General features: G+C 40.7%; 1 protein-coding gene across 1 annotated transcript; it reads right to left on the bottom strand.

The window, feature by feature from the left end:
- Window positions 1-35,891: 35,891 nt before the first annotated feature.
- On the bottom strand, window positions 35,892-70,459 carry LOC130284812 (uncharacterized). The gene is made up of 12 exons (XM_056535601.1): window positions 70,398-70,459; window positions 55,685-55,946; window positions 54,094-54,285; window positions 49,992-50,014; window positions 48,125-48,154; window positions 47,313-47,342; window positions 42,324-42,404; window positions 41,424-41,501; window positions 41,263-41,346; window positions 38,200-38,268; window positions 36,697-36,780; window positions 35,892-36,189 (listed from the first exon to the last, which is right to left on the bottom strand). Exons 2-12 carry the CDS (start codon window positions 55,935-55,937, stop codon window positions 36,082-36,084), a joined length of 1,032 nt encoding a protein of 343 aa, XP_056391576.1. The 5' UTR covers window positions 55,938-55,946; window positions 70,398-70,459; the 3' UTR covers window positions 35,892-36,081.
- Between the last annotated feature and the right edge of the window lie 217 nt (window positions 70,460-70,676).

The raw sequence follows: 70,676 nt of genomic DNA, 5'->3' as shown, positions 1-70,676 counted from the left end.
AGCCGACAGTATCACACATGATAAGAGTAGATACACCAGCAGACAGTATCACACATGATAAGAGTAGATACACCAGCAGATAGTATCACACATGATAGGCTTAGATACACCAGCAGACAGTATCACACATGATAAGAGTAGATACACCAGCAGACAGTATCACACATGATAGGCTTAGATACACCAGCAGACAGTATCACACAAGATAAGAGTAGATACACCAGCAGACAGTATCACACAAGATAAGAGTAGATACACCAGCCGACAGTATCACACATGATAAGAGTAGATACACCAGCAGACAGTATCACACATGATAAGAATAGATACACCAGAAGACAGTATCACACATGATAAGAGTAGATACACCAGCAGACAGTATCACACATGATAAGAGTAGATACACCAGCAGACAGTATCACACAAGATAAGAGTAGATACATCAGCAGACAGTATCACACATGATAAGAGTAGATACACCAGCAGACAGTATCACACATGATAAGAGTAGATACACCAGCAGACAGTATCACACATGATAAGAGTAGATACATCAGCAGACAGTATCACACATGATAAGAGTAGATACACCAGCAGACAGTATCACACATGATAAGAGTAGATACACCAGCAGACAGTATCACACATGATAAGAGTAGATACATCAGCAGACAGTATCACACATGATAAGAGTAGATACATCAGCAGACAGTATCACACATGATAAGAGTAGATACACCAGCAGACAGTATCACACATGATAAGAGTAGATACACCAGCAGACAGTATCACACATGATAAGAGTAGATACACCAGCAGACAGTATCACACATGATAAGAGTAGATACACCAGATGACAGTATCACACATGATAAGAGTAGATACACCAGCAGACAGTATCACACAAGATAAGAGTAGATACATCAGCAGACAGTATCACACATGATAAGAGTAGATACACCAGCAGACAGTATCACACGTAAAAGACTTAGATACACCAGCAGACAGTATCACACATGATAAGAGTAGATACACCAGCAGACAGTATCACACAAGATAAGAGTAGATACACCAGCAGACAGTATCACACGTAAAAGACTTAGATACACCAGCAGACAGTATCACACAAGATAAGAGTAGATACACCAGCAGACAGTATCACACAAGATAAGAGTAGATACACCAGCAGACAGTATCACACATGATAAGAGTAGATACACCAGCAGACAGTATCACACATGATAAGAGTAGATACACCAGCAGACAGTATCACACAAGATAAGAGTAGATACACCAGCAGACAGTATCACACAAGATAAGAGTAGATACACCAGCTGACAGTATCACACATGATAAGAGTAGATACACCAGCAGACAGTATCACACAAGATAAGAGTAGATACAGCAGCTCAGCCTACAGTATCACACATGAAAGACTTAGATACACCAGCAGACAGTATCACACATGATAAGAGTAGATACAGCAGCTCAGCCTACAGTATCACACATGAAAGACTTAGATACACCAGCAGACAGTATCACACAAGATAAGAGTAGATACAGCAGCTCAGCCGACAGTATCACACGTAAAAGACTTAGATACACCAGCAGACAGTATCACACAAGATAAGAGTAGATACACCAGCAGACAGTATCACACAAGATAAGAGTAGATACACCAGCAGACAGTATCACACGTAAAAGACTTAGATACACCAGCAGACAGTATCACACAAGATAAGAGTAGATACACCAGCAGACAGTATCACACGTAAAAGAATTAGATACACCAGCAGACAGTATCACACAAGATAAGAGTAGATACACCAGCAGACAGTATCACACGTAAAAGACTTAGATACACCAGCAGACAGTATCACACAAGATAAGAGTAGATACACCAGCAGACAGTATCACACGTAAAAGACTTAGATACACCAGCAGACAGTATCACACATGATAAGAGTAGATACACCAGCAGACAGTATCACACAAGATAAGAGTAGATATACCAGCAGACAGTATCATACGTAAAAGACTTAGATACACCAGCAGACAGTATCACACAAGATAAGAGTAGATAAACCAGCAGACAGTATCACACGTAAAAGACTTAGATACACCAGCAGACAGTATCACACAAGATAAGAGTAGATACACCAGCAGACAGTATCACACATGATAGGCTTAGATACACCAGCAGACAGTATCACACAAGATAAGAGTAGATACACCAGCTGACAGTATCACACATGATAAGAGTAGATACACCAGAAGACAGTATCACACATGATAAGAGTAGATACACCAGCAGACAGTATCACACAAGATAAGAGTAGATACAGCAGCTCAGCCGACAGTATCACACGTAAAAGACTTAGATACACCAGCAGACAGTATGACACATGATAGGCTTAGATACACCAGCAGACAGTATCACACATGATAAGAGTAGATACACCAGCAGACAGTATCACACAAGATAAGAGTAGATACAGCAGCTCAGCCGACAGTATCACACGTAAAAGACTTGGATACACCAGCAGACAGTATCACACATGATAGGCTTAGATACACCAGCAGACAGTATCACACATGATAAGAGTAGATACACCAGCAGACAGTATCACACAAGATAAGAGTAGATACACCAGCAGACAGTATCACACATGATAAGAGTAGATACACCAGCAGACAGTATCACACATGATAAGAGTAGATACACCAGCAGACAGTATCACACAAGATAAGAGTAGATACAGCAGCTCAGCCGACAGTATCACACGTGAAAGACTTAGATACACCAGCAGACAGTATCACACATGATAAGAGTAGATACACCAGCAGACAGTATCACACATGATAAGAGTAGATACACCAGCAGACAGTATCACACAAGATAAGAGTAGATACACCAGCAGACAGTATCACACAAGATAAGAGTAGATACACCAGCAGACAGTATCACACAAGATAAGAGTAGATACACCAGCAGACAGTATCACACAAGATAAGAGTAGATACACCAGCAGACAGTATCACACATGATAAGAGTAGATACACCAGCAGACAGTATCACACATGATAAGAGTAGATACACCAGCAGACAGTATCACACAAGATAAGAGTAGATACACCAGCAGACAGTATCACACAAGATAAGAGTAGATACACCAGCAGACAGTATCACACAAGATAAGAGTAGATACACCAGCAGACAGTATCACACATGATAAGAGTAGATACACCAGAAGACAGTATCACACAAGATAAGAGTAGATACACCAGCAGACAGTATCACACAAGATAAGAGTAGATACACCAGCAGACAGTATCACACATGATAAGAGTAGATACACCAGAAGACAGTATCACACATGATAAGAGTAGATACACCAGCAGACAGTATCAAACAAGATAAGAGTAGATACACCAGCAGACAGTATCACACGTAAAAGACTTAGATACACCAGCAGACAGTATCACACAAGATAAGAGTAGATACACCAGCAGACAGTATCACACAAGATAAGAGTAGATACACCAGCAGACAGTATCACACAAGATAAGAGTAGATACACCAGCAGACAGTATCACACATGATAAGAGTAGATACACCAGCAGACAGTATCACACATGATAAGAGTAGATACACCAGCAGATAGTATCACACAAGATAAGAGTAGATACACCAGCAGACAGTATCACACGTAAAAGACTTAGATACACCAGCAGACAGTATCACACAAGATAAGAGTAGATACACCAGCAGACAGTATCACACATGATAAGAGTAGATACACCAGCCGACAGTATCACACATGATAAGAGTAGATACACCAGCAGACAGTATCACACAAGATAAGAGTAGATACACCAGCAGACAGTATCACACAAGATAAGAGTAGATACACCAGCAGACAGTATCACACAAGATAAGAGTAGATACACCAGCAGACAGTATCACACATGATAAGAGTAGATACACCAGCAGACAGTATCACACAAGATAAGAGTAGATACACCAGCCGACAGTATCACACATGATAAGAGTAGATACACCAGCAGACAGTATCACACAAGATAAGAGTAGATACACCAGCAGACAGTATCACACAAGATAAGAGTAGATACACCAGCAGACAGTATCACACAAGATAAGAGTAGATACACCAGAAGACAGTATCACACATGATAAGAGTAGATACACCAGCAGACAGTATCACACAAGATAAGAGTAGATACACCAGCAGACAGTATCACACATGATAAGAGTAGATACACCAGCAGACAGTATCACACATGATAAGAGTAGATACACCAGCAGACAGTATCACACATGATAGGCTTAGATACACCAGCAGACAGTATCACACAAGATAAGAGTAGATACACCAGCAGACAGTATCACACAAGATAAGAGTAGATACACCAGCAGACAGTATCACACAAGATAAGAGTAGATACACCAGCAGACAGTATCACACATGATAAGAGTAGATACACCAGCAGACAGTATCACACATGATAAGAGTAGATACACCAGCAGATAGTATCACACATGATAAGAGTAGATACATCAGCAGACAGTATCACACATGATAGGCTTAGATACACCAGCAGACAGTATCACACATGATAGGCTTAGATACACCAGCAGACAGTATCACACATGATAAGAGTAGATACATCAGCAGACAGTATCACACATGATAAGAGTAGATACATCAGCAGACAGTATCACACAAGATAAGAGTAGATACACCAGCAGACAGTATCACACATGATAAGAGTAGATACACCAGCAGACAGTATCACACATGATAAGAGTAGATACACCAGCAGACAGTATCACACATGATAAGAGTAGATACACCAGCAGACAGTATCACACATGATAAGAGTAGATACACCAGCAGACAGTATCACACAAGATAAGAGTAGATACACCAGCAGACAGTATCACACATGATAGGCTTAGATACACCAGCAGACAGTATCACACATGATAAGAGTAGATACACCAGCAGACAGTATCACACAAGATAAGAGTAGATACACCAGCAGACAGTATCACACAAGATAAGAGTAGATACACCAGCAGACAGTATCACACAAGATAAGAGTAGATACACCAGCAGACAGTATCACACATGATAAGAGTAGATACATCAGCAGACAGTATCACACATGATAAGAGTAGATACACCAGCAGACAGTATCACACATGATAAGAGTAGATACACCAGCAGACAGTATCACACATGATAAGAGTAGATACACCAGCAGACAGTATCACACATGATAGGCTTAGATACACCAGCAGACAGTATCACACAAGATAAGAGTAGATACACCAGCAGACAGTATCACACATGATAAGAGTAGATACACCAGCAGACAGTATCACACAAGATAAGAGTAGATACACCAGCAGACAGTATCACACAAGATAAGAGTAGATACACCAGCAGACAGTATCACACAAGATAAGAGTAGATACACCAGCAGACAGTATCACACAAGATAACAGTAGATACACCAGCAGACAGTATCACACATGATAAGAGTAGATACACCAGCAGACAGTATCACACATGATAAGAGTAGATACACCAGCAGACAGTATCACACAAGATAAGAGTAGATACAGCAGCTCAGCCGACAGTATCACACGTAAAAGACTTAGATACACCAGCAGACAGTATGACACATGATAGGCTTAGATACACCAGCAGACAGTATCACACATGATAAGAGTAGATACACCAGCAGACAGTATCACACAAGATAAGAGTAGATACAGCAGCTCAGCCGACAGTATCACACGTAAAAGACTTGGATACACCAGCAGACAGTATCACACATGATAGGCTTAGATACACCAGCAGACAGTATCACACATGATAAGAGTAGATACACCAGCAGACAGTATCACACAAGATAAGAGTAGATACACCAGCAGACAGTATCACACATGATAAGAGTAGATACACCAGCAGACAGTATCACACATGATAAGAGTAGATACACCAGCAGACAGTATCACACATGATAAGAGTAGATACACCAGCAGACAGTATCACACAAGATAAGAGTAGATACACCAGCAGACAGTATCACACAAGATAAGAGTAGATACACCAGCAGACAGTATCACACAAGATAAGAGTAGATACAGCAGCTCAGCCGACAGTATCACACGTGAAAGACTTAGATACACCAGCAGACAGTATCACACATGATAAGAGTAGATACACCAGCAGACAGTATCACACATGATAAGAGTAGATACACCAGCAGACAGTATCACACAAGATAAGAGTAGATACACCAGCAGACAGTATCACACAAGATAAGAGTAGATACACCAGCAGACAGTATCACACATGATAAGAGTAGATACACCAGCAGACAGTATCACACATGATAGGCTTAGATACACCAGCAGACAGTATCACACATGATAGGCTTAGATACACCAGCAGACAGTATCACACATGATAAGAGTAGATACACCAGCAGACAGTATCACACAAGATAAGAGTAGATACACCAGCAGACAGTATCACACATGATAGGCTTAGATACACCAGCAGACAGTATCACACATGATAGGAGTGGATACACCAGCAGACAGTATCACACATGATAAGAGTAGATACACCAGCAGACAGTATCACACAAGATAAGAGTAGATACACCAGCCGACAGTATCACACATGATAAGAGTAGATACACCAGCAGACAGTATCACACATGATAAGAGTAGATACACCAGCAGATAGTATCACACATGATAGGCTTAGATACACCAGCAGACAGTATCACACATGATAAGAGTAGATACACCAGCAGACAGTATCACACATGATAGGCTTAGATACACCAGCAGACAGTATCACACAAGATAAGAGTAGATACACCAGCAGACAGTATCACACAAGATAAGAGTAGATACACCAGCCGACAGTATCACACATGATAAGAGTAGATACACCAGCAGACAGTATCACACATGATAAGAATAGATACACCAGAAGACAGTATCACACATGATAAGAGTAGATACACCAGCAGACAGTATCACACATGATAAGAGTAGATACATCAGCAGACAGTATCACACATGATAAGAGTAGATACACCAGCAGACAGTATCACACAAGATAAGAGTAGATACACCAGCAGACAGTATCACACATGATAAGAGTAGATACACCAGCAGACAGTATCACACATGATAAGAGTAGATACAGCAGCTCAGCCGACAGTATCACACGTAAAAGACTTAGATACACCAGCAGACAGTATCACACATGATAAGAGTAGATACACCAGAAGACAGTATCACACATGATAAGAGTAGATACACCAGCAGACAGTATCACACATGATAAGAGTAGATACACCAGATGACAGTATCACACATGATAAGAGTAGATACACCAGCAGACAGTATCACACAAGATAAGAGTAGATACACCAGCAGACAGTATCACACAAGATAAGAGTAGATACACCAGCAGACAGTATCACACAAGATAAGAGTAGATACACCAGAAGACAGTATCACACATGATAAGAGTAGATACACCAGCAGACAGTATCACACAAGATAAGAGTAGATACACCAGCAGACAGTATCACACATGATAAGAGTAGATACACCAGCAGACAGTATCACACAAGATAAGAGTAGATACACCAGCAGACAGTATCACACATGATAAGAGTAGATACACCAGCAGACAGTATCACACATGATAAGAGTAGATACACCAGCAGACAGTATCACACATGATAAGAGTAGATACATCAGCAGACAGTATCACACAAGATAAGAGTAGATACACCAGCAGACAGTATCACACATGATAAGAGTAGATACACCAGCAGACAGTATCACACATGATAAGAGTAGATACACCAGCAGACAGTATCACACAAGATAAGAGTAGATACACCAGCAGACAGTATCACACATGATAAGAGTAGATACACCAGCAGACAGTATCACACAAGATAAGAGTAGATACACCAGCAGACAGTATCACACATGATAAGAGTAGATACACCAGCAGACAGTATCACACAAGATAACAGTAGATACACCAGCAGACAGTATCACACATGATAAAAGTAGATACACCAGCAGACAGTATCACACATGATAAGAGTAGATACACCAGCTGACAGTATCACACAAGATAAGAGTAGATACAGCAGCTGACAGTATCACACAAGATAAGAGTAGATACACCAGCAGACAGTATCACACATGATAAGAGTAGATACACCAGCAGACAGTATCACACAAGATAAGAGTAGATACACCAGCAGACAGTATCACACATGATAAGAGTAGATACACCAGCAGACAGTATCACACAAGATAAGAGTAGATACACCAGCAGACAGTATCACACATGATAAGAGTAGATACACCAGCAGACAGTATCTTACATGATAAGAGTAGATACACCAGCAGACAGTATCACACATGATAAGAGTAGATACACCAGCAGACAGTATCACACAAGATAACAGTAGATACACCAGCAGACAGTATCACACATGATAAGAGTAGATACACCAGCAGACAGTATCACACATGATAAGAGTAGATACACCAGCAGACAGTATCACACATGATAGGCTTAGATACACCAGCAGACAGTATCACACATGATAAGAGTAGATACACCAGCAGACAGTATCACACAAGATAACAGTAGATACACCAGCAGACAGTATCACACATGATAAAAGTAGATACACCAGCAGACAGTATCACACAAGATAAGAGTAGATACACCAGCAGACAGTATCACACATGATAAGAGTAGATACACCAGCAGACAGTATCACACATGATAGGCTTAGATACACCAGCAGACAGTATCACACATGATAAGAGTAGATACATCAGCAGACAGTATCACACATGATAAGAGTAGATACACCAGCAGACAGTATCACACAAGATAAGAGTAGATACACCAGCAGACAGTATCACACGTAAAAGACTTAGATACACCAGCAGACAGTATCACACATGATAAGAGTAGATACACCAGCAGACAGTATCACACATGATAAGAGTAGATACACCAGAAGACAGTATCACGCATGATAAGAGTAGATACACCAGATGACAGTATCACACATGATAAGAGTAGATACACCAGATGACAGTATCACACATGATAAGAGTAGATACATCAGCAGACAGTATCACACATGATAAGAGTAGATACACCAGCAGACAGTATCACACATGATAAGAGTAGATACATCAGCAGACAGTATCACACAAGATAAGAGTAGATACACCAGCAGACAGTATCACACATGATAGGCTTAGATACACCAGCCGACAGTATCACACATGATAAGAGTAGATACACCAGCAGACAGTATCACACAAGATAAGAGTAGATACACCAGCAGACAGTATCACACAAGATAAGAGTAGATACACCAGCAGACAGTATCACACATGATAAGAGTAGATACACCAGAAGACAGTATCACACATGATAAGAGTAGATACACCAGCAGACAGTATCACACATGATAAGAGTAGATACACCAGAAGACAGTATCACACAAGATAAGAGTAGATACACCAGCAGACAGTATCACACAAGATAAGAGTAGATACACCAGCAGACAGTATCACACATGATAAGAGTAGATACACCAGCAGACAGTATCACACAAGATAAGAGTAGATACACCAGCAGACAATATCACACATGATAAGAGTAGATACACCAGCAGACAGTATCACACATGATAAGAGTAGATACACCAGCAGACAGTATCACACAAGATAAGAGTAGATACACCAGCAGACAGTATCACACATGATAAGAGTAGATACACCAGCAGACAGTATCACACAAGATAAGAGTAGATACACCAGCAGACAGTATCACACATGATAGGCTTAGATACACCAGCAGACAGTATCACACAAGATAAGAGTAGATACACCAGCAGACAGTATCACACATGATAAGAGTAGATACACCAGCAGACAGTATCACACAAGATAAGAGTAGATACACCAGCAGACAGTATCACACAAGATAAGAGTAGATACAGCAGCTCAGCCGACAGTATCACACGTGAAAGACTTAGATACACCAGCAGACAGTATCACACATGATAAGAGTAGATACACCAGCAGACAGTATCACACATGATAGGCTTAGATACACCAGCAGATAGTATCACACGTAAAAGACTTAGATACACCAGCAGACAGTATCAGTGGCGTTGCTAGGGTTGGTGTCACCCGGTGCGGTAGAAAATGGTGTCACCCCATACCTACCCCCCCCCCCCCTCAGTAAGTTTTTAGCCTGCTTTGACAGACACTACTGTTATAGCGCATTGTGAGAAATTCCAGTATAATAATCAGATATACCAGTTACCACAGAATAGGAAAGTGTTAAGGAAGTTTTCACCATTTAAATATACAGCTCCCAGAATTACTTAAAGGGGTACTCCACTGGAAAACATTTTCTTTTATATCAACTGGTGCCAGAAAGTTAAACTGATTGTTAAATTACTTCTATTTAAAATCGTAATACTTACAGTACTTATAAGCTGGTGTATGCTCCACAGGAAGTTGTGTAGTTCTTTCCAGTCTGACCACAGTGCTATTTGCTGACACCTCTGTCCATGTCAGGAACTGTCCAGAACAGGATAGGTTTTCTATGGGGATTTGCTCCTACTATGGACAGTTCTTGACATGGACAGAGGTGTCAGCACAGAGCACTGTGATCAGACAGAAAAGAAATTAAAAAAGAAAATAACTTCCTGTGAATCGCTTATACAGCAGCTAATAAGTACTGGAAGGATTAAGATTTTTAAATAGAAGTAATTTACAAATCTGTTTAACTTTGTAGCTTCAGTTGATTAAAAAAAATGTTTTCCAGTAGAGTACCCCTTTGAGCAGTGGTGAGGTTATGCTGGGAGTTGTAGTTTCACTGACCTAACTGTAGAACTGACAAGCGACTACAGCTCTGATAGGACATAGTGAGGAGAATACACAATGATATCAGTGACTACAGGTGACATATTCTCTATAGTGAGGAGAATACATAATGATATCAGTGACTACAGGTGACATATTCTATATAGTGAGGAGAATACACAATTATATCAGTGACTACAGGTGACATATTCTCTATAGTGAGGAGAATACACAATGATATCAGTGACTACAGGTGACATATTCTCTATAGTGAGGAGAATACATAATGATATCAGTGATTACAGGTGATGTCTTCTCTATAGTGAGGAGAATACACAATGATATCAGTGACTACAGGTGACGTCTTCTCTATAGTGAGGAGAATACACAATGATATCAGTGACTACAGGTGACGTCTTCTCTATAGTGAGGGGAATACACAATGATATCAGTGACTACAGGTGACGTCTTCTCTATAGTGAGGGGAATACACAATGATATCAGTGACTACAGGTGACGTCTTCTCTATAGTGAGGAGAATATACAATGATATCAGTGACTACAGGTGACGTCTTCTCTATAGTGAGGAGAATACACAATGATATCAGTGACTACAGGTGATGTCTTCTCTATAGTGAGGGGAATACACAATGATATCAGTGATTACAGGTGACGTCTTCTCTATAGTGAGGAGAATACACAATGATATCAGTGATTACAGGTGACATCTTCTCTATAGTGAGGAGAATACACAATGATATCAGTGATTACAGGTGACGTCTTCTCTATAGTGAGGAGAATACACAATGATATATGTGACTACAGGTGACGTCTTCTCTATAGTGAGGAGAATACACAATGATATCAGTGACTACAGGTGACATCTTCTCTATAGTGAGGAGAATACACAATGATATCAGTGACTACAGGTGACGTCTTCTCTATAGTGAGGAGAATACACAATGATATCAGTGATTACAGGTGACATCTTCTCTATAGTGAGGAGAGTACACGATGATATCAGTGACTACAGGTGACTTCATCTCTATAGTGAGGAGAATACACAATGATATCAGTGATTACAGGTGAAGTCTTCTCTATAGTGAGGAGAATACACAATGATATCAGTGACTACAGGTGACGTCTTCTCTATAGTGAGGAGAATACACAATGATATCAGTGACTACAGGTGACGTCTTCTCTATAGTGAGGAGAATACACAATGATATCAGTGACTACAGGTGACGTCTTCTCTATAGTGAGGAGAATATACAATGATATCAGTGACTACAGGTGACGTCTTCTCTATAGTGAGGAGAATATACAATGATATCAGTGACTACAGGTTACGTCTTCTCTATAGTGAGGAGAATATACAATGATATCAGTGACTACAGGTGACGTCTTCTCTATAGTGAGGAGATTATACAATGATATCAGTGACTACAGGTGACGTCTTCTCTATAGTGAGGAGAATATACAATGATATCAGTGACTACAGGTGACGTCTTCTCTATAGTCTTCCATTTTCTAATTCAGATGGTACATACCGCCTGGTCCAGCTAAAACTTCTGTCTGTAGAATGTGACGCCCAGACGTCTCCTCACTATGTAAGCGCATTCTCATCCTCTATATGAAAACAAGTATTATTATAAACCTGCCAGACACTGTATCCTCTCACTACAGTCTTTGATTATAAACCTTCCATACACCGTACCCACTGAATATAATACTACCACACACTGTACATTCTGAATATAATGCCAACACATACTGTACACTCTGAATATAAATCTGCCACATACTGTACCCCTGAATATAATACCGCCACACACTGTACCCTCTGAATATAATACTACCACATACTGTACCCTCTGAATATAATACTACCACACACTGTGTCCTCTGAACATAAATCTGACACATAATGTACCCTCTGAATATAAATCTGCCACATACTGTACCCCTGAATATAAATCTGCCACATACTGTACCCCTGAATATAATACAGCCCCACACTGTACCCACTGCATATAATACTACCACATACTGTACCCTCTGAATATAATACCAACACATACTGTACACTCTGAATATAATAATACCACCCACTTCGCCCTCTGAATATAATACTACCACAAACTGCGCCCTCTGAATATAAATCTGCCACATACTGTACCTCTGAATATAAATCTGCCACATACTGTACCCCTGAATATAAATCTGCCACATACTGTACCCCTGAATATAATACCGCCACATACTGTACCCTCTGAATATAATACTACCACCCACTGCGCCCTCTGAATATAATACTTAGAGATGAGCGAACTACAGTAAATTCAACTCGTCACAAACTTCTCGGCTCGGCAGTTGATGCAACTTTCAGGTGCTCCGGTGGGCTGGAAAAGGTGGATACAGTCCTAGGAGACTCTTAGACTGTATGCACCTTTTCCAGCCCACCGGAGCACCTGAAGGCTGAACTAATTTACGCAGGAAAAGTCATCAACTGCCGAGCCGAGAAGTTCGTGACGAATCAAATTTACTGTAAGTTCGCTCATCTCTAATAATACTACCACAAACTGCGCCCTCTGAATATAATACTACCACAAACTGCGCCCTCTGAATATAATACTACCACCCACTGTGCCCTCTGAATATAATACTACCACAAACTGCGCCCTCTGAATATAATACTACCACCCACTGTGCCCTCTGAATATAATACTACCACAAACTGCGCCCTCTGAATATAATACTACCACAAACTGTGCACCCTCTGAATATAATACTACCACACACAGCGCTCTCTGAATATAATACTACCACAAACTGTGCCCTCTGAATATAACGTTGCCATACAGTGCACCCTCTGAATATAATACCACAACCGCAGTAACACCCCTCAGCATCCGCTAGCTGATGCTATTACCACGGGAGGGGGGTATTGGTGGTGTTGCTAGTGGATGATGGGGGTGCTACTACTGGGGGGAGGGTGTTGCTGGAGGATGATGAGGGTGCTACTGGCCATCTCCCATGGCAGTATTACCCCCATCATCCATCGGCAGGATCATCCTCCTGACAGGATCTGCTGATGGAGGTGCTGCTGGGGGGGGGGGGGGGTTGCTGGTGGGGGGTGTTGCTGGTGGATGATGAGGGTGCTACTGCCGGGGGGGGAGCATTAGGCAGCAGTTCCCCCACATTAGATAGGTAGCAGTTTCCCCACATTAGGTAGCATCTTTTCCCCACATTAGGCAGCATAGATTCCCCACATTTGGTACCAGTTCCCCCACATTAGGTAGGTACCATTTACCCCACATTAGGTAGCAATTTCCCCACATTAGGTAGCACAGATTCCCCACATTAGGTAGCAGTTTCCCCACATTAGGTAGCATAGATTCCCCACATTCGGTAGCACAGATTCCCCACATAAGGTAGCATAGACTCCCCACATAAGGTAGCATAGACTCCCCACATTTGGTAGCACAGATTCCCCACATTAGGTAGAATAGACTCCCCACATTAGGTAGAATAGACTCCCCCGATAGGTAGTAGTTTCCCCACATTAGGCTGCAGGTTCCCCACAATGGGTCAAAGTCTCCCCACATTAGATCGCTGGTTCAACCCCCCCCCCCCCCCCCCCCCCCCACACACACACACGCACACACACAAAAAAAAAACACATACAACACAGAGAGACACACACACAAACACACACACAGACAGACACACACACACAGAGTCACACACACACACACACAGTCACTCAAACACAGTCACACACACACAGAGTCACACAGTCACACACACACTCAGAGAGTCACACAAACACACACAGTCACACACACAGTCACACAAACACACAGAGTCGTACAAACACACACACAGTCACACACACACTCAGTCACACAAACACACACAGACACACACACACAGAGTCACACACACAAACATATATAGAGACAGACAGAGAGACAGACACACACACTCGCCCATCCAGCGCAGCGCTCCTTCTCACTGGGCGCCCTATGGGTGACATAACTGACGTCCCCCTGCGCGGCCATGCGGTGTGACATCAGGCCGGCACAGACGTGGGAGCGAAGGCCGGGCACAGTGCTGGTGAAGGTGAGGGGGGTGGTGTGGTGACGGACGGGCGCACTGAAAGGGGGGGGGGGTTGCTGACGGACGGGCGCACCGCACACACAGCGCAGGTGAAGGCGGGGGGAGGGGGTGCTGACGGATGGGAGGCCGGTCGGGCACAGTAGGGGGTGTCAGTGTAGCTGGGGAGGGGGGTGCTGCGGAGTGTCTTGTTGGCACCCCATTAGGTTGGTGTCACCCGGTGTGGGCCGCACCCCCCGCACCCGGGTCGCAACGCCGCTGAGGGGGGTGTCAGTGTAGCTGGGGAGGGGGGTGCTGCCGAGCGTCTTGGTGTCACCCCATTAGGTTGGTGTCACCCGGTGCGGGCCGCACCCCCCGCACCCGGGTCGCAACGCCACTGGACAGTATCACACGTGAAAGACTTAGATACACCAGCAGACAGTATCACACATGACAGGCTTAGATACACCAGCAGACAGTATCACACATAAGAGTAGATACACCAGCAGACAGTATCACACATATTAGGATTAGATACACTAGCAGACAGTATCACACATATTAGGATTAGATACACAGCGCAGCAGACATTATCACACAGGAAAGGACTAGGTACATGGCTTAGACAGTATCCCATGTTGAAGGCTTAGATACATCAGCTTGTCACATAATGAAATAAACTCATTATTACTGATGTTTCTTTTTATTTCAGTATAGAGAGAAGAGATTCCAAACTAAACTGCAGTGTAATGTGAATTAGACTCCAAATAGACTCCACCCCCAGTGTAAATAGACTCCACCCCCAGTGTAAATAGACCCCACCCACAGTGTAAATAGACTCCACCCACAGTGTAAATAGACTCCACCCACAGTGTAAATAGACCCCACCCACAGTGTAAATAGACTCAACCCACAGTCCAAATTGACTCCACCCACAGTCCAAACAGTCTCCACCTTTATTACAAATAGACTCTACCAAAGGTCCAAATAGACTTCACCCACAATCCAAACAGATCCCACCTTTTTTTACAAATCGACTTTATCAACAGTCCAAATAGACCCCACCCACATTCCAAATAGACTCCACCCACTGTCCCTATATTTTCCATCCACAGTTCAAATAGACTCATCCTGCAGTCCAAATAGACTCCACCCACAGACCAGATAGACTCCACCAACAGTTTAAATAGACTTCACCAACAATACAAATAGACTCCACCCACTGTCCAAATAGACTTCACCAAAAATCCAAATAAACTCCACCCACAGTCCAAATAGACTCCACCCACGGTCCAAATAGGCTCCACCAACAGCCGAAGTAGGCTCCACCCACAGTCCAATTAGACTCTACCCACAGTCCAAATAGACTTCACCAACAATCAAAATAGACTCCACCCACTGTCCAAATAGACTTCACCAAAAATCCAAATAAACTTCACCCACGGTCCAAATAGACTCCACCCACAGTCCAAATAGACTCCACCCACAGGCCAAATAGGCTCCACTCACAGTCCAAATAGGCTCCACTCACAGTCCAAATAGGCTCCACTAACAGTCCAAATAGGCTCCACCCACAGTCCAAATAGACTCCACCCACAGTCCAAATAGATTCCACCCACAGTCCAAATAGACTCCACCCACAGTCCAAATAGGCTCCACCCACAGTCCAAATAGACTCCACCCACAGTCCAAATAGACTTCACCCACAATCCAAATAGACTCCACCCACAGTCCAAATAGACTCCACCCATAGTCCAAATAGGCCCCATCCACAGTCCAAATAGACTCCACCCACAGTCCAAATAGACTCCACTCACAGTCCAAATAGACTCCACCCATAGTCCAAATAGGCCCCATCCACAGTCCAAATAGACTCCACCCACAGTCCAAATAGACTCCACCCACAGTCCAAATAGGCTCCACCCACAGTCCGAATAGACTCCACCCACAGTCTAAACAGATTCTATCCCCAGCCTACTGATATTTTTGATATTAGAGATCTACTCTTCCCTTACTGCTGGTCCCTCGCCTGGCGCTATGTAGGGCTCACGTGATACATGCGGATGCCGGCACAGCGAGGAGAGTGCAGACGATGACGGGCAGCTGCCCACGCTGGCTGAGCTGAGTACCGAGCATGCCGTCCGCCATCTTGTGCACCCAGACACAGCTGTAGACTGTTACCCTATCAATCCATCTTCTGCTGGCTGAAGACAGGGCCACACTTCCAAAACCAAACAAGCAGTAAGGCACCCAAAAATTAAGAAAGAAAAAGCTGGTGACGATTGTGATTAACAAAATGTAGCTGCTAGTATAGGGGAGGAAACTATACAACTGTTCAACAGTCTTTATTACCTATCAATAGACTCTAATAGTACAGTTAAACAGTCTCTGTTACTTTTCAACACTATTTCTTTCCAACAGTCTCTTTTACTGTTCAACAGTCTATTAGTACAGTTCAACAATCTCTATTACTAATCAACAGTCTTTATTACTGTTTAACAGTCTCTATTAGTACAGTTCAGCGATCTTTATTATCAACAGTCTCTATTGCTGTTCAACAGTCTCTTAGTATATTAACCAATAAATCCCTTTCTGTTACGCCGAGTGCTCCGGCTCCCTGCTCCTCCCCGGAGCGTTCGCTGCGTTCTCCTCTATGCAGCGCCCCGGTCGGACCCGCTGACTGGGAGCGCTGCACTGACATTCATGATGGGGATGCGATTCACATAGCGGGACGTGCCCGCTCGCGAATCGCATCCCAAGCCACTTACCCGTCCCGGTCCTCGGCTATCATGTTCTGGCACGCGCGGTTCAGTTCTCTAGGGCGTGCGCGCCAGCTCTCTAAGATTTAAAGGGCCAGTGCACCAGTGATTGGTGCCTGGCCCAATCAGTCTGATTAGCTTCCACCTGCTCCCTGTCCATATAACCTCACTTCCCCTGCACTTCCTTGCCAGATCTTGTTGCCTTTGTGCCTAGAGAAAGCTACTACTGTGTTCACCATTACTGTGTTCCTGACCTCCTGCTATTACTATTGACTACGAACCTTGCCGCCTGCCCCGACCTTCTGCTACGTGTGAACTTGCTTCTGCCTAGTCCTTCTGTCCCACGCCTTCTCAGCAGTCAGAGAGGTTGAGCCGTTGCCGATGGATACGACCTGGTTGCTACCGCCGCAGCAAGACCATCCCGCTTTGCGGCGGGCTCTGGTGAATACCAGTAGCAACCCTAGAACCGATCCACCGGCACGGTCCACGCCAATCCCTCGCTGACACAGAGGATCCACATCCAGCTAGCCAAATCATAACACTTTCCAATTGTAGGCTCACTATTAGTTGCAAGGGGTTAAAAAAACAAAACAGTATATAAACCTATTCGTGCACTAGGCGCACCGACACATAACCCCCACAGAAATAATGATACCTAAATTAGGTTAAAAATATGTATTTTTTGTTGAAGCGTTTTTTCCTGGATAAAGCTTCTCCTGGCAGAATGTGTTGGGGATTTGGTGTGGGGGGAGTTCTGGGTCCTGTGTGTTTCTGTTGCTGCTACAAATCTACTGTCTGTTGTTTTTATTATTTTATTTTTATTTTTTTATTATCTACATTTTAATATGATTTTGCTTCCACTTGTTTGGCACTTTATAAACAACAGGACTTCCATGCCAGTATCCACATATGGTTTCATATATATATATATATATATATATATATATATATATATATATATATACTTGATAATGGGAGGAATCCCGAAAGCTTCTCTACAAAATGCTGTTAGTCCAATAAAAAGGGAGGTCCTAACCTCCGCTTGTCCCTGCCGGACAAATTTGATGGGGACTCTAGACTCTGCCGAGGTTTCCTGTCTCAATGTTCCCTACATATGGAGATGTTGTCGGACCAATTTCCTACAGAACGGTCGAAGGTGGCTTTCGTGGTTAGTCTCCTGTCTGGGAAGGCTTTGTCATGGGCCACACCGCTCTGGGACCGCAACGATCCTGTCACTGCCACTGTTCAGTCCTTCTTCGCTGAGGTTCGTAGTGTCTTCGAGGAATCAGCCCGAGCTTCTTCTGCCGAGACTGCCCTGCTGAACCTGGTCCAGGGTAATTCTTCAGTAGACGAGTACGCCATCCAATTTCGTACCCTTGCCTCTGAATTATCCTGGAACAACGAGGCTCTCTGCGCGTCCTTTAAAAAAGGCCTATCCAGTAACATCAAAGATGTGCTGGCCGCACGAGAAATTCCTGCCAACCTGCATGAACGTATCCATTTGGCCACCCGCATTGACATGCGTTTTTCTGAAGGACACCAGGAGCTCCGCCAGGAAAAAGACCTTAATCCCTGGGCACCTCTCTCACGGTATCCTTTGCAATCTACCCAATCTATTTTTTTATTTTTATTTTTTTATTATCTACATTTTAATATGATTTTGCTTCCACTTGTTTGGCTCCTTATAAACAACAGGACTTCCATGCCAGTATCCACATGTGGTTTCATATATATATATATACTTGATAAAGGGAGGAATCCCGAAAGCTTCTCTACAAAATGCTGTTAGTTCAATAAAAAGGTTATTACAAGATACTGCAACATTTTATGATTTGCATCTATATATATCTACATGCATTACTGTTTTATTCTGTGTTTATGCTAATACCACTTTTATTATTATTATTTTTTTGTCGACTTCAATAAAAAATACATATTTGTAACCTAATTTATGTATCATTATTTCTGTGGAGGTTATGTGTTGGTGCGCCTAGTGTGTGCCTAGGTGTATATTGTCTATTAGTACAGTTTAAAAGTCTCTATTACTTATCCACATTCTCTATTTCTGTTCAACAGTCTCAATGACAGTGTGTATTAGCACAGTTCAATGGTCTCTATTACTCAACAGTCTTTATTACTATTCAACAGTCTCTATTACTTATCAACATAGAATACTGTGTACAGTACTGGTCAGACCGCACATAGAATACTGTGTACAGTACTGGTCAGACCACACATGGAATACTGTGTACAGTACTGGTTAGACCACACATAGAATACTGTGTACAGTACTGGTTAGACCACACATAGAATACTGTGTACAGTACTGGTCAGACCGCACATAGAATACTGTGTACAGTACTGGTCAGACCACACATGGAATACTGTGTACAGTACTGGTTAGACCACACATAGAATACTGTGTACAGTACTGGTTAGACCACACATAGAATACTGTGTACAGTACTGGTCAGACCACACATAGAATACTGTGTACAGTACTCGTCAGACCACACATAGAATACTGTGTACAGTACTGGTCAGACCACACATAGAATACTGTGTACAGTACTGGTCAGACCCCACATAGAATACTGTGTACAGTACTGGTCAGACCACACATGGAATACTGTGCACAGTACTGGTCAGACCACACATAGAATACTGTGTACTGTACTGGTCAGACCACACATAGAATATTGTGTACAGTACTGGTCAGACCCCACATAGAATACTGTGTACAGTACTGGTCAGACCACACATGGAATACTGTGTACAGTACTGGTCAGACCACACATAGAATACTGTGTACAGTACTGGTCAGACCACACATAGAACACTGTGTACAGTACTGGTCAGACCACACATAGAATACTGTGTACAGTACTGGTCAGACCACACATGGAATACTGCGTACAGTACTGGTCAGACCACACATAGAATACTGTGTACAGTACTGGTCAGACCACACATGGAATACTGTGTACAGTACTGGTCAGACCACACATAGAATACTGTGTACAGTACTGGTCAGACCACACATAGAACACTGTGTACAGTACTGGTCAGACCACACATAGAATACTGTGTACAGTACTGGTCAGACCACACATAGAATATTGTGTACAGTACTGGTCAGACCACACATGGAATACTGCGTACAGTACTGGTCAGACCACACATAGAATACTGTGTACAGTACTGGTCAGACCACACATGGAATACTGTGTACAGTACTGGTCAGACCACACATAGAATACTGTGTACAGTACTGGTCAGACCACACATAGAACACTGTGTACAGTACTGGTCAGACCACACATAGAATACTGTGTACAGTACTGGTCAGACCACACATAGAACACTGTGTACAGTACTGGTCAGACCACACATAGAATACTGTGTACAGTACTGGTCAGACCACACATGGAATACTGTGTACAGTACTGGTCAGACCACACATAGAATACTGTGTACAGTACTGGTCAGACCACACATAGAACACTGTGTACAGTACTGGTCAGACCACACATAGAATACTGTGTACAGTACTGGTCAGACCACACATAGAATATTGTGTACAGTACTGGGGATAAAGATATAGTGGAGCTGGAGAGGGTTCAAAGAAGGGCAATCAGAGTAATACGGGGAATGGGAGGACTACAGTACCCAGAAAGATTATCAGAATTAGGGTTATTTAGTTTAGAAAAAGAAGGCTTAGGGGCGACCTAATAACTATGTATAAATATATATATATATATATATATATATATATATATATATATATATATATATATCAGGGGCAGTACAGAGATCTCTCCATGATCTATTTATACCCAGGACTGTATATATAACAAGGAGGTGACCTAATAATATCTATATAATATATCAGGACAGTACAGAGATCTCTCCATGATCTATTTATACCCAGGACTGTATATATAACAAGGAGGTGACCTAATAATATATATATAATATATCAGAACAGTACAGAGATCTCTCCATGATCTATTAATACCCAGGACTGTATATATAACAAGGAGGTGACCTAATAATATATATATAATATATCAGGACAGTACAGAGATCTCTCCATGATCTATTTATACCCAGGACTGTATATATACAAGGAGGTGACCTAATAATATATATAATATATCAGGACAGTACAGGGATCTCTCCATGATCTATTTATACCCAGGACTGTATATATAACAAGGAGGTGACCTAATAATATATATAATATATCAGGACAGTACAGAGATCTCTCCATGATCAATTTATACCCAGGACTGTATATATAACAAGGAGGTGACCTAATAATATATATATCAGGACAGTACAGAGATCTCTCCATGATCTATTTATACCCAGGACTGTATATATATAACAAGGAGGTGACCTAATAATATATATAATATATCAGGACAGTACAGAGATCTCTCCATGATCTATTTATACCATGGACTGTATATATAACAAGGAGGTGACCTAATAATATATATAATATATCAGGACAGTACAGAGATCTCTCCATGATCTATTTATACCCAGGACTGTATATATAACAAGGAGGTGACCTAATAATTTATATAATATATCAGGACAGTACATAGATCTCTCCATGATCTATTTATACCCAGGACTGTATATATAACAAGGAGGTGACCTAATAATATATATAATATATCAGGACAGTACAGAGATCTCTCCATGATCTATTTATATCCAGGACTGTATAAATAACAAGGAGGTGACCTAATAATATATATAATATATCAGGACAGTACAGAGATCTCTCCATGATCTATTTATACCCAGGACTGTATATATAACAAGGAGGTGACCTAATAATATATGTAATATATCAGGACAGTACAGAGATCTCTCCATGATCTTTTTATACCCAGGACTGTATATATAACAAGGAGGTGACCTAATAATATATATAATATATCAGGACAGTACAGAGATCTCTCCATGATCTATTTATACCCAGGACTGTATATATAACAAGAAGGTGACCTAATAATATATATATCAGGACAGTACAGAGATCTCTCCATGATCTATTTATACCATGGACTGTATATATAACAAGGAGGTGACCTAATAATATATATAATATATCAGAACAGTACAAAGATCTCTCCATGATCTATTTATACCCAGGACTGTATATATAACAAGGAGGTGACCTAATAATATATATAATATATCAGGACAGTACAGAGATCTCTCCATGATCTATTTATACCCAGGACTGTATATATAACAAGGAGGTGACCTAATAATATATATAATATATCAGGACAGTACAGAGATCTCTCCATGATCTATTTATACCCAGGACTGTATATATAACAAGGAGGTGACCTAATATATATAATATATCAGGACAGTACAGAGATCTCTCCATGATCTATTTATACCCAGGACTGTATATATAACAAGGAGGTGATCTAATAATATATATAATACATCAGGACAGTACAGAGATCTCTCCATTACCTATTTATACCCAGGACTGTATATATAACAAGGAGGTGACCTAATAATATATATATCAGGACAGTACAGAGATCTCTCCATGATCTATTTATACCATGGACTGTATATATAACAAGGAGGTGACCTAATAATATATATAATATATCAGAACAGTACAAAGATCTCTCCATGATCTATTTATACCCAGGACTGTATATATAACAAGGAGGTGACCTAATAATATATATAATATATCAGGACCGTACAGAGATCTCTCCATGATCTATTTATACCCAGGACTGTATATATAACAAGGAGGTGACCTAATAATATATATAATATATCAGGACAGTACAGAGATCTCTCCATGATCTATTTATACCCAGGACTGTATATATAACAAGGAGGTGACCTAATAATATATATAATATATCAGGACAGTACAGAGATCTCTCCATGATCTATTTATACCCAGGACTGTATATATAACAAGGAGGTGACCTAATAATATATATAATATATCAGGACAGTACAGAGATCTCTCCATGATCTATTTATACCCAGGACTGTATATATAACAAGGAGGTGACCTAATATATATAATATATCAGGACAGTACAGAGATCTCTCCATGAGATTGCTCTTTTTGAGTGTTGCTGTGTAAGAGGGGGCGTGAAAGAGGAGTTTCAAAAACTGTGATTATCTGTTGTGCGGAGTGAATCTGTGGAGTGGGTGCGACTGCCTATAGCCCACATTCTTATTTTGGGTAAGTTTTTCTCTTTTGCACATAGTGGGATAACTGTTAGAGTTTAAACACCCTTTTTCATTTTTTTTTTTTTTTTTTTTCTCTGTTCCACCTCTAGGGGGAGGAGGAGTAGATTGGGCACAGGTGTATAAATCTTAGCTTGGGACTCTTATTGAGAGCTTGCTCTTTTTGAGTGTTGCTGTGTAAGAGGGGGCGTGAAAGAGGAGTTTCAAAAACTGGAGTTTGAAAGCAGGAGGTTGAGATCGCTGTGAGTTTTCATTTTTGAACCCACAAGGTCTACAAAAAATTTTAAGTGTCATTTTGACTGTCTGTTTTTTTTTTGTGAAATCCCCATAATTAGATGGCCTCCATGTTGGAAAATGCAGTCCAATGTACATCCTGTTCAATGTATGCAATCCTTGAACAACAGTTTGAGGGTGCATATTGTTGTGCGAGATGTGTGCTAGTTGTCCGTTTGGAAGCCCAGATCCTGCATCTAGAGGGGCGACTGGCAACAATGAGAAGCATTAACAACATGGAGAGGAGTCTCCTGCTCACTGAGCAGGCACTCTCGGGAATAGAGGTGGGGGAGGACAGTGGGACGGAGTTGCAGGACAGTCAGGCAGTTAGCTGGGTTACAGTTAGAAAGAGGGGTAGGGGAAAAAGTGTCAGGGAGGCTAGGCCTGAACTGGCACACCCCAACAAGTTTGCCCGCTTGGCAGATGAGGGGGATGCCATTACAGAGCTAGCAGAACTGCAGCAGGATACCGCCTCTGACCGCCAGGGGGGTGTCTGCTCCAGTAAGGAGGGAGGGAGGAGTACAGGGCAGGCCAGACAGGTACTAGTGGTGGGGGACTCAATTATTAGGGGGACAGACAGGGCAATCTGTCACAAAGACCGGGATCGCCGAACAGTGTGCTGTCTGCCTGGCGCACGAGTTCGGCACATCGCGGATCGGGTTGACAGGTTGTTGGGCGGGGCTGGAGAGGACCCAGCAGTCATGGTACATATTGGCACCAATGATAAAGTAAGAGGTAGGTGGAGTGTCCTTAAAAATGATTTCAGGGACTTAGGCCGCAAGCTTAAGGCAAGGACCTCCAAGGTAGTCTTTTCTGAAATACTACCAGTACCACGAGCCGCACCAGAGAGGCAGCGGGAGATCAGGGAGGTAAACAAGTGGCTCAGAAGCTGGTGTAGGAAGGAAGGGTTTGGGTTCATGGAGAACTGGGCTGACTTCGCTGTCGGTTACCGGCTCTACCGTAGGGACGGGCTGCACCTCAATGGGGAGGGTGCAGCTTTGCTTGGGGAGAAGATGGCTAGAAGGGTGGAGGAGTGTTTAAACTAGGGACTTGGGGGGAGGGAACCTACAGCAAAGAGGGGGAAGATAGTGTAGATAGAGAGGTGGGAATTATAAATGTACCTGGGGGTGGAGCGGAGGGAGGGGTTAGAATAGTTAATAGGAATAGGCTTCATAGGAAAATAAAACTTACACCCTTGAATCCCATTAACCCCAATAACATAAAGGATGGAAATGTAAAGTGTGTGTTCACAAATGCCAGAAGCCTAGCAAATAAAATGGGGGAGCTTGAGGCCTTGATACTGGAGGAACATATTGATATAGTTGGGGTCACTGAGACATGGCTGGACTCCTCGCATGACTGGGCTGTCAATCTGCAGGGGTTTACATTGTTTCGCAAGGACAGAACGAACAGAAAAGGTGGTGGAGTCTGTCTGTATGTAAGAAGTGGTATGAAAGTCAGTGTGAACGATGCCATAGTGTGTGATGATTCTGAGGATGTGGAATCATTGTGGGTAGAATTACAAAAGGAGGGAAATACTGAAAAAATAATATTTGGGGTAATCTACAGACCCCCTAATATCACTGAAGAGATAGAAGTTCGGCTTCATAAACAAATAGAGAGGGCCGCCCGGGCAGGTACAGTGGTAATAATGGGAGATTTTAACTATCCAGATATAGATTGGGGTCCGGGGTTGGCTAAAACTACAAAGGGGCGACAATTCCTAAATTTATTGCAGGATAATTTTATGGGCCAGTTTGTGGAGGACCCAACAAGAAGTGATGCCTTGTTGGATCTGATCATTTCCAACAACGCAGAGCTGGTTGGTAATGTAACTGTGCGGGAAAACCTTGGTAATAGCGACCACAATATAGTTACTTTTGACTTAAAATGTAGAAAACAAAGACAGACGGGGAAGGCAAAAACATATAACTTTAAAAAGGCAAATTTCCCTGGGCTGAGGGCTGCACTACAGGACATAGACTGGGGGGAGGTGTTCTCAAATACTGATACAGAAGGTAAATGGGACATCTTTAAATTAACTCTAAATAACTATACAGCTAAATATATACCAAAGGGGAACAAATATAAACGATTGAAACTAAATCCTACATGGCTGACACATGATGTTAAAAGAGCAATAAACAGCAAAAAAATAGCCTTCAAAAAATACAAATCTGATGGGTCAGCGATAACATTTAAACAGTACAAGGAGCTTAATAAAATCTGTAAAAATGTAATAAAAACAGCAAAAATTCAAAATGAGAGACAGGTGGCCAAAGAAAGCAAAACTAATCCTAAATATTTTTTTAGATATATAAATGCAAAAAAACCAAGGACAGAGCATGTAGGACCCCTTAATAATAATGGGGAGGTTGTCACAGGCGATCAAGAGAAGGCGGAGCTACTGAATGGGTTCTTTAGTTCTGTATACACTATGGAAGAAGGAGCTGACATTGGCCAGGTCAGTGCTGGTAACACATCATGTAATGTACTGAACTGGCTTAATGTAGAGATGGTACAAGGTAAGTTAAGTGATATAAATGTAAGCAAATCCCCAGGACCGGATGGACTACACCCAAGAGTTCTTAGAGAGGTAAGTTCAGTAATATCTGTACCCCTGTTCATGATATTTAGAGATTCTCTGGTGTCTGGTATTGTGCCAAGGGACTGGCGCAAGGCGAATGTGGTGCCAATCTTCAAAAAGGGCTCTAGGTCTTCCCCGGGAAACTATAGACCGGTAAGTTTAACATGCATTGTGGGTAAATTGTTTGAAGGACTTATAAGGGATTACATACAGGAATACATAGGGGATAATAGTATTATAAGTGATAACCAGCATGGGTTTACTAAGGATAGAAGTTGTCAAACCAATCTAATTTGCTTTTATGAAGAGGTGAGTAGAAGCCTTGACAGAGGAATGGCTGTGGATATAGTGTTTCTGGATTTTGCTAAAGCATTTGATACTGTCCCTCATAGACGTCTGACAGGTAAGTTAAGGTCTTTGGGTTTGGAAATTTTAGTTTGTAACTGGATTGAACACTGGCTCATGGATCGTACCCAGAGAGTGGTGGTCAATGATTCGTACTCTGATTGGTCCCCGGTTATTAGTGGTGTACCCCAAGGATCAGTACTGGGACCGCTGTTGTTTAATTTATTTATCAATGATATAGAGGATGGTATTAACAGCTCTGTTTCTATCTTTGCAGATGACACCAAGCTTTGTAGCACGGTACAGTCTATAGAGGATGTGCATAAGTTACAAGATGACTTGGATAGACTAAGTGTCTGGGCATCCACTTGGCAAATGAGGTTCAATGTGGATAAATGTAAAGTTATGCATCTGGGTACTAATAACCTGCATGCATCGTATGTCTTAGGGGGGATTAAACTGGCAGAGTCACTGGTAGAGAAGGATCTGGGTGTACTTGTAGATCACAGACTACAGAATAGCATGCAATGTCAGGCTGCTGCTTCCAAAGCCGGCAGGATATTGTCATGTATCAAAAGAGGCATGGACTCAAGGGACAGGGACATAATACTCCCCCTTTATAAAGCATTGGTACGGCCTCACCTGGAATATGCTGTTCAGTTTTGGTCACCTGTCCATAAAAGGGACACTGCGGAGTTGGAAAGGGTGCAGAGACGCGCGACTAAACTAATATGGGGCATGGAACATCTTAGCTATGAGGAGCGATTAAAGGAGTTACAATTGTTTAGTCTTGAGAAGAGACGTTTAAGGGGGGATATGATAAACGTATATAAGTATATTAATGGCCCATACAAAAAATATGGAGAAAAACTGTTCCAGGTTAAACCCCCCCAAAGGACGAGGGGGCACTCCCTCCGTCTGGAGAAAAAAAAGTTTAGTCTCAAGGGGCGACACGCCTTCTTTACCGTGAGGACTGTGAATTTATGGAACGGTCTACCTCAGGAACTGGTCACAGCAGGAACAATTAACAGCTTTAAAACAGGATTAGATACATTCCTGGAACAAAATAAGATTAATGCTTATGAAGAAATATAAAATCTCATCCCTTCCCCAATATCGCGCCACACCCCTACCCCTTAATTCCCTGGTTGAACTTGATGGACATATGTCTTTTTTCGACCGTACTAACTATGTAACTATGTAACTATGTAACTATATTTATACCCAGGACTGTATATATAACAAGGAGGCGACCTAATAATATATATAATATATCAGGACAGTACAGAGATCTCTCCATGATCTATTTATACCCAGGACTGTATATATAACAAGGAGGTGACCTAATAATATGCATACTATATCAGGACAGTACAGAGATCTCTCCATGATCTATTTATACCCAGGACTGTATATATAACAAGGAGGTGACCTAATAATATATATAATATATCAGGACAGTACAGAGATCTCTCCATGATCTATTTATACCCAGGACTGTATATATAACAAGGAGGCATCCTCTACGTCTAGAGGAAAGAAGGTTTCTACACCAGCACAGACGGGGATTCTTTACTGTAAGAGCAGTGAGACTGTGGAATTCTCTTCTGGAGGAAGTGTCATGGTGAACTGAATAAAAGAGTCTAGGAGGAGGTGGTCATGGTGAACTCAGTAAAACAGTCCAGGGGGAAGGGCCTGGATGCATTTCTGGAGAGTAATAACATTGCTGGTTATGGATATTAGATTCATAGGGACAGAACGTTGATCCAGGGATTTATTCTGATGCCATATTTGGAGTCGGGAAGGAATTTTTCATAAGGGTTATAGGTTATAGGGTGGGGAGGGGGGAGATTGGGATTGCCGTAAGTTCAGGGCTAGGAAACGAAACTTTAAAAAGGAAAGAAAAAGATGGCATCGGAAAAAAAGGCTTGCCGTACTTAGGATAGGATTAACAAATTCCTCCCAGCAATCATAACCCTAACAGAAACACACTTAACAAAAGAAACAGTTAGTTTAATTGAGAAGAAATGGGCCAAAATATCATATCACTCCACTATTTCAACTTATTCGGCAGGAGTATCCATATTGGTACATCATGCTGTTGAATTTGTGGAATATGCGGTGGAAACTGATCCAAGAGGCCGTTATGTGTTTTTATTTTGTAGATGGGAGGGAGTAGATACAGTTATAGCAGCAGTGTACATTCCTCCGCCATTTTCAGTAGAGGTGCTCCAAAAACTAATGGTATTTCTTGATGGTAAAACTTTTCAAGAAATTTTTGCCTTAGGCGATTTTAACTGTGTGATGGACCGAATCAAAGACTGGAGGGGCAGTATAGCAAGATCTAATGAAACTTTATTATATAAATGGTGTCAAGAAAGTGGGTGGATAGATGCATGGCAGCGGTTGTACCCCACCAAACAAATTTTTCCTGTTTAACAATACATATAAAACGGCGTCCATGATTGAGCTAATGTTGGTTGATGAACAATCCTTCACTTCGGTAAACAAAATTAGTTATATGAACCTAAAATGGTCTCGGACCATGCTCTGCTAGTGGCCCATATTAGGAATAATAGTAGGGGGAGGAATTCACATAAACTTTCTATTAATGCACATTGGTTACACATTAGTGACCATAATATAATACATTATAACTTGTTCTTCAATAAGGGAATCTCTCGGGGGGCCACAAAAACAATGAACTTCAGGAAGGCAAAGTTCTATCACCTCAGAGAAGCCCTGAACAATATAAAATGGGAGAATGTCCTCAAAAACAAGAAGACTGACACTAAATGGGAGACTTTTAAAAATATCTTACATTTTCACTGCAAGATGTATATACCTTATGGGAATAAAAGGGTCAGAAATAAAAGAAAACCAATATGAATGAACAAAAATGTTAAGGGGGCAATAAATGACAAAAATAAAGCATTTAAACTACTAAAACAGAACGGCAGTGAGGAAGCATTAAAAAGATATAGAGAAAAATGTAAAATATGTAAAAAACAGATAAAAACTGCAAAAATAGAGACAGTAAGACTAATTGCCAAAGAGAGTAAAACTAACCCCAAAATGTTCTTTAACTATATAAATAGCAAAAAGATCAAAAATGAAAGTGTTGGCCCTTTAAAAAATGAAGAGGAAGAAATTATAAACGGGGATCAGGAAAAAGCAAATATATTAAACAAATTCTTCTCCACTGTATTCACGGAGGAAAATGAAATGCCAGGTGAAATACAGCGGGATAAGGTAAACTCCCCTGTATATGTCACCTGTCTAACCCAGGAAGAAGTACAGGTCACCTGTATAACCCATGAAGAAGTACAGGTCACCTGTCTAACCCAGGAAGAAGTACAGGTCACCTGTCTAACCCAGGAAGAAGTACAGGTCACCTGTCTAACCCAGGAAGAAGTACAGGTCACCTGTCTAACCCAGGAAGAAGTACAGGTCACCTGTCTAACCCAGGAAGAAGTACAGGTCACCTGTCTAACCCAGGAAGAAGTACAGGTCACCTGTCTAACCCAGGAAGAAGTACAGGTCACCTGTCTAACACAGGAAGAAGTACAGTGCCGCCTACAAAAAATCAAAATAGACAAATCACCAGGTCCAGATGCCATTCAACCCCGTGTTCTAAAGGAATTAAGTATGTGATAGACAGACCCCTATTTTTTATATTCAGGGACTCTATAGTAACAGGGACTGTTCCCCAGGACTGGCGCATGGCAAATGTGGTAGGGAAACAAAAGGAGTTGATCAGCTCACCAAAGTCCATATGTGTTAAGCATCAGGCAATAGTCCCGGAGCACGGAGACAGGGAGCCGCCACTCCCTGTGGAACTGAGAAAAAGAAATGGAGGGGGTCCAGCTCCTGGGTTGTGGTATCCAATAAAACTTAACCTTTAATGGCAACTAATTAAAACATGGAAAATCGCCACAAGGTGGCGAGTGACATGTCACTAAAAACAAAAAGGGGGGTGAAACGCCGACGCGTTTCGAGCAGTTGCTCTTAGTCATGGCCATGACTAAGAGCAACTGCTCAAAACGCATCGGCGTTTCACCCCCCTTTTTGTTTTTAGTGACATGTCACTCGCCACCTTGTGGCGATTTTCCATGTTTTAATTAGTTGCCATTAAAGGTTAAGTTTTATTGGATACCACAACCCAGGAGCTGGACCCCCTCCATTTCTTTTTCATGGCAAATGTGGTGCCAATATTTAAAAAGGGATCAAAAGGTGACCCCAGGAATTATAGACCTGTTAGTTTGACCTCTGTTGTTGTATGTAAATTGTTTGAGTGTTTTCTAAGGAATGCAATTCTGGAGTATCTTAATTAAAAATAAAAGCATGACCCCATATCACATGGCTTTATGACGGACCGGTCCTGTCAGACTAACCTGATCAGCTTTTATGAGGAGGTGAGCTCCAGACTGGACCAGGGGGAATCGCTGGATGTTGTATATCCGGATTTTTCCAAAGCATTTGATACGGTTCCACATAAAAGGTTGGTGCATAAAATGAGAAGGATAGGGCTGGGGGAGAATGTGTGTAAGTGGGTAAGTAACTGGCTCAGTGATACGAAACAGAGGGTGGTTATTAATGGTACTTATTCTGATTGGGTGACTGTTACTAGTGGGGACCACAGGGGTCAGTCTTGGGTCCTGTTCTATTTAATTTATTTATTTATGACCTTGTAGAGGGGTTGAATAGTAAAGTAGCAATCTTTGCAGATGATACTAAACTCTGTAAAGCGGTAAACACTATAGAGGACAGGGCACTGCTACAAATGGATCTGGATAGGTTGGAGGTTTGGGCTGGGAAGTGGCAGATGAGGTTCAACACTGATAAATGTAGGTAATGCACATGGGGAATAAAAATCTGGGCTGGGATTATGTATTAAATGGGAGAACACTTGGGACAACTGACATGGAAAAGGACTTGGGAGTCTTAGTTAATAGTACATTTAGCTGTAGTGACCAGTGTCAGCAGCTGCTGCCAAGGCTAATAAAATCATGGGGTGCATCAATAGGGGCATAGATGCCCACAACAAGGAAATAATTCTACCGCTGTACAAATCACTAGTCAGACCACACATGGAATACTGTATACAGTACTGGTCAGACCACACATGGAATACTGTGTACAGTACTGGTCAGACCACACATAGAATACTGTGTACAGTACTGGTCAGACCACACATAGAATACTGTGTACAGTACTGGGCACCAGTGTACAAGAAAGATATAGTGGAGCTGGAGAGGGTTCAAAGACGGGAAACCAGAGTAATACGGGGAATGGGAGGACTACAGTACCCAGAAAGATTAGCAGAATTAGGGTTATTTAGTTTAGAAAAAAGAAGGCTTAGGGGCGACCTAATAACTATGTATAAATATATCAGGGGGCAGTACAGAGATCTCTCCATGATCTATTTATACCCAGGACTGTATATATAACAAGGAAGTGACCTAATAATATACATAATATATCAGGACAGTACAGAGATCTCTCCATGATCTATTTATACCCAGGACTGTATATATAACAAGGAGGTGACCTAATAATATATATATATATAATATATCAGGACAGTACAAAGATCTCTCCATGATCTATTTATACCCAGGACTGTATATATAACAAGGAGGTGACCTAATAATATATATAATATATCAGGACAGTACAGAGATCTCTCCATGATCTATTTATACCCAGGAATGTATATATAACAAGGAGGTGACCTAATAATATATATATCAGGACAGTACAGAGATCTCTCCATGATCTATTTATACCCAGGACTGTATATATAACAAGGAGGTGACCTAATAATATATATAATATATCAGGACAGTACAGAGATCTGTCCATGATCTATTTACACCCAGGACTGTATATATAACAAGGAGGCGACCTAATAATATATATAATATATCAGGGGACAGTACAGAGATCTCTCCATGATCTATTTATACCCAGGACTGTATATATAACAAGGAGGTGACCTAATAATATATATATAATATATCAGGACAGTACAGAGATCTCTCCATGATCTATTTATACCCAGGACTGTATATATAACAAGGAGGTGACCTAATAATATATATAATATATCAGGACAGCACAGAGATCTCTCCATGATCTATTTATACCCAGGACTGTATATATAACAAGGAGGTGACCTAATAATATATATAATATATCAGGACAGTACAGAGATCTCTCCATGATCTATTTATACCCAGGACTGTATATATAACAAGGAGGTGACCTAATAATATATATAATATATCAGGATAGTACAGAGATCTCTTAATGATCTATTTATACCCAGGACTGTATATATAACAAGGAGGTGACCTAATAATATATATATAATATATCAGGACCGTACAGAGATCTCTTCATGATCTATTTATACCCAGGACTGTATATATAACAAGGAGGCATCCTCTACATCTAGAGGAAAGAAGGTTTCTACACCAGCACAGACGGGGGTTCTTTACTGTAAGAGCAGTGAGACTGTGAAATTCTCTGCCTGAGGAGGTGGTCATGGGGAACTCTGTGAAAGAATATAAAAGGGGTCTGGATGTATTTTTGGAGAATAACAACATCACTGGTTATGTATATTAGATTTATAGGGATGGAACGTTGATGCAGGGATTTATTCTGATGCCATATTGGAGTTGGGAAGGAATTTTTACCTCTAGTATGAGGGTTTTTTGCCTCCTCTGGATCAACTCAGTAGGGACTCATTAGGGTTATAGGTTGGACTTGATGGACTTTGGTCTTTTTTCAACCTTATGAACTATGTTACTATGTTACTGTGTATTAAAGAAATAGTAAATGGAGTAGAAAAGGAGATAATGGAGTTTTGGGAAATAAATAAGGGATTCACTGAGTTACACATAGTTTGGAATACATTAAAAGCCTTCCATAGAGGCATATTTATTAAAAGGATTGCAAATTTTAAGAGGAAGTATAGGGAGAAAAAGACACAAATGATTAAAGACACAGAAACACTATATGCACAAACTAATCAGACCAAAGATTGGGAGAGACTCAATTTAGCACAGAATAGATATAAAGATTACACTCTGGAGAAAGCACAACACACACTATTTTTTAAGGGTCTAAAACAATATGTAGAAGGAGGGAAAACTAATAAATGGTTAATGAATATAATGAAAAATCAGAAGGAAAGTAAAGATATTAGAGCAATTAAGGACGAAAATAACAGGTTGGTTTACACTAGGGAAGAAATCGAACTGACTATTCTCAAATATTACAAAAAATTATACAAAAGTGAAGATAAACAGTTAAACTCTGAAACGAAAAAATATTTGAATAAATTAAATCTAGCAAAAATTTCGGAGGAACAAAAACAAGATACGGTATGTGGTATCTGCCTAAATTTCATTATTACAATTTACATATCTGTTTGCCACCAACTTAAAGGTTTGTAAAGCTCTGCTCTAATACAAATGCCAATGAAATATTTTGGCACAAACGCTGACATCATTTTGATCTTTGATATGATGATTTTATTCATTGTGTGTTCTGCTTGACAACATAAAAACTGAAGACAAAGAACAAAATCAGTGATGAGAAGAAGACATCTCTGAGGGCTGAGTGCTCCTGGGATTCATAGAAGATTTCTCTGAGGGCTGAGTGCTCCTGGGATTCATAGAAGATATCTCTGAGGGCTGAGTGCTCCTGGGATTCATAGAAGATATCTCTGAGGGCTGAGTGCTCCTGGGATTCATAGAAGACATCTCTGAGGGCTGAGTGCTCCTGGGATTCATAGAAGACATCTCTGAGGGCTGAGTGCTCCTGGGATTCATAGAAGACATCTCTGAGGGCTGAGTGATCCTGGGATTCATAGAAGACATCTCTGAGGGATGAGTGCTCCTGGGATTCATAGAAGATATCTCTGAGGGCTGAGTGCTCCTGGGATTCATAGAAGACATCTCTGAGGGCTGAGTGCTCCTGGGATTCATAGAAGACATCTCTGAGGGATGAGTGCTCCTGGGATTCATAGAAGATATCTCTGAGGGCTGAGTGATCCTGGGATTCATAGAAGACATCTCTGAGGGCTGAGTGCTCCTGGGATTCATAGAAGACATCTCTGAGGGCTGAGTGCTCCTGGGATTCATAGAAGACATCTCTGAGGGCTGAGTGCTCCTGGGATTCATAGAAGACATCTCTGAGGGCTGAGTGCTCCTGGGATTCATAGAAGATATCTCTGAGGGCTGAGTGCTCCTGGGATTCATAGAAGACATCTCTGAGGGCTGAGTGCTCCTGGGATTCATAGAAGACATCTCTGAGGGCTGAGTGCTCCTGGGATTCATAGAAGACATCTCTGAGGGCTGAGTGATCCTGGGATTCATAGAAGACATCTCTGAGGGATGAGTGCTCCTGGGATTCATAGAAGATATCTCTGAGGGCTGAGTGCTCCTGGGATTCATAGAAGACATCTCTGAGGGCTAAGTGCTCCTGGGATTCATAGAAGATATCTCTGAGGGCTGAGTGCTCCTGGGATTCATAGAAGACATCTCTGAGGGCTGAGTGCTCCTGGGATTCATAGAAGACATCTCTGAGGGCTGAGTGCTCCTGGGATTCATAGAAGACATCTCTGAGGGCTGAGTGATCCTGGGATTCATAGAAGACATCTCTGAGGGCTGAGTGATCCTGGGATTCATAGAAGACATCTCTGAGGGCTCCAGGGGTTCAATCTTCAGTACAGAGAAAGAGCTGGATATGCTGTCACATGATCAGCGGCGCAGGAGCCCAATGGATGATTGTATCATCCGATCTGTAATTACTTCAGCTGCCAGGATCGCCGGGGAGCGGAGGAAACCGCGATAAATTGTCTGTAAAGTCTAGAATAAGAAATTTCTCATCATTACATTACACTTATATCCATACATTATGTGTCAGTACTGTAGTTATACATGCTGTATACTGCACAGGATATGTGTACAACCTTTGTGTATGTATATATTGTGTAACTATCTCCCATACCCTATAGTATACAGTATATATGTGTTGAATGTATATATAACCTGCAATCATCACACATATCATATAGTTTCCAGTATATATGTGTAGTATATGTATATATAACCTGTAATCATCTCACATACCATATAGTTTCCAGTATATATGTGTAGTATATGTATATATAACCTGTAATCATCTCACATATCATATAGTTTCCAGTATATATGTGTAGTATATGTATATATAACCTGTAATCATCTCACATACCATATAGTATACAGTATATATGTATACATAACCTGTAACCATCTCACATACCATATAGTTTCCAGTATATATGTGTAGTATATGTATATATATAACTTGTAACCATCTCACATACTTACAGTTTCATCATCTGATTGTTGCCAACCTTTCCAGAAAGTGATCAGAACCATTCCATAGAATAATGGCCTCCTGATGGGAGCGTTCTATAGAACGAAAGAGACAAGAACAACGATGACTACATGATGACTACATGATGACTACAGGATGAATACAGGATGATTACATGATGACTACATGATGACTACAGGATGACTACATGATGACTACATGATGACTACATGATGACTACATGATGACTACACGATGACTACAGGATGAATACAGGATGATTACATGATAACTACATGATGACTACATGATGACTACAAGATGACTACAGGATGACTACAAGATGACTACAGGATGACTACATGATGACTACAGGATGACTACAGGATGACTACAGGATGACTACATGATGACTACAGGATGACTACAGGATGACTACAAGATGACTACAGGATGACTACAGGATGACTACATGATGACTACAGGATGACTACATGATGACTATAGGATGACTACAGGATGACTACATGATGACTACAGGATGACTACATGATGACTACAGGATGACTACATGATGACTACAGGATGACTACATCATGACTACAGAATGACTACATGATGACTACAGGATGACTACAGGGTGATAACATGATGACTACAGGATGACTACAGGATGACTACAGGATGATTACATGATGACTACATGATGACTACAGGATGGCTACATGATGACTACAGGATGGCTACAGGATGGCTACAGGATGGCTACATGATGACTACAGGATGGCTACAGGATGACTACATGATGACTACAGGATGACTACAGGATGACTACATGATGACTACATGATGACTACAGGATGACTACAGGATGACTACAGGATGGCTACAGGATGGCTACATGATGACTACAGGATGGCTACAGGATGACTACATGATGACTACAGGATGACTACAGGATGGCTACAGGATGGCTACATGATGACTACAGGATGACTACAGGATGACTACATGATGACTACAGGATGACTACAGGATGACTACAGGATGATTACATGATGACTACATGATGACTGCGAATAAATGGATGAATGGTCGGCACTGCGGCTTCTTCTCAGTCCCGGTGCACATGGAGTGTAATATCACAAGTAAAGGAATTCCCAACACACGGTAGTGTTTTTCTCTGCTTTATTGTACTTTCAGCTTGGCATTACTGCACACGTTATGGCTCCTCCTGAGCCTTTCTCAACAGCTGTTGAGAAAGGCTCAGGTGGAGCCGTAACGTGTGCAGTAACGCCAAGCTGAAAGCACAATAAAGCAGAGAATAAACACTACCATGTGCCGGGAATTCCTTTACTACATGATGACTACATGATGACTTCAGGATGGATACATGATGACTACATGATGACTACATGATATGATGAAGAGCAGATCACTGTGCAGATTATATATATATATATATATATATATATATATATATATATATGTAGAACATAAATTAATTGACTCACTATAAATTTCTGACTTTCCGGCCAAGAATACATTACACAGGATGCAATCCACAGGACACTGACGGCAACCTGGAAATAACCAGAAGGTTAATTATGTTATGGATTCTCACCATAAGATCTAGCAGGACCAGCACTGTGGAGTCCGCCTTCTAATTCAAGGACGTGCAAATAATTATTCTGCAGTAAAAATCCATATATTTAACAGAAAAAGTTGCTGATGTGTTTTGACCACAAGTGTTGAGATCACAGACGACTTCATATCATTATAACACGGAAAGCCTACCATGCGACCGTCTCGTTGGACATAACCAATATTGGATAGATAAAGGCAGTATGATAGCATTACATCTATTATAAATACTGCTCTGAGAAAGATAACAAGATCACTGTGATATTCTCATTTTCTCTGGTTTTACTGTTTCTAAGGTTTCATGTGTTTGAGTAAAATGAGGAGTGTTTTATAACGTGTTTTATTCTATCAATTGCTGACAACTTTTCTCCCTAAATCCCAAATCTTCTCAGTTAGAAGATTTATGTGTTTTATAAATTTTGGCATGATCTGCACCAGGAGGTCACATTGATGCTCTTCACTAGGAGGTCACATTGATGCTCTCCACTAGGCGGTCACATTCATGCACTCCACCAGGCGGTCACATTCATGTTCTCCACCAGGGGGTCACGTTGATGCTCTCCACTAGGCTGTCACATTGATGCTCTCCACCAGGTGGTCACATTGATGCTCTCCACCAGGGGATTACAGTCATGCTCTCCACCAGGTGGTCATGTTCATGCTCTCCACCAGGTGGTCACGTTCATGCACTCCACTAGGTGATCACATTGATGCTCTTCTCCAGGTGGTCACATCGATGCTCTCCTTGAGGCTGTCACATTGATGCTCTCCACCAGGCGGTCACATTGATGTTCTTCACCAGGTGGTCACGTTCATGCCCTCCACTAGGTTATCACATTGCTGTTGGGTGATTTCCTGCCATTCCTTGGCTTTATTTGGTTGCATGTGACCATTCATCTTCCTCTTGATTAATGTCCAGAGGTTTTTGATGGGGTTCATGTCTAAAGATTTTGCTGGCCATGACAGGGTCTTGATCTGGTGGTCCTCTATCCACACTTGATTGACCTGGCTGTGTGACATAGAGCATTGACCTGCTGGAAAAGGCAGTTCCTGTGAAGCATGGGGGATAGGTTCCAAGCTATGTCATGATACTATTCTAACATGAATTGGTTGTAGCAACAATAGACTACACCATAATGTTGGGGAAATGTAGTATAAAGTGACACCCCACAGATTTACAGTGTAGGACAGCTCTGCCAAGCCTGGTAAAAGTAGGGTTTAATGGTTGGAAAGTGTCAAAATGTATCTCTTATCTCCATGAAAGATGGATGATGCCACTTTATACATTAGAAAAAGACATGAAACACTAATGAATTTGTAAATGGCCATAAGTTTGAAGAAATTAAAATATAGTCAGATGATGTCACTAGATGTTTATTTGCATCTATGCAAACCCAGTATACATCAATTGAAGAGTCTAACCGATGGGGTGTGTTCTGACTGATAAGATTTCTGTCAAAAAACGTGTAAATACACAAAGGAGACTCCAGTAGGACATTAGAATCTAAATCTCACATGACCTTGGTAAGATACAAATGACTTCTCATTTGCTTAAAACCTATTTGGAACATGTGGATGAAATTCTCATGCCTTCACATGGTGCATATAGCACCATGCCTTCACATGGCGCATATAGCATAGTCTATTGATAAAGCTATAACCATCTAATTGATATAAACAATATTCCCACAAATTATCTTACTTCAAAATTTCCCTCTAAATTTAGAGTACAGTAGATCATATATCTTATACTGTGTCTTTAAAAGTTCTCACTCAAAGTTATCTGTAGTTAGTTAGAAGTGGGCAGAGTGTTCACATATCACTTCCATTTTATATATGTATAAATTAGATGTTGCCCATTTCTAATATAATTTAAGGTGAGGCTCTCTCTTCCAGAGTAATATACCTATTATATGTAGGACATCTGAACTAACCTTGTAACTGATGTTTTTTGTGACATGGTTATTAACTTCTGTTATTTGTAATTTTACTGTGTGTAGTTAATTTACGTAAACTTATAATGCTTTATTAATAATCTTTATATAATCCTATCTAATTTACATGCACATATATTATATAAAATATTTATACAGAAATCTACCCATGAACCCAATTTTTTCCTTGAACAATTTGCAGGAGCTTGTCAAGGATATGGGGTTAGGATATATGGAAGCTATACACCTCACCTGAGGGTATGTTTTTTCACCGCAAAAACAGCCAAATTATGTTATTTAATGTGTGAGCACAGCACCTCATAGCAATATAAAAATAAAAAATAAATCACTTTGAATGAAAAATCCATCAAAACATAATGCAAAGGGCACACAATGTGATCCCAACTCAGATATGAGTCTAATCAGTTCACCTGGGTGAACTCCAGCTCCAGCTGCTGAGTTAAATGACTTGATGCGGTGATGAGACTCCAACCCTTCTCTCTCTGCAAAGCCAGAGGATTAATGGGAAATGTAGACGGCATTAGGAAATTAAAATGCAATTGATATTGCTAAAAAAAAAAAACATGCCTGCAACATCAGCTAAAACTGGTTAGCACAAGGCATACACAAGAACCTCTACATTATCCCCTTGTAGCATATGCTGCCCTATATAATAAAAAAAATCCCAGAGTGCTTTCTTATTGATGAACCTGAGTTATACGCTGAACTAGTAATTTCTGCGCTTATGGGAATAATCCAGTTTTTGAACAGGTGCATTTTATGGTCATTTTGGATGTCCCCGTATATCAGGGGGGTGAGGGTGACTTCCAAACATTATTTTAATCTGTGTTATAATGATATTAAGTTTACACCTGGCAGGTACTTTTCCTGCTCGATATGTGCATTGTCAATATCAAGGTTTATTATATTATTAAAATCCAGACTGCATTGACTCAGCCATTATAGTAAGAATTCCTAAACTATACAACCATTACTCACATTGTAGGCGCTGGGTCTATGGTAAGTCTCATAGATGGTCATTAAAGTGATGGCACAGGACAAGGCGAATCGTTGCTGTAGAGCCTGCCACACAACAAAAGGTTACAGAGGTGCAATATCATATCTTCATGACTATTATGGCACATTCACTACATACTCACCAGCGGTAACACAGGTTTAGATACATGAGTATAGAACATCCTCCCAGTCACTAACGCCCAGAGCACAGAGATGAGACCCTGCGGAGAGAAGGAACCAGGACTCTGGTCACATATATAGACCTCAGTGCCAGGATACAAGGAAGAACAATCATACAGTGTCCTACAAATGTCCCCACTCATGTTCTGCACTTGACTACATGATGACTACAGGACGATTACTTAATGACTACATGATGACTACATGATGACTACAGGATTATTACATGATGACTACAGGATGACTACATGATGACTACAGGATGACTACAGGATGACTACAGGATGACTACAGGATGATTACATGATGACTACAGGATGACTACATGATGACTACAGGATGATTACATGATGACTACAGGATGAGTACATGATAAGTACAGGATGACTACAGGATGACTACATGATGACTACTGGATGACTACTGGATGACTACAGGATGACTACAGGATGACTACAGGATGACTACAGGATGACTATAGGATGACCACATGATGACTACAGGATGACTACAGGATGACTACATGATGACTACTGGATGACTACTGGATGACTACAGGATGACTACAGGATGACTACAGGATGACTACAGGATGACTATAGGATGACCACATGATGACTACAGGATGACTACAGGATGACTACATGATGACAACATGATGACTACAGGATGACTACATGATGACTACAGGATGACTACAGGATGACTACATGATGACTACAGGATGGCTACATGATGACTACAGGATGACTACATGATGACTACAGGATGACTACAGGATGACTACATGATGACTTTATGATCATATGATTCCTCTCTCTGTAGGTTGAAATGAATTATAAAACAAAAAACAAGAAACTTACATTTCCGTAGGTTGGGGAATAATATGTGTTCCAAAATACAAAGCAAGACAAAAGTGATATCACAATCCTCTTCATATTTCCCTAAAACAGATAATTGTTACCAATTATAATGAGGTCAACTACAAGGGTAACGAGATATTCAGTATATACAGGATATTCAGTATATACAGGATATTCAGTGTATACAGGATAAGCAGTGTATACAGGCTATTCAGTCTATACAGGATATTCAGTATATACAGGATATTCAGTATATACAGGATAATCAATATATACAGGATATTCAGTATATACAGGGTAATCAATATATACAAGATATTCAGTGTATACAGGATATTCAGTATATACAGGATATTCAGTGTATACAGGATATTCAGTATATACAGGACATTCAGTGTATACAGGATATTCAGTATATACAGGACATTCAGTGTTTACAGGATATTCAGTATATACAGGATATTAAGTATATACAGGGTAATCAGTATATACAGGATATTTAGTGTATACAGGATATTTAATATATATAGGGTATTCAGTATATACAGGATATTAAGTATATACAGGGTAATCAGTATATACAGGATATTCAGTGTCTGCAGGATATTCAGTATATACAGGATATTCAGTGTATACAGGATATTCAGTATATACAAGATATTCAGTGTATTCAGGCTGTACAAGCAGATCACCAATAACACTAATCAATGCTATGCTATGGCTAATCACTATACAGTATAAGCAATAGACTGATTGCTTATAATAGTCCCTTATTAGGACTTAATAACTGTAAATAAGAAAATGTGTTTTTAGAAATATAAATAAGCCCCACCCCTAATAAAAATTCAAACCATCACCATTTCCAATTTTCTCAATAATATTCATTTATATATTTATGACATTTTCAAAAAGCGATCAAAAGGTCCATCTTAATTAAAATGGAACCAATATAAACTAAAAATCATGGATTGGTATACAAAAAATAAATAAATATATATCTATAAATAAATAAATATATACTGTATATGAAAAATTATAGGAGTCAGAATAAGGAAATTTTAGGCATACTTCAGTTTAAAGGAGTTATTTACTAACGTGTTCCCGCAGGTTTTTTTTTCCATCTGACTTTGTGCCTAAAAAATCCAAGAAACCCGACCAACACTTTTCTCAGAAAACCTGAAAAACGGGCGTATCCACCATGGGAAAGGGGCGTGTTCTAGACAAAAGGGGCGGGTTACTGACATATTTATATTCTACCAACACAGATTGACTCGGCACTGCTGTGATTCATGTTACCATCAGACGCACATGCCGGATCCGGGACCACACCTTCCTGCTATGCTAGGTTGTGCTCACTGTTCAAAACTGACAGTCCATAGATATTATTCAAAAGTATAGGAAAACAGGGCACTGACTAAATACTTTTTTGCCTCCTGTAAATGTTACCTGTATAAGACTTATGGCTCTTAGAGGGTAGGGAGAAAAAAAATAAAATAAAAAAAAGAACAATAAGTGCATCCTCTAAGGGGTTAATGGGCATCTATAGAGTGATTCTGGTATTGGAGAAGGTCATTAAGGAGAATTTCTTCCAAAGGAGACGTGAGGGAAGTGACCCCTCCCAGTACAGGTAACATTCATACACAGCAATGGCAGTTATGGAAGACGTCTCACCAGCCAATGGCAGGAAGAGATTCCGTCTTACACCGGTTTTAGGCCAGAACTGACTTGGCCCATGTGGATTCCATCTCCTCTTATCTGCATTGTTGGAGTCAATCGTTTTTCTATTTCTACCTGTTAGTTAAAACCAGAGGGCAATGGTGATAATGATGGTGATAATAATGATTGTGATAATAATGATGGTGATAATAATGATAGTGATAATGATTGTGATAATAATGATGGTGATAATAATGATGGTGATAATAATGATGGTGGTAATGATGATGGTGATAATGATGATGATAATGATGGTGATAATAATGATGGTGATGGTGATAATGATGGTGATAATAATGATTGTGATAATTATGATGGTGATAATAATGATAGTGATAATGATTGTGATAATAATGATGGTGATAAAAATGATGGTGATAATAATGATGGTGATAATGATGATGGTGATAATAATGATGGTGATAATAATGATGGTGATAATAACGATGGTGATAATGATGATGGTGATAATGATGATGATAATGATGGTGATAATAAGGATGGTGATAATGATGGTGATGGTGATAATGATGGTGATAATGATGGTGATAATGATAGTCATAATGATGGTGATAATGATGGTGATAATGATGGTGATAATGATAGTGATAATGATGGTGTTAATGATGGTGATAATGATGGTGATTGTGATAATGATGATAATCATGGTGATAATGATAATCATGGTGATAATGATGGTGATAATAATGATGGTGATAATAATGATGGTGATAATAATGATGGTTATAATAATGATGGTGATAATGATGGTGATAGTGATGGTCATGATAATGATGGTGATAATGATGATGGTGATAATGATGGTGATAATAATGATGGTGATAATGACGGTGATAATGATGGTGATAATAATGATGCTGATAATGATGATGGTGATAATGATGGTGATAAGAAAGATGGTGATAATGATGGTGATAATAATGATGGTGATAATGATAATGATAGTGATGGTCATAATAATGATGGTGATAATTATCATAGTGATAATGATGGGGATAATAATGATGGTGATAATAATGGGGATAATGATGGTGATAATGATGGTGATAGTGATGGCGATGGTGATAATGATGGTGATGGTGATAATGATAATGATGGTGATAATGATGGCGATGGTGATAATGATGGTGATAGTGATAATGATGGTGATAATGATGGTGATAATGATGATAATGATAGTGATAATGATGGTGATGGTGATAATGATAGTGATAATGATGGTGATAATGATGGTGATAGAGATGGTGATGGTGATAAAGATAGTGATAATGATGGTGATAATGATGGTGATAATGATGGCGATAATGATGGTGATTGTGATAATGATGATAATCATGGTGATAATGATGGTGATAATAATGATGGTGATAATAATGATGGTGATAATAATGATGGTGATAATGATGGTGATAATAATGATGGTGATAATGATGGTGATAATGATGGTGATAATAATGATGCTGATAATGATGATGGTGATAATGATGGTGATAAGAAAGATGGTGATAATGATGGTGATAATAATGATGGTGATAATAATAATGGTGATAATGATAATGATAGTGATGGTCATAATAATGATGGTGATAATGATCATAGTGATAATGATGGGGATAATAATGATGGTGATAATGATGGGGATAATGATGGTGATAATGATGGTGATAGTGATGGCGATGGTGATAATGATGGCGATGGTGATAATGATAATGATGGTGATAATGATGGCGATGGTGATAATGATGGTGATAGTGATAATGATGGTGATAATGATGATAATGATGGTGATAATGATGGTGATGGTGATAATGACAGTGATAATGATGGTGATAATGATGATAATGATAGTGATAATGATGGTGATGGTGATAATGATAGTGATAATGATGGTGATAATGATGGTGATAGAGATGGTGATGGTGATAAAGATAGTGATAATGATGGTGATAATGATGGCGATAATGATGGTGATAATAATGATGGTGATAATGATGGTGATAATAATGATGGTGATAATAATGATGGTGATAATAATGATGGTGATAATGATGGTGATAATGATGATAATGATAGTGATAATGATGGTGATGGTGATAATGATAGTGATAATGATGGTGATAATGATGGTGATAGAGATGGTGATGGTGATAAAGATAGTGATAATGATGGTGATAATGATGGCGATAATGATGGTGATTGTGATAATGATGATAATCATGGTGATAATGATGGTGATAATAATGATGGTGATAATGATGGTGATAATAATGATGGTTATAATAATGATGGTGATAATGATGATGGTGATAATGATGATGGTGATAATGATGGTGATAATAATGATGGTGATAATGATGGTGATAATGATGGTGATAGTGATGGTCATAATAATGATGGTGATAATGATGGTGATAATGATAATGGTGATAATGATGGTGATAATGATGATGGTGATAATGATGGTGATAATAATGATGGTGATAATGATGATGGTGATAATGATGGTGGTGACAATGATGATGGTGATAATGATGGTGATAATAATGATGGTGATAATGATGATGGTGATAATGATGGTGGGGATAATGATGATTGTGATAATGATGGTGATAATAATGATGGTGATAATAATGATGGTGATAATGATGGTGATAATAATGATGGTGATAATGATGGTGGTGACAATGATGATGGTGATAATGATGGTGATAATAATGATGGTGATAATGATGATGGTGATAATGATGGTGGGGATAATGATGATTGTGATAATGATGGTGATAATAATGATGGTGATAATAATGATGGTGATAATGATCATAGTGATAATGATGGGGATAATAATGATGGTGATAATGATGGTGATAATGATGGCGATGGTGATAATGATGGTGATAATGATGATAATGATGGTGATAATGATGATAATGATGGTGATAATGATGATAATGATGGTGATAATGATGGTGATAATGATGGTGATAATGATGATGGTGATAATGATGGTGATAATAATGGTGATAATGATGGTGGTGGCCAAGTCACTGGGACCTGCTGGATCATGGCTGCAGATACAATGTAAGTGATATGGAGGTACTCTGTTTCCACTAACACCATATGGGTGAACCACAACCTCCAGCATGTCCAGCACTCCACGTATGTGTACATTATGTGACAATATGGCTGTGTGATTGATGTAGAAATCAAGAAAAAGGAACCAAAGAAAGAGAGTAAAGGACATATGTGCGGTACCTTCTGTGGACGCCTGGTGTCATCCGGGCCCTGTGGTTCATAGAGAGGAGAAGGACTTATTACATCACCATATAGACAATAACATTACATCATTTCTTCATAATAACTCACAGAAGAAAGACATTTAAAGGGGTACTCCACTGTCCCAGTGATCTAAATATTTTTTCTGAATGCTGGGTGCGGGCTGCGGGGTCATGACGTTGTGGCCACGCCCCTCATAGCATCAGGCCCTGATCCCTCAAGCTAAAGTCTATAGACTTGCATTGAGGGGGTGTGGTGTGACGTCACTAGCGGCGTGGCCGCAACGTAACGACACCCACAGCCCGCACCCAGTGTTCGAACACTGGGGCAGTGGAGTACCCCTTTAAGAAGAAAGAGCAGGGAAGAGTCTGTGTGCTCACGTGTAGGTGGGTGACCGGGTGACCAGAAGACTCAGCTCCACTATGACTGGACATGGCCACAACTTTCTATCCCAGTTACTGGCAACAAACAAAGGCAACAAACTTCTGCTCTAATAAAGTAAATATTATACAGATGTAACCGTATATATGAGAGAAGGCTGAACCGGCAAAGGTCATCGGTATCATTTCATGGGTATGGTGGCCTCCTGGTTGGGTGCAGGATGGTGGATTTCAATTTACCAGATTCATTTGTTCTCAGGTAGATAATTTAATATGTAACAATATAATATAATATGAAATGTATTATGCAATATCCATGAATTAGTCTTAACAGGTAACACAGAATTAACACATTACAACGTCTCATGATTGGTTATTGGTGGAGACTCTACAGTATATTGAGACACTCACCTGCTCGGGGACATATACAGGGGTGGGATTCTGGAACAATGGAAATATTTTTAATGCATCTATTATAACAAAAATACCCCTCCCCACCTTTTCTTTTTTTCTCTATAACTGTGCTAGCACCATCCATGTCACAGGCAACTATGGATGGGGGAGCTGATTCCCTTTATCTGCATAAAAGAGCCATGGATCAAAACTCAAGGGTAAATTGTATGTGGTTGCTGAACAGTATTGTGATCCTCTGGGTGGAGTTATGGATGCTGAGGAGAAGGATCATCTGCAGCTTCATCTCCCTCCTTCTATCTATAGTGATCCTCTGGGTGGAGTTATGGTGACTGAGGAGAAGGATCATCTGCAGCTTCATCTCCCTCCTTATATCTATAGTGATCCTCTGGGTGGAGTTATGGTGACTGAGGAGAAGGATCATCTGCAGCTTCATCTCCCTCCTTATATCTATAGTGATCCTCTGTGTGAAGTTATGATGACTGAGGAGAAGGATCAGCTGCAGCTTCATCCCCCTCCTTCTATCTATAGTGATCCTCTGGGTGGAGTTATATTGACTGAGGAGAAGGATCATCTGCAGCTTCATCCCCCTTCTTCTATCTATAGTGATCCTCTGGGTGGAGTTACGATGACTGAGGAGAAGGATCAGCTGCAGCTTCATCCCCCTCCTTCTATCTATAGTGATCCTCTGGGTGGAGTTATGATGACTGAGGAGAAGGATCAGCTGCAGCTTCATCCCCATCCTTTTATCTATAGTGATCCTCTGGGTGGAGTTATGATGACTGAGGAGGAGGATCATCTGCAGCTTCATCCCCCTCCTTTTATCTATAGTGATCCTCTGGGTGGAGTTATGGTGACTGAGGAGGAGGATCAGCTGCAGCTTCATTCCCCTCCTTCTATCTATAGTGATCCTCTGGGTGGAGTTATGGTGACTGAGGAGAAGGATCATCTGCAGCTTCATCCCCCTCCTTCTATCTATAGTGATCCTCTGGGTGGAGTTATATTGACTGAGGAGAAGGATCATCTGCAGCTTCATCCCCGTCCTTTTATCTATAGTGATCCTCTGGGTGGAGTTATGATGACTGAGGAGGAGGATCATCTGCAGCTTCATCCCCCTCCTTTTATCTATAGTGATCCTCTGGGTGGAGTTATGGTGACTGAGGAGGAGGATCAGCTGCAGCTTCATTCCCCTCCTTCTATCTATAGTGATCCTCTGGGTGGAGTTATGGTGACTGAGGAGAAGGATCATCTGCAGCTTCATCCCCCTCCTTCTATCTATAGTGATCCTCTGGGTGGAGTTATGGTGACTGAGGAGGAGGATCATCTGCAGCTTCATCCCCCTCCTTTTATCTATAGTGATCCTCTGGGTGGAGTTATGGTGACTGAGGAGAAGGATCATCTGCAGCTTCATCCCCCTCCTTCTATCTATAGTGATCCTCTGGGTGGAGTTATGGTGACTGAGGAGGAGGAGGGGGATGAAAGAAATGTAACAATGAGTCTAGATGTTCTGTCTCAGCCCAGATACAGAATAACCAATAGAAATAATAATATAGGAAGTCATTATCCTGCTCCTCCCCCTTGGTGATCCAGGTGCTGGCCTCCATGTACCCCCCCTGGATCGGCATTATATTGGTCAGGACACATCACATGACAGGAAGCCGGTTACCCATAATAGTGCACTATTGGTGAACATTCAGGAGATGGGATATCCTCTGTGTCCTCACCACCACACATAGAGACACCTGGGGCAGTCAGTGTATGATGGGTGGGGGTGGGGGGTCATGGGGCTGAAAACAGAAGTGGGGGCCACAGAGATCAAAAAGAAGCTCTATGTCCAAAGTCTTGTGATCATGTGACCATCACTCACCTCAATGATTGTTGTTCTCACACCTGTAATTAGAGGAGATGCCATCATTACATATCACATGACCACTCTAAGGTAGAAGACCCAGTGACCCCAACATAATCCCCCGGGACACACCTAACATTATCATAGAGTATATGAATATATAGTCATATAATGACATGTGATCAAAACCCCACCCCTGTATGATATCAGTGATATAATATAATAGTAATATAATGATATGTGATCAAAACCCTGCCCCCTGTATGACATCACTGATATAATATAATAGTAATATAATAACATGTGATCACAGCCCCGCCCCTGTATGACATCACTGATATAATATAATAGTAATATAATAACATGTGATCACAGTCCCGCCCCCTGTATGACATCACTGATATAATATAATAGTAATATAATAACATGTGATCACAGTCCCGCCCCTGTATGACATCACTAATATAATATAACAGTAATATAATGACATGTGATCACAGTCCCGCCCCCTGTATGACATCACTGATGTAATATAATAGCAATATAATGACATGTGATCACAGCCCCGCCTCCTGTATGACATCACTGATATAATATAATAGTAATATAATGACATGTGATCATAGCCCCGCCCCCTGTATGACATCACTGATATAATATAATAGTAATATAATGACATGTGATCACAGCCCCGCCCCCTGTATGACATCACTGATATAATATAATAGTAATATAATGACATGTGATCACAGCCCCGCCCCAGTATGACATCACTGATATAATATGTGATGACATGTGATCACAGCCCTGCCCCCTGTATGACATCACTGATATAATATAATAGTAATATAATGACATGTGATCATAGCCCCGCCCCCTGTATGACATCACTGATATAATATGTAATGACATGTGATCACAGACCCGCCCCCTGTATGACATCAATGATTTAATATAATAATAATATAATGACATGTGATCACAGCCCCCGACCCTGTATGACCTCACTGATATAATATAATAGTGATAGAATAACATGTGATCACAGCCCCGCCCCCTGTATGACATCACTGATATAATATAATAGTAATATAATGACATGTGATCACAGCCCCACACCCTGTATGACATCACTGATATAATATAATAGTAATATAATGACATGTAATCACAGCCCCGCCTCCTGTATGACATCACTGATATAACATAATAGTAATATGATGACATGTGATCACAGCCCCGCCCTCTGTATGACATCACTGATATAATATAATAGTAATATAATGACATGTAATCACAGCCCCGCCTCCTGTATGACATCACTGATATAACATAATAGTAATATGATGACATGTGATCACAGCCCCGCCCCCTGTATGACATCACTGATATAATATAATAGTAATATAATGACATGTGGTCATAGACCCGCCCTCTGTATGACATCACTGATATAATATAATAGTAATATAATGACATGTGATCATAGCCCCACCCCCTGTATGACATCACTGATATAATATAATAGTAATATAATGACATGTGACCATAGCCCCGCCCCTGTATGACATCACTGATATAATATGTAATGACATGTGATCACAGTCCCGCCCCCTGTATGACATCACTCATATAATATAATAGTAACATAATGACATGTGATCACAGCCCCGCCTCCTGTATGACATCACTGATATAATATAATAGTAATATAATGACATGTGATCACAGCCCCGCCTCCTGTATGACATCACTGATATAATATAATAGTAATATAATGACATGTGATCACAGCCCCGCCTCCTGTATGACATCACTGATATAATATAATAGTAATATAATGACATGTGATCATAGCCCCGCCCCAGTATGATATCACTGATATAATATGTGATGACATGTGATCACAGCCCTGCCCCCTGTATGACATCACTGATATAATATAATAGTAATATAATGACATGAGATCATAGCCCCGCCCCCTGTATGACATCACTGATATAATATAATAGTAATATAATGACATGTGATCACAGCCCCGCCCCCTGTATGACATCACTGATATAATATAATAGTAATATAATGACATGTGATCACAGCCCCGCCCCAGTATGACATCACTGATATAATATGTGATGACATGTGATCACAGCCCCGCCCCCTGTATGACATCACTGATATAATATAATAGTAATATAATGACATGTGATCATAGCCCCGCTCCCTGTATGACATCACTGATATAATATGTAATGACATGTGATTACAGCCCCGCCCCCTGTATGACATCAATGATTTAATATAATAGTAATAAAATGACATGTGATCACAGCCCCCGCCCCTGTATGACATCACTGATGTAATATAATAGTAATATAATGACAAGTGATCACCGCCACGCCCCCTGTATGACATCACTGGTATAATATAATAGTAATATGATGACATGTGATCACAGCCCCGCCCCCTGTATGACATCACTGATATAATAGTAATATAATGACATTTGATCACAGCCCCGCCTCCTGTATGACATCACTGATATAATATAATAGTAATATAATGACATGTGATCACAGCCCCGCCCCCTGTATGACATCACTGATATAATAGTAATATAATGACATTTGATCACAGCCCCGCCCCCTGTATGACATCACTGATATAATAGTAATATAATGACATTTGATCACAGCCCCGCCCCCTGTATGACTTCACTGATATAATATAATATAATGACATGTGATCACAGCCCCGCTCACTGTATGACATCACTGATATAATATAATAGTAATATAATGACATGTGATCACAGTCCCACCCCCTGTATGACATGACTGATATAATATAATAGTAATATAATGACATGTGATCACAGTCCTACCCCCTGTATGACATAGCTGATAATATAATATAGTAATATAATGACATGTGATCACAGCCCTGCCCTCTGTATGACATCACTGATATAATATAATAGTAATATAATGACATGTGATCACAGCCCCGTCCCCTGTATGACATCACTGATATAATATAATAGTAATATAATGACATGTGATCACAGCCCCGCCTCCTGTATGACATCACTGATATAACATAATAGTAATATGATGACATGTGATCACAGCTCTGCCGCCTTTTATGACATCACTGATATAATATAATAGTAATATAATGACATGTGATCATAGCCCCGCCCCTGTATGACATCACTGATATAATATGTAATGACATTTGATCACAGCCCCGCCCCCTGTATGACATCACTGATATAATATAATAGCAATATAATGACATGTGATCACAGCCCCGCCCCTGTATGACCTCACTGATATAATGTAATATAATGACATGTGATCACAGCCCCGCCCCTGTATGACATCACTGATATAATATAATAGTAATATAATGACATGTGATCACAGCCCCGTCCCTATATGACATCACTGATATAATATAATAGTAATGTAATGACATGTGATCACAGTCCCACCCCCTGTATGACATCACTGATATAATATAATAGTAATATAATGACATGTGATCACAGCCCCGCGCCCTGTATGACATCACTGATATATAATAGTAATATAATGACATGTGATCACAGTCCCGCCCCCTGTATGACATCACCGATATAATATAATAGTAATATAATGACATGTGATCACAGCCCCGCCCTCTGTATGACATCACTGATATAATATAATAGTAATATAATGACATGTGATCACAGCCCCGCCCCCTGTATGACATCACTGATATAATATGTGATGACATGTGATCACAGCCCCGCCCCCTGTATGACATCCCTGATATAATATAATAGTAATATAATGACATGTGATCACAGCCCCGCCCTCTGTATGACATCACTGATATAATATAATAGTAATATAATGACATGTGATCACAGCCCCGCCCCCTGTATGACAACACTGATATAATATGTAATGACATGTGATCACAGCAGTGACAAGTATGACCAACCATTGTGTGACGCTATATTTCCATGATATGGAGGGGGGGGGGTCACATTGTATGTTGGGGTTCGGGGGTCGGGGTGGACTGGTCCTAAATGTAACACAACATATTAGTAAACGACCAAACAACCTACTTGTAGAAATGGTGCGGATGATCGCTTCTATTTTCCTTCTGAGAACCTCCCTGTTGGCCTTGTCGTTGGGTGTGAACAGGAAGATACCATTTGTATGTGTCCTCAGGGTGGGCTGATGATCCAGAATCCTCCTCCTCGCCTCATCACTGCTATCATCCAGGTCATCAATAACAGCGATCACTCGGTCTCTACCTGTAATATACAGAGATTATATATTATGGACCCCAATAATATGCGCTCAGTATCTGGCCTGGGGCAAAGAGTAAGAAGGAACGGTCTGAGACCACGTTCACACACAGTTTTTTTGGTCCTGTATTTTCCAACAAAAGTTTTTTTTTTTTTTTTTTTTTTTTTACTTTTGCTAAAAAATGTGAATCGGTAACGGTTGGGAATCAACACAATGTCCTGTACACATGTTGGTGAAAAATTAAAAGGGAATTACACTATACTTATTAACATGTACTCGTTTTTTTTCACCCTATTCGCCATTTTTTACAACAGTGGGCGTGGCTTACACTTTTTTTTTCACAATCCTGGTGATTTATAAAAAAAAAGTCTTTCCATTGAATTCTATTGAACTCAATAACTGGAAAAATGCCCATTGTTTGGCCATTTGTTATAGAGTTTAATTAAATTCAAAAAATTCTAATAAATTCCATGAGAGTGGTCCAGATCCCTAATCTTATATATATTTTACTGGACTGGGCATAAAATATAAGATTATTGGCAACCCAAAGATTTCTAGAAAAGGGGTCCAGAGTTTCAGCCCCAAAGACTTAGAAAGTAGCAGTAGCATGCAACCTCAACCGCAAACTGCTCTCTCCTGTGGTCGTGCAGTGGGAATGAATAAAGGACATGGTCCCCAATTCTAATGGTCGGTGGGGGTCCCAGGCTTTTAAGGGATCAGCCCTGATTGTCTGAGACGTTCTCCATCATGTATGTCAGTAAGATCTCCTGGTAAGACACTTGTAGGGTAGCTGACCTTACCCTTAAAGGGGTACTCCACCCCTAGACATCTTATTATGGAGGTCCCTCCACTGGGGAACCATGCGATCTCCCTGCTGCACCCAGCATTCTTTTAGAGCATTTGGGACAGCGTCGCTCCCTCTATGCAAGTCAATGGGAGGGGACATGACTTTCGTTGCGCCCCCTCCCATAGACTTGCATTGAGGGGGGCATGGCCGTAACGTCATGAGCGGGGTATGACCGTGAAGTTACAAGCCTCCGCCCGGCATCGTCAGTCATCCGGTATGGAGAAGAGGCAGGACTCCTGTGATCAGACATTTTATCCCATATTCTTTGGATAGGGAATAAGATGTCTAGGGGCAGAGTACCCCTTTAATTCGTAGTCTCAACCCAGACACTGCCAGATGGGTAGAAGAGCAAAATGGGATCAATCTTAATTGGTGAGAGCTCCTACAGAGGCTGATATATTTAACCCCATTTGAGAACCGCACTCTTGGTGTTCTTAATGGGTTAAGTGCAAGATGTGTCTTATTTGGGAGCCCCTCTTAGAAGCTGCTCAGCTTCTTGTACATCGGCCATTACAATGGATAAACCCTTTCAGCACTGACGATAACGTTGTTCTTACCGAGCGCCTCAGACATGGTTCTCACTTCCCTATCATACAAGGAGTCAGTTACGTCGGTGATGTTGACTCGTCCTCGGTTTCGGGAGTGGTAGAGTATTCCAAAGGAACGTCTATAGATCTCCTCACAAAATACACTGTAGTTTCTGTTGGTGATGACGAATGGAGACACCGACCACTTTCCCCTGAGGCCGTCCATTAACCACCGGTATTCATCCTCTCCAGACCTGGAGAATATCCCGATACTGCCCGCCATGATGTTCTGCTGGAAGAGTCACAAAAACAGAGAAGAAAAACATCAACGAGAGATCATCTACAACATCTACTGAGGATGATGATCTCTATAGACATGACTGGATGATGATCTCTATAGACATGACTGGATGATGATCTCTCTATATACATGACTGGATGATGATCTCTATAGACATGACTGGAAGATGATCTCTATAGACATGACTAGATGATGATCTCTATTATAGACATGACTGGATGATGATCTCTATAGACATGATTGGATGATGATCTCTATAGAAATGACTGGATGATCTCTATAGACATGACTGGATGATGATCTCTATAGACATGACTGGATGATGATCTCTCTATATACATGACTGGATGATGATCTCTATAGACATGACTGGAGGATGATCTCTATAGAAATGACTGGATGATCTCTATAGACATGACTGGATGATGATCTCTATAGACATGACTGGATGATGATCTCTCTATATACATGACTGGATGATGATCTCTATAGACATGACTGGAGGATGATCTCTCTATATATGTGACTGGAGGATGATCTCTCTATGTACATGACTGGATGATGATCTCTATAGACATGACTGGAAGATGATCTCTATAGACATGACTGGATGATGATCTCTATAGAAATCACTGGATGATGATCTCTATAGACATGACTGGATGATGATCTCTATAGAGATCATCATCCAGTCATGTCTATAGAGATCATCATCCAGTCATGTCTATAGAGATCATCATCCAGTCATGTCTATAGAGATCATCATCCAGTCATGTCTATAGAGATCATCATCCAGTCATGTCTATAGAGATCATCATCCAGTCATGTCTATAGAGATCATCATCCAGTCATGTCCATGGAAATCATCTTCCAGTCATGTCTATAGAGATCATCATCCAGTCATTTCTATAGAGATCATCATCCAGTAATGTCTGTAGACATCATCATCTAGTCATGTCTATAGAGATCATCATCCAGTCATGTCTATAGAGATCATCATCCAGTCATTTCTATAGACATGACTGGAAGATGATTTCTAAAGACATGACTGGATGATGATCTCTATAGACATGACTGGACGATGATCTCTATAGACATAACTGGATGATGATCTCTATAAACATGACTGGATGATGATCTCTATAAACATGACTGGATGATGATCTCTATAGACATGACTGGATGATGGTCTCTATAGACATGACTGGATGATAATCTCTATAGACATGACTGGATGATGATCTCTATAGATATGACAGAATGATGATCTCTATTGACATGACTGGATGATGATCTCTATAGACATGACTGGATGATGATCTCTATAGACATGACTAGATGATGATCTCTATTATAGACATGACTGGATGATGATCTCTATAGACATGATTGGATGATGATCTCTATAGACATGACTGGATGATGATCTCTATAGACATGACAGGATGATGGTCTCTATAGACATGACTGGACGATGATCTCTATAGACATGACTGGATGATGATCTCTATAAACATGACTGGATGATGATCTCTATAAACATGACTGGATGATGATCTCTATAGACATGACTGGATGATGGTCTCTATAGACATGACAGGATGATGATCTCTATAGACATGACTGGATGATGATCTCTATAGACATGACTGGATGATGATCTCTATAGACATGACTGGATGATGGTCTCTATAGACATGACTGGATGATGATCTCTATAGAAATGACTGGATGATGATCTCTATAGACATGACTGGATGATGATGATCTCTATAGACATGACTGGATGATGATGATCTCTATAGACATGACTGGATGATGATGATCTCTATAGACATGACTGGATGATGGTCTCTATAGACATGACTGGATGATGATCTCTATAGAAATGACTGGATGATGATCTCTATAGACATGACTGGATGATGATGATCTCTATAGACATGACTGGATGATGATGATCTCTATAGACATGACTGGATGATTATCTCTATTGATTTGTCTGTCATACCATGCATACCATGTGCAGAGGGTATTTCAGTGCATATTATTGTGCTTCAAGAAGCAAGAATCTAGTCACTTGTAAGACTCCTAGCCAATAGGTGCAGGAGATGTGCCAATACTATCCCCGTAGTCTGGGAGAAGAGGTGGATCTCAATCTCTCTTGAATGAGTTTTGGCCAGTGCACATGTTTTGTTCACTGGCTAAATATCCAACCTACAGTTATGTCACCTTGTCACTAGTCCTGTCCTTAATAAGGTAAAGCCTGAGCCTAGCCCAAGTCCCGCTGCAAGGATTGTTCAACTCTTTAGCATCCTGTTCCAATAGGGGTCAACGAGAAATAGGCTTTAGCACCTGATCAAGTTTGACATGCTGCGCTCTAGCCAATCAGGAGCTGCAGGGGCGTGGCCAATCGTCTCTGGTCTTAGTGACCACGCCCTCCTGAATTGGTCTGTATCGGGCTGCAGTCTGTGTTTAGTTATAAAAAATGATTGTTCATTATGGTCCTTAAAGGGGTATTCCAGAGAAATATTTTAAGTTTAAGCTATTCAGAGTAATACAATCTTTGCATCTGACATTTTATTCACACACAGTCACATGACTGTCCTTACAGAGGAGAGCAGAGCTAAAGTAAGTGAACCCTCGACATACAATGGACATTGGTAGTTCTTCATCTGCTGTAGGGACCTGAGGTGTTGGAGGATCTCTCCCTCCGCTGCACCCATGATGATGATGATTAGTATGTATGATCATGTGACCCTCCTGTATACATGACTCTATAGGGCCCGGCCATACTCCTTAGTGTGGGAGATGATGATGATTAGTATGTATGATCATGTGACCCTCCTGCATACATGACTCTTTAGGGACCGGCCATACTCCTTAGTGTGGATGATGATGATTAGTATGTATGATCATGTGACCCTACTGTATACATGACTCTATAGGGCCTGGCCATACTTCTTAGTGTGGGAGATGATGATGATTAGTATGTATGATCATGTGACCCTCCTGCATACATGACTCTATAGGGCCCGGCCATACTCCTTAGTGTGGGAGATGATGATGATTAGTATGTATGATCATGTGACCCTCCTGCATACATGACTCTATAGGGCCCGGCCATACTCCTTAGTGTGGGTGATGATAATGATTAGTATGTATGATCATGTGTCCCTCCTGTTTACATGACTCTATAGGACCCGGCCATACTCCTTAGTGTGGATGATGATGATTAGTATGTGTGATCATGTGACCCTCCTGCATACATGACTCTATAGGACCCGGCCATACTCCTTAGTGTGGGTGATGATGATGATTAGTATGTATGATCATGTGACCCTCCTGTATACATGACTCTATAGGGCCCGGCCATACTCCTTAGTGTGGGTGATGATGATTAGTATGTATGATCATGTGATCCTCTTGTATACATGACTCTATAGGGCCCGGCCATACTCCTTAGTGTGGGAGATGATGATGATTAGTATGTATGATCATGTGACCCTCCTGCATACATGACTCTATAGGGCCCGGCCATACTCCTTAGTGTGGGAGATGATGATGATTAGTATGTATGATCATGTGACCCTCCTGCATACATGACTCTATAGGGCCCGGCCATACTCCTTAGTGTGGGTGATGATGATGATTAGTATGTATGATCATGTGACCCTCCTGTATACATGACTCTATAGGGCCCGGCCATACTCCTTAGTGTGGGTGATGATGATTAGTATGTATGATCATGTGATCCTCTTGTATACATGACTCTATAGGGCCCGGCCATACTCCTTAGTGTGGGTGATGAGGACTAGTATGTATGATCATGTGATCCTCTTGTATACATAACTCTATAGGACCCGGCCATACTCCTTAGTGTGGGTGATGATGATTAGTATGTATGATCATGTGTCCCTCCTGTTTACATGACTCTATAGGACCCGGCCATACTCCTTAGTGTGGATGATGATGATTAGTATGTGTGATCATGTGACCCTCCTGCATACATGACTCTATAGGACCCGGCCATACTCCTTAGTGTGGGTGATGAGGACTAGTATGTATGATCATGTGATCCTCTTGTATACATGACTCTATAGGGCCCGGCCATACTCCTTAGTGTGGGTGATGAGGACTAGTATGTATGATCATGTGATCCTCTTGTATACATAACTCTATAGGACCCGGCCATACTCCTTAGTGTGGGTGATGATGATTAGTATGTATGATCATGTGTCCCTCCTGTTTACATGACTCTATAGGACCCGGCCATACTCCTTAGTGTGGATGATGATGATTAGTATGTGTGATCATGTGACCCTCCTGCATACATGACTCTATAGGACCCGGCCATACTCCTTAGTGTGGGTGATGATGATGATTAGTATGTATGATCATGTGACCCTCCTGTATACATGACTCTATAGGGCCCGGCCATACTCCTTAGTGTGGGTGATGATGATTAGTATGTATGATCATGTGATCCTCTTGTATACATGACTCTATAGGGCCCGGCCATACTCCTTAGTGTGGGAGATGATGATGATTAGTATGTATGATCATGTGACCCTCCTGCATACATGACTCTATAGGGCCCGGCCATACTCCTTAGTGTGGGAGATGATGATGATTAGTATGTATGATCATGTGACCCTCCTGCATACATGACTCTATAGGGCCCGGCCATACTCCTTAGTGTGGGTGATGATGATGATTAGTATGTATGATCATGTGACCCTCCTGTATACATGACTCTATAGGGCCCGGCCATACTCCTTAGTGTGGGTGATGATGATTAGTATGTATGATCATGTGATCCTCTTGTATACATGACTCTATAGGGCCCGGCCATACTCCTTAGTGTGGGTGATGAGGACTAGTATGTATGATCATGTGATCCTCTTGTATACATAACTCTATAGGACCCGGCCATACTCCTTAGTGTGGGTGATGATGATTAGTATGTATGATCATGTGACCCTCCTGTATACATGACTCTATAGGGCCCCGCCATACTCCTTAGTATGGGAGATGATGATGATTAGTATGTATGATCATGTGACCGTCCTGTATACATGACTCTATAGGGCCCGGACATACTCCTTATTGTGGGTGATGATGATTAGTATGTATGATCATGTGACCCTCCTGCATACATGACTCTATAGAGCCCGGCCATACTCCTTAGTGTGGGAGATGATGATGATTAGTATGTATGATCAAGTGACCCTCCTGTATACATGACTCTATAGAGCCCGGCCATACTCCTTAGTGTGGGTGATGATGATTAGTATGTATGATCATGTGACCCTCCTGTATACATGACTCTATAGGGCCCGGCCATACTCCTTAGTGTGGGTGATAATGATTAGTATGTATGATCATGTGACCCTCCTGCATACATGACTCTATAGGGCCGGCCATACTCCTTAGTTTGGGTGATGATGATTAGTATGTATGATCATGTGACCCTCCTGTATACATGACTCTATAGGGCCCGGCCATACTCCTTAGTTTGGGTGATGATGATTAGTATGTATGATCATGTGACCCTCCTGTATACATGACTCTATAGGGCCCGGCCATACTCCTTAGTTTGGGTGATGATGATTAGTGTGTATGATCATGTGTCCCTCCGGTATCTTGGCAAGTATCTGGCAATGTAGTCCAGCTCGCTCCACCCGTACACCCCCGACACGGATTCGCACCCAGCCCGGTGCACACAAATCCAAATGCAAGAACGGCAATCCAGCGTGGGTAAGTAGAAAATCCAGACTTTATTAGCTCACGGTAAAAACGGTTCAAGCAACAAGCAGATCAGACGCGTTTCAGGCGCATGCGCCCTTCGTCAGTGATGTCAGCCCTCTGCACAGGTGTCAGTTAAATACCGGACAGGTAATGGGCGGATCTCTTACTACCAATCAAAACTCCTTTAAGTCCGCTGCCACCGGTGCAGGGGGAGGATACCGATACAATACAAAATATAAAATGCTAAAACAGTACAGTAATGGGCGATATGGACAGAGATGGTTAGGAAACATTTAGAAAAACAGTGGCATAAAACAATGTCATGAAATCATGCATTAAACATAAAATAATATATGGCAGAGTAAAATAAAAGAATGTATAGTTTCATTTCATATGACAAACTGTATTTCTAATCGTGTAGGTTGCGATGCAGTATTGATAGTGGAATAGCAGTTCCCTTTGTAGATTTAACCCTTTGGGTGCACTAGTACCCAAGGTGAATTGCCAATATGCTTCACGTTGAAGTAATTTTCGCCGCATACAACCACCACGAGGTCCGGTGAGAACGCGCTCTGTTGCATATATCTGAGAACCATTGGTGCTTCCACCAGGAACGGTTCTGAAATGCAAAGATGCTGCTGAGCGGTTTCTAATAACATTACTAGATATGTCATTGAGATGTTCTAGGGCCCTCACTTTCTAGTAGTTGACCCTACATATTTCAGCTGGCACTATGAGCACTCAATGACATAAATTACCTTGTAATGATTACAGTTGATATCATCTTTTATGCCATAGTTTTTAATTTGCTCTTCATCAGAAAAAATGCATGATTTCATGACATTGTTTTATGCCACTGTTTTTCTAAATGTTTCCTAACCATCTCTGTCCACATCGCCCATTACTGTACTGTTTTAGCAATTTTTGTACTTTTACTTGCATTTTATATTTTGTATTGTATCAGTATCCTCCCCCTGCACCGGTGTCAGTGGACTTAAAGGAGTATTTAACTGACACCTGTGCAGAGGGCTGACATAACTGACGAAGGGCGCATGCGCCTGAAACGCGTCTGATCTGCTGGTTGCTTGACCGTTTTTACCGTGAGCTAATAAAGTCTGGATTTTCTTCTTACCCACGCTGGATTGCCGTTCTTGCATTTGGATTTGTGTGCACCGGACTGGGTGTGAATCCGTGTCAGGGGTGTACGGGTGGAGCGAGCTGGACTACATTGCCAGATACTTGCCAAGTTCACAGCCTTTCCGCGCTCCCCACCTTCCAGAGATTCTCACGGACTTAAAAGGTACTCTTGCTTGCAACCCAGTTCACTATTGCGTTTACAGCATGGCTGCTTGAACCGCTCCGCAAAAGCTGCAAGCTTATTTGCCGCATCTGGTTCCCAGGAACCTAACCTGGTTAACCTTAAAGTATGTGTGCATAATCTCGAACGTTTACAACATCAAGAAATGAAGTTATGGTGGGACCATACCACCCTGACTAATTATATCACTAAACACAATATCCCAAGGGGACTGCGAATCAGAAAAACCCCCAATGTGGTATATTGTGATGAAATGTTAAGTGAGTGGAACGAGGCTCTCACCATTTGTTCCAGGAGCAAAATGCGGACCATCACCAAGTTTGAGTCACGCAGGCTGGAAAACCTCACGGAGGATATTGAAAAGCTTAAAAGTGAGGCTGAATTATATAAGGACTTACCTGAATACAAGGAATACATGGCTAAAATAAATGAGCGCATTAACAAAACGGAAACCCACATCATGGAAACTAAAAAAATCAAATTACAGCGTGACATACGGGACTATGAAACCAACCAAGTATATGCTTGGGGAAAATGGGAATCAAGTGAGCCCAAATCCATTCTTAAAAACAAAAACAAAAATAATAGAAGAAAACGCAACCACAAACAAAAAGTCACATTCAGTTCGTCTGAATACGAAACTGAAGTCAATGGTGATAGCACAGAGTAGGATGCGTCACAGTCCTCAGCTGTCCAACTTCGTAAACTTCAAAAAAAAAAAAAAACAAGCGCACAGGAAAGCCTCACGGAGGGGGGGGGGGGAGGGGAGGGGAGGAAGCATTGCCGATGTTGCCACACCCAGACTGAGAAGTCAAGTGAACAAAGACTAACTGTTCTAAATTTGTCTAACAGGACACTGACTTTAGATCAGGAAAGTGTTCTTAGTAAGGGCATGAATGTTTCCCCCTCCAAAGATCTACATGTCTTTACAATGCTGTGTGAAATCAACAAGTTCGTACGCAATCTAACTGTAAAAAAACACTTCTTTGTAGAGGGTGGTTCACAACCCGGTTCACAGAAATGCAAACCCCTATTTCTATCCTCTACAATCTAGGACTCATGGTATGGACTTGTTCCAGAAGAGACGGATCTTATTGCATTGGGAAATAATTTACAACATGTCTCTAAATCACATCGTAACCTCTCCCGCAGTGAAAATGCCGCCCTGAATGAATTAAGCCGGGCAGATGACATAGTCATCAAAATGTCCGATAAGGGCGGGATGGTCACTGTGATGGATAAAGTTATGTATGTTCAACAAATTAATAATTTGCTTTCAGATGCAAATGTGTACAAAAAACTTGATCAGAATCCTACCATCAAATTTAGAACCGAATTGGACAAATTACTTGAGTGAGGGTGTCAGTTTGGGAGTCATCACTAATAGAGACAGAGAATACATCCTGGTGGATGAACCTGCCATCCCCATCATGTATGGCCTGCCCAAAACTCATAAAAAAATCACCCCCCCCCCCCCATGAGACCTATTGTTTCCTCCTGTGGATCACTTCTGGAATGACTTTCCATATGGACTGACCAAATGCTCCAGCCCATGGTTCAGAGGGTCCCTGGATACCTCAAAGACTCCAGGGACGTTCTCAGAGCATTTGAACACTTCATATGGAAAAAAGAATACAGTTGGCTCACCTGTGACGTTGTCTCATTGTACACCAGCATGTCTTGGCACATTGCCATGGAGGCGCTGGTGTACCATCTGGACAACCACAGTGGATACACTGTAAACTTAAAAGAGTTTATTAAAATGAGTACATTGTATCTCATGACACATCATTATTTGTGTGGTGAGTGGTGTTTCCATGGGCGCTAGACATTCTCCATCCCTTGCAAATTTAACAATGTCATATTGGGAATCTAAGTACCTTTTCTCAACCTCCAATCCTTTTGTGTCCCATGTGCAGTGGTACGGCAGATACATAGATGATCTTCTCCTTGTTTGGCGAGGTGATATGTCTGCCGTACCACTGTACCTGGAAAACATTAACAATGATTCCTTCCACCTGCAATTTACTTACCATTCTGATTTATTTAATATTTCTTTTCTTGACCTGCAATTGAACTCAGTGCCAGATCACATTATTGCTGTCTCTACTTTTCGCAAACCCACTGCGGGGAATCCAATCCTCAGGGCGGACAGCAATCACCCCCCACATACAATCAGGGCCATCCCTATAGGAGAGTTCACACGGATCAAGAGAAACTGCAGTGACCCCTCTGTCTGTGAGTCTCAAATAGGAGAAGCGTTGCGGAGACTCACAGACAGAGGGTATCCTGCACATATTCTATCCAGAGCCAAAAATACAGTTGCCAAGAACAATCGCTCCCTTTTGATTTCTCCATCTAATAATCAAATACAATCACGTGGCCCAGACTTTCAAAATAAACCGGTCATTGCGTTTACCTATTCACCACAATTCACACAGGTCAAAAGCGTTATCAATAGACATCTTCATTTTCTTAGACAGGACGAGACTGTAGCTAAAATTCTGTCCAAAGGATGTCACATAGTCCCCCCCCAAAAAAAAAAAAAAAAAAAAACTTTGGGAGATATGTTATCTCCTAGTTTAGTGCTGTCAAATACCAGACACAGCACCAACTGGTTGAGTAATAATGGATTGTATAAATGTGGTGGCAGGATCTGTAGAACATGTAATTATGCCAAGTTGTGAACACATTTCTCTGATGAAGAGCAAATCAAAAACTATGGCATAAAAGATGATATCAACTGTAATCATTACAAGGTAATTTATGTCATTGAGTGCTCACAGTGCCAGCTGAAATATGTAGGGTCAACTACTAGAAAGTGAGGGCCCTAGAACATCTCAATGACATATCTAGTAATGTTATTAGAAACCGCTCAGCAGCATCTTTGCATTTCAGAACCGTTCCTGGTGGAAGCACCAATGGTTCTCAGATATATGCAACAGAGCGCGTTCTCACCGGACCTCGTGGTGGTTGTATGCGGCGAAAATTACTTCAACGTGAAGCATATTGGCAATTCACCTTGGGTACTAGTGCACCCAAAGGGTTAAATCTACAAAGGGAACTGCTATTCCACTATCAATACCGCATCGCAACCTACACGATTAGAAATACAGTTTGTCATATGAAATGAAACTATACATTCTTTTATTTTACTCTGCCATATATTATTTTATGTTTAATGCATGATTTCATGACATTGTTTTATGCCACTGTTTTTCTAAATGTTTCCTAACCATCTCTGTCCATATCGCCCATTACTGTACTGTTTTAGCATTTTATATTTTGTATTGTATCGGTATCCTCCCCCTGCACCGGTGGCAGCGGACTTAAAGGAGTTTTGATTGGTAGTAAGAGATCCGCCCATTACCTGTCCGGTATTTAACTGACACCTGTGCAGAGGGCTGACATCACTGACGAAGGGCGCATGCGCCTGAAACGCGTCTGATCTGCTGGTTGCTTGTACCATTTTTACCGTGAGCTAATAAAGTCTGGATTTTCTACTTACCCACGCTGGATTGCCGTTCTTGCATTTGGGTCCCTCCTGTATACATGACTCTATAGGGCCCGGCCATACTCCTTAGTGTGGGTGATGATGATGATTAGTATGTATGATCATGTGACCCTCCTGCATACATGACTCTATAGGGCCCGGCCATACTCCTTAGTGTGGGTGATGATGATTAGTATGTATGATCATGTGACCCTCCTGCATACATGACTCTATAGGACCCGGCCATACTCCTTAGTGTGGGAGATGATGATGATTAGTATGTATGGTCATGTGACCCTCCTGTATACATGACTCTATAGGACCCGGCCATACTCCTTAGTGTGGGTGATGATGATTGGTATGTATGATCATGTGACCCTCTTGTATACATGACTCTATAGGGCCCGGCCATACTCCTTAGTGTGGGTGATGATGATTAGTATGTATGATCATGTGACCCTCCTGTATACATGACTCTATAGGGCCCGGTCATACTCCTTAGTTTGGGTGATGATGATTAGTATGTATGATCATGTGACCCTCCTGTATACATGACTCTATAGGGCCCGGCCATACTCCTTAGTGTGGGTGATGATGATTAGTATGTATGATCATGTGACCCTCCTGTATACATGACTCTATAGTGCCCGGCCATACTCCTTAGTTTGGGTGATGATGATTAGTATGTATGATCATGTGACCCTCCTGTATACATGACTCTATAGGGCCCGGCCATACTCCTTAGTGTGGGTGATGATGATTAGTATGTATGATCATGTGACCCTCCTGTATACATGACTCTATAGGGCCCGGCCATACTCCTTAGTGTGGGTGATAATGATTAGTATGTATGATCATGTGATCCTCTTGTATACATAACTCTATAGGACCCGGCCATACTCCTTAGTGTGGGTGATGATGATTAGTATGTATGATCATGTGACCCTCCTGTATACATGACTCTATAGGGCCCCGCCATACTCCTTAGTATGGGAGATGATGATGATTAGTATGTATGATCATGTGACCCTCCTGTATACATGACTCTATAGGGCCCCGCCATACTCCTTAGTATGGGAGATGATGATGATTAGTATGTATGATCATGTGACCGTCCTGTATACATGACTCTATAGGGCCCGGACATACTCCTTATTGTGGGTGATGATGATTAGTATGTATGATCATGTGACCCTCTTGTATACATGACTCTATAGGGCCCAGTCATACTTCTTAGTGTGGAAGATGATGATGATTAGTATGTATGATCATGTGACCCTCCTGTATACATGACTCTATAGGGCCCGGCCATACTCCTTAGTGTGGGAGATGATGATGATTAGTATGTATGATCATGTGACCCTCCTGCATACATGACTCTATAGGGCCCGGCCATACTCCTTAGTGTGGGAGATGATGATGATTAGTATGTATGATCATGTGATCCTCCTGTCTATAGGGCCCGGCCATACTCCTTAGTGTGGGTGATGGGTGATGTGTTCCCATTACAACTTCTCTAACAAAAAGACAAAGTGCAATGCTAAGTCTGATAAGAGGAATAGAGGCGGTGTGATCAAGAGCAGCACAAAGTCCATCAGTGATCACCCCAGGATATCAAGGAAAGATCCGGAACAAGAAATCACACATATCACACAGTATACATCACACATATCACACAGTATATATCACACATATCACACAGTATACATCACACATATCACACAGTATACATCACACATATCACACAGTATACATCACACATATCACACAGTATACATCACATCACACATATCACACAGTATACATCACATCACACATCACACAGTATATATTACATCACATATATCACATAGTATACATCACATCACACATATCACACAGTATATATCACACATCACACAGTATATATCACATCACACATATCACATAGTATACATCACATCACACATATCACACAGTATATATCACACAGTAAACATCACACATATCACACAGTATATATCACACATCACACAGTATACATCACACATATCACACAGTATATATCACACATATCACACAGTATATATCACACATATCACACAGTGTATATCACACATATCACACAGTATATATCACACATATCACACAGTATACATCACACATATCACACAGTATACATCACACATATCACATAGTATACATCACATCACACATATCACACAGTATATATCACATCACACATATCACACAGTATATATTACATCACATATATCACACAGTATATATCACATCACACATATCACATAGTATACATCACATCACACATATCACACAGTATATATCACACAGTAAACATCACACATATCACACAGTATATATCACACATATCACACAGTATACATCACACATATCACACAGTATATATCACACATCACACAGTATACATCACACATATCACACAGTATATATCACACATCACACAGTATACATCACACATATCACACAGTATATATCACACATATCACACAGTATATATCACACATATCACACAGTGTATATCACACATATCACACAGTATATATCACACATATCACACAGTATATATCACACATATCACACAGTATATATCACACATATCACACAGTATATATCACACATATCACACAGTATATATCACACAGTATATATCACACATATCACACAGTATATATCACACATATCACACAGTATATATCACACATATCACACAGTATATATCACACATATCACACAGTATACATCACACATATCACACAGTATATATCACACATATCACACAGTATATATCACACATATCACACAGTATGTATCACACATATCACACAGTATATATCACACATATCACACAGTATATATCACACAGTATATATCACACATATCACACAGTATATATCACACATATCACACAGTATATATCACACATATCACACAGTATATATCACACATATCACACAGTATATATCACACATATCACACAGTATACATCACACATATCACACAGTATACATCACATCACACATATCACACAGTATACATCACATCACACATCACACAGTATATATTACATCACATATATCACATAGTATACATCACATCACACATATCACACAGTATATATCACACATATCACACAGTATATATCACACATATCACACAGTATATATCACACATATCACACAGTATACATCACACATATCACACAGTATACATCACACATATCACACAGTATATATCACACATATCACACAGTATATATCACACATATCACACAGTATGTATCACACATATCACACAGTATATATCACACATATCACACAGTATATATCACACAGTATATATCACACATATCACACAGTATATATCACACATATCACACAGTATATATCACACATATCACACAGTATACATCACACATATCACACAGTATATATCACACATATCACACAGTATATATCACACATATCACACAGTATGTATCACACATATCACACAGTATATATCACACATATCACACAGTATATATCACACAGTATATATCACACATATCACACAGTATATATCACACATATCACACAGTATATATCACACATATCACACAGTATATATCACACATATCACACAGTATACATCACACATATCACACAGTATATATCACATATATCACATAGTATATATATCACACATCACACAGTATTTATCACATCACACATATCACACGGTATATATCACACATATCACACAGTATATATCACACATATCACACAGTATATATCACACAGTAAACATCACACATATCACACGGTATATATCACACATATCACATCACACATCGGACCCCAACATTACTCTCCCCCGTCACCTGTGTCTCTCGTTCTTGTCGTCTCTTCTTCTTCTGTAAATGAATAAACGTTATAGAAGAGTAACCAGGAGGTTGGACATGCGGGGGGGGGGGGGGGGGGGGGGCACTTACTTTCACTTTCTTTCTCCTGAGTTATTTTTGTTATATAAGGTCACATTCACCCTCCGGATCCATTACTGTGGATTTTACAGACAATTCTCATGGATTTTTGATGCTTGTGCTCAGGGCTTAAAACGTAACAACTTACCTGTAACCACCTTACAATAACACATAAATACC

The sequence above is a fragment of the Hyla sarda genome, chromosome 8, assembly GCF_029499605.1.
Source record: "Hyla sarda isolate aHylSar1 chromosome 8, aHylSar1.hap1, whole genome shotgun sequence".
Classification (NCBI taxonomy): domain Eukaryota; kingdom Metazoa; phylum Chordata; class Amphibia; order Anura; family Hylidae; genus Hyla; species Hyla sarda.
Note: the sequence above shows the minus strand (reverse complement) of the source record. Positions and strands in the feature narration are given on the sequence as shown.

Coding starts and splice junctions, on each gene's coding strand:
- LOC130284812 (XM_056535601.1), bottom strand. CDS start 55,937: ATGGCGGGCAGTATCGGGATATTCTCCAGGTCTGGAGAGGATGAATAC. Junction 42,405..47,312: donor ACACCAGGCGTCCACAGAAG/GTACCGCACATA, acceptor TATCTGTTTTAG/GGAAATATGAAGAGGATTGT. Junction 36,190..36,696: donor AACAATCAGATGATGAAACT/GTAAGTATGTGA, acceptor TTCTTATTCTAG/ACTTTACAGACAATTTATCG.